Source organism: Anthonomus grandis, chromosome 22 (assembly GCF_022605725.1).
Source record: "Anthonomus grandis grandis chromosome 22, icAntGran1.3, whole genome shotgun sequence".
Classification (NCBI taxonomy): domain Eukaryota; kingdom Metazoa; phylum Arthropoda; class Insecta; order Coleoptera; family Curculionidae; genus Anthonomus; species Anthonomus grandis.
In genome coordinates, this window is record NC_065567.1 from 9,919,474 (window position 1) to 9,991,562 (window position 72,089).

General features: G+C 31.5%; 1 protein-coding gene across 1 annotated transcript; it reads right to left on the bottom strand.

Annotated features, from left to right (window-relative positions):
* Positions 1 to 13,124: 13,124 nt before the first annotated feature.
* On the bottom strand, positions 13,125 to 52,481 carry LOC126748362 (bone morphogenetic protein 6). The gene is made up of 3 exons (XM_050457530.1): positions 52,228 to 52,481; positions 37,480 to 37,582; positions 13,125 to 14,399 (listed from the first exon to the last, which is right to left on the bottom strand). The coding sequence occupies exons 1-3, from the start codon at positions 52,357 to 52,359 to the stop codon at positions 13,606 to 13,608; spliced, it is 1,029 nt and encodes a 342-aa protein (XP_050313487.1). The 5' UTR covers positions 52,360 to 52,481; the 3' UTR covers positions 13,125 to 13,605.
* Between the last annotated feature and the right edge of the window lie 19,608 nt (positions 52,482 to 72,089).

Below are 72,089 nucleotides of genomic sequence, written 5' to 3' on the forward strand. Positions count from 1 at the left end.
TATAGTTTTGTTAGGTCAAGACTTGTTAAGACTTGACCTAACAAAGCTATAAAAGATTGATAACAAGACTTTAATTTGGAATCCCTACTAAATTTGCCGTGTGAATACTCTGGAGGTCGTTCAGAGGCATTTCTTTTTCAGAGGCAAATATTTGGCATATCGAGAGGATGGTGTCTATCCAGATAGAGGTATAGATTACACTTTACTTTTGATTGCCCCTTCCTTCTGGAACAATTATCTTTTCATGTACCCCTACTGAAAGCAAGGTATAAGCCTGCTTTTGCTCCCGGCCAAGCTAGATCGAATATTATGTTGCATGATCCTATTTTCATTATGTCCAAAAATTTTAATCTTATCTCTGGTGAGGGTGACATAAACAATTGTAGCTTACCGCAACTTTTAAATATATGTAAAAATTCCCCTATATTTGTCCCTTAATTGTTATGTTCTGTGCGCTGGTTGGAGGCTTGAGTAAAATTTGTTTGTTGGTTTGGAAAGAGCAATTAGCAAGTATGTATGTATTTAGCTTTAATTTTTTCTATTAAGTTATATTTATTATATTTTATCCTGTCTTGTGTAATGTACTTATTGGTTTAAATTAAATCTTTAAGGTTAATAAACTACACATTTTTTTGTATGCAATTGTAAATTACTATATTTATTGTCTTGAAATTGTAAATTGATTTCCCTTTAATTGGGCATTAAACTGCTGGTGCTTATTATTATTATTATATGCTGTATGGACATTAGTCTTTTACAACCGTACATCTGTCAGACTGTATGGTCATCTACAACAAATTTGAGATAGTTCCTCGTTGGCATGACTTGATCTTGTATAGCCGCTAACAACCTTGTCAAGTCTCAGGAAAAAGCTGTCCCGAGCTCAACGTCGCTGTTGTGTCGACGTACTCTTGCTGAATCTCGTTGAAGTGTCTTTCATGTAATGGTTTTCCAATCCAAGTTACTTCATTATCCTGCTCCGTACTGCGATGGGTTTGAACCTTAAACTCCGGAGGTGTAAGCCGTGTTTATGTCCTTACACAAAGTTACTGCTACTAAGATTCGTTTTTAGAAGCTGTCTTATTCTTTGAATGAAGTTGCTTGTTAATTCATTCCATATAATTCGATTATCTATTTTTTGGGTTTATTTTATTTTAAAATATTTATGTTTCTTTGGCTGCTATTGCTTTAATGATCTGCTTATTTTCCTTCTGAAAATTACATACTTACAACTTACCCCCAACTATATTAACGCTGTGACAATTATTTAATCTTATCTATGTCGCCAGAAAACTCTTCTACTATTTTTGGCACTTGGTCTAATTGGTTTTAGATAGTCGTTAACAACTTAAGATACTAATACTCCATAGATGTGGCACCGCATCAAGGGTCTTTCGGTAATCGATGTAGGCAGCGTAAAGGTTCCTCTTTTTGTTAGAGACCTATTGCAGATAACAGTGTCGACTACCAGTTGTCTTTGCAGCCTAGTACGTTCTAGTGCATCCGGCCTTCTGCTTCGCTATGATGTTGTTCCGGTGGCAATGATGATATCTGCGTTCCGTAATTAGTTTGTACAACTAATTTTAATAGATCGGTTAGTCGACCATAGTTTTTTATTCCAATAGTTTTTGTTGTGATCGGAACCCATTCTTCCATTTATGTAGCCGCCTAATGATGTCAGAAACTTCTTCAATGGCTCCATAACTTCTTCGTTAATAGTTCGTGCTTCATATATGTTTGGCATTTTTGTCTTTCCTCATTTATCCAACTTGCATTGAGATTACACTCACCTGATTTTATTAGTTGGGCACGTGTTGTTCTGGTTTGAGCAAGGATCATGCCTTCGATAGAAATTTTTTACTGAACCTTTAAATACTGCATTACCCTGTTTTTTGTTGCTTGAGAAAACCACTGCGCCTGGCTCCTATTGCGCATATTGTTGTGTTCGTTGCACAGTAGCTTCACAGTTTTTTTTGCACGTTTCAAGATCCGATTATTTCCATTAGCTATTATATATATTTATAATAATAATAATAATAATAATAATAATAATAATAAATCATTTTATTGTTCCAATTGATTATAACAATTTTGCAAATACAAAACAAATATATAAATGAAACAAATGGCCTTGATAGTCAGCTTCTCTCCAAAAGGAGAGGTTGTTAAAGCCGTAGAAAAATTATAAGCCGTACTTACATTTAGTTACCTAACCTAAGCCTAATAAAACCCAATACATTAATGAAGTTAGATAACTCGGTCCATTATGTTAAGCGGTACAGAGATAGTACATGGGAAAACTATTAAGCTCTGGTCAGAGAAAAATAAAAGAAAATTGTATGTATATAATATCTTATTTTCTCTGAAATGCATATAAACGCCCATAAAAACTCATTCACTGAGAAGCCGCTGTCTGATCCTTCTTTTGAAACAGGATAAAGATGTGTTAAAATGAGTAACTTGAAATTTATTTACGGCTGACGCTATGTTATAAGAGAATCCTCTTTTAAAAAGTTCTTATTGTGCTTGGGGATCGTAAGGATGTGCTTTTACGTATGTTATAAAACAGACAAGCCGAGTGCAGTACACGCCTATTGAACATTGACAACCATCTAAGTTCTTTAAGCTTTTGTGATACGTGTTGTCCACGTCTTATGCCACATATAAAACGTATGCATGAGTTTTGAACCTTTTGCACTCTCTGGGCCTGTGTTGTATCTAGAAAAGGACCATTAACACTATCCGCGAAGTTAAAGTGTGATAGTACGAGTGCGTCACATAGTTCAATTTTGGTTTTCTTTTCTAAGTAATGCCTATGAGGAAAAAGAGATTTAAGGGCGCAGTAGGATTTTTTAATACAAGCTGTTATGTGTTCGGTAAATTTAAGTTTAGTGTCACAAATTAAACCCAGGTTTTTAGTGGAATTTTTAAAAGAAATATTAGCGTTTCAGATACTTAGATCCAACTGACTCAAGATATTTTCACGTAGTTTATCATTACAAAATAATAAAGCCACCGATTTCAAGGGGTTCAACCTCAGCATGTGATCCTCGGACACCTTACAAAGCGACCGAAGATCCGTATTTATTCTAAGGTTAGCCTCTGTCGCATTTTCTGGCTTAAAAGAGTATAAAATTTGAGTGTCGTCGGCATATAAATGATAATCACAATGGCGAATAGAATTAATAAAATTAGACGTGTAAATTGTAAAAAGAAGGGGGCCCAAGACACTTCCCTATGGGACACCTGAGTGTAAAGTCATTACCTCAGAGTACTTCCCATCAACTAATACCCTCTGCGTCCTGTTACTTAGAAAAGATTGAATCATAGATTAAGCACTAAACCGAAAAACCAATATAAACCAAAATACTCAACAAAACATCATGATTTAATTAAGTCAAAAGATCGTGAATGGTCTAGAAGTACCAGAACGCTAGCTTTGCTGTTATCCAATTCCCCATTAATACGGTCTGTAATCTCAGCCAATGCAGTTGTACAACTATGTCCACGTCGAACTCCTGACTGCTTTTCTGGCAATTTCTTCTACTTTTTACTATATAGATATCTACTTCACTAATCATTTTTTTTTCACGGTGGCTTTTCAGTTCAGAAACTGGTTTATTTTTTACTGTAGATCATTAGGTCTAGGCTGTTCCAATACAGCGGTAAAAATATAATCAGGTAAGATCACGGTTAAGTAATTTCAAGAAGTTTGACTAATTTGCGGGAGGATTTACTTTAGGACTGGCATTCCAGTTTTGCTCAAGGGTTTGTGCGGTCAAACTCTGTCATTACCCTTCTAAATTCGGTGAGGACTTTGCAACAAAGTTCTTTATTGTTGTCGATAAGAACTACAGCTTGCGCTTATTGAACTTCTATGTCTTCTTAAGCACCTGTTGGTTGTTATCATTTTGTATGGTAACGGAATATAACAATACACTTACGCCAGGAGGATGAAGAACTTTAATGTCGAAAACACTCTTTTTATTTATAACGTTAAACTATAAAATTCTCACCTCACTCGACTGACTATCTATGTTTAACTACTTCCTAGGTAAAGAATGAAACTTGTTAAAATGTTATGAAACACGGTCCCTTTTAAAGACCCGTGTAACAATTTGGAAATGCTTAGAAGGTTTTACATGGTTTTTGCCGATGAGGACCAATAATTTCAAGAGAAAACTAACACTCAAATCAAGCAAGTACACAAAGTCTAGAAAATTGAAACTACCAGAATTTACAATACGATAACTTAAATAACCTAAGTTGGGGCCGAAAAATCAAATCAACACCTCCAGGGTCCAAGATGTGGCCTGAGTCATGATAAGCCCTAGCCGGGCGATCTCTACAATATTCATCTTCGTTGTCGAACATTTCTGGATTTGGTACACGACGTCGTTGATTCGGATGACTACATGAAATGAACCTTCCCAATCCTTCTAAAGCTTTGGTGACATGCCATTCATCCTCCGTGGGTATAACCACACTCTGTGCCTAAGATTAAGACTGTTAGAATTCGCCTTGTAGCTTTTTTTATCGTTCATTTAGGTGTGAGTTAAAACGCTCCATGCACAAAAATAGTTATTATACTCATTTATTATACCCGTTCACACTACTAAAAACATCTTTTACACTGTACTTATTTGCTCCTATTTATTTCGATTTATTAGTTGTAGCGGCGAAGGCTCCTTATATACTGCTTTGACCATTGTTCCGGAAGATCCGTTAACCACAGCAGATTAAATGCAAGATATCCTTAAATGTTATATCAACAATCAAAATTAGAATTCGACTCAGATTTAGAAAATATTTCATTTTGTGCTCTAACACAACTTAATAATAAATGCCTCTAAATTACAAGTAATAATATGCCATTCAAAAGATTTAATAAAATCCAAAATTAATATTAAAATTCAAGATGAAGTAATACCAGTTATCGACGAAGAATTTGGGACTTTTAATGGATAGCCAATTAAAATTTGAAAACCATATAAACAAAAATTTAACCGCGGTCTATATAAATTAAAAAATATTTCTTATTTAAAATAATATCTCCCTTCCAAGGTTAAATATCTGCTCTGTGAATTTCTTATTATTTCCCTTTTTGACTATGCAGATGTCGTGTACTCTGCATCTATTTCTAAAGGTTATTGTAAAAAAATACAAAAGCTACAAAACTGTATAGAAATCATATATCACCTTATCTTAAAGAAAATTTAATTCTAAACATGGCCAATAGACGAAAATATCACACATATCTCTTTGCATATAATACTATTAAAACCGAAAAACCGCCTTATCTTTTTAATAAATTTACGTAATTCTCCCATAATCATGATGACACACGAAACGCTGAACTATTTCAAATCTCACACCATCGAACAGCAAATTTTAAAAAAATAATTTTTTTATACCGCAACAAGTTTATGGAATAACGTTCCTAGGAATGCTAAAGATATGTCAAATTTGCAAAAATTTGAAATTTGCAAAATGATATTTTGCAAATTTCATAAAAACCTATTTATTTGAGTCACAATAAAATGTATTATTTTATTATGTAGCTACTTTCAGCAACACTTGTGTTATTATTCTATCTTTCTCTTTGAGTAAGGTGGCATCGGTTTTCATAATCGTGATTCGATCCTTTTTGTCTCAAATTTCACAATTTGAAATGTTCTTTTTGCCAACATCGTTTGCCTTACGTGTAATAACTGCCATGTTTAATCCGATCTATAATTTATTATTCAACATGGATTTTTTCTGTTGAACATCGTGTTTTTTAGAAAATACAAAACATGTACTTTTGTTAAATGAACTCCCCTACATATCTCTACATAAATCAAAAGATAATAATTTTCCTAAAGAAAAAGTTTATTTACACTATTAGCCTAAACCTAAAAATAACAAAGTTATACTTTTTCTCTATTTCACTATCATTTTAATAGTTATATACTATAAGATTATAGTAAAAATTTTACCAAATTTAGGCAAGTTATATACTTCATTCCTTATGTAACCGAAAAATACAACTCGAGAGGGGTTGAGAGGGGTCTGGTGACCTACGTGGCCAACCAATCGGGCAACGTGTCGCAGTCCATTTATCTATCTTTTAGTTGATGGAAAGATGCTCCATCCTGTTGGAAAAAGATTTGTTGCCGTCTCTCCAAGTTAACATTATCCAAATAAGCTTTCAGCGCTGCAGATTTTAGCAGGTCAACATATTTCCTTCCGGTCAAAATGCCATCACTTAATAATAGGATCTGTGTTTATCCCATTATTTGGGTTCCTATTAAGCAACCAAACGTTTATAGTAAATTAGTTTTGAGGGTTTCTGGGATCAGTAAGCAAAAGATTCTTGGAATCAACAGTGTACATTTTTACCCTTAAACATCCTTTGTTTGAAAAATTAGCTTCATTGCCCCAAATTATACAGTTTAAAATACTACCATTTGCTTATATAACACTTAATAATAGGATCTGTGTTTATCCCATTATTTGGGTTCCTATTAAGCCACCAAACGTTTATAGTACATTAGTTTTGAGGGTTTCTGGGATCAGTAAGCAAAAGATTCTTGGAATCAAGAGTGTACATTTTTACCCTTAAACATCCTTTTTTTGAAAAATTAGCTTTATTGCCCCAAATTATACGGTTTAAAATACTACCATTTGCTTCATGTGCATTACGTAACCAATTGCAAGAAACAAGTCTTCTTTCGCTATCGACAGGCAACAATGTTTGTATTGATCGATAATTATATGGCACAAATTTATGTTTTTGTAAGGCCCGCTTGTTGTTACTAAGCTCACACTGTAGTCTTGTTAAATCTTTAGTTGACTTTTCCATATGGGCCTCAAAATACAAGGTAACATTCTAACATTATATTTTTCAATATGCGTAAAAGACATTTTACTAATTTAGATTTTACAAAAATCACAAACTTTGCTAACGTGTAATTCTCAGTATTTATTTATTTTTTCTAGTTTCTAGCACTCTAGCTGTCTTATGTTTAAGGGTAAATGGTTAAAGAGTTTTCTACCTTCAAATCAGTGGCGAAGCATACGAGTAGACAAGGTAGACACTGTCTACCCAAAATTATCCAGTTATTTGTCATTAATTTATTACGTAATTATTTCATGTAATTGTTGAATTACAATTAAAAAAAAATTAACACAGAACGTAGTCGCTCCTTACTATTATTATATAGTATCTAAACGGCTATAATATCTATCTATCTATAATATCTAAGGCGCGCCCCGCCTGACGCACCAATTAAGATAAAAATGCAGGGCTGACACCCAATTATTGTATACGAGCCCCAGAAAGACACATTGATATTTGTCTTCCGAAATTTAGAGCAATTAATCGAACCATATACGCATCAAGCAGGTGGCAGAGTTCCGGCCGCATCAGCATTTAGCCTATTACGTATGCAAAGTTTACTCGCAGAAAAGACATTCGAGCTTTTGTCTATCGAAGTCGACCAGCTATTTTATTATGCTGTTGTTTACGTATTTATTTATCTTTTTATGCTAGTATAGTAATTGTTTTTTTCTTTTCTATATCACTACATAATTTTTCTCTTTGAGTAATATTTCATGCGCTTTCATTCTCTATTTTATTAAAATTAATAATATTAAATACACATTTTTTTCTAATTAACGATTTTTATTGTTTGTCTACCCGAAAAAAAAGTTCACGCTTCGCCACTGCTTCAAATAGAAATGAATTCCTAACAAGAGTAGAGTGAGGAATACGCAACCGAAGCAAACATACCTGGCGGGTCGCATAGTGTCTTTCAAGCTCAAGGTCCCCTCTACATTTCTCAAAAATAAGTGTTACCGTTTCCAAAACAAAGAGGCAGCATAAAGTAAAAATTTTACATTTAACAAAAAAGGACGACAGGACTGATTTGCACACCTTACCCCACATAAAAAGCGAACTGCTTTCTTCTGAAAAACAAACAAGCCATTGAGACAAAAGATACTGAGAACAGGACCCCCAAAATGGGTTACCATACCGAAGGTGCGGTTGAATTAGGGCCTAATACGCATTTTTAGCTATTGCAAATTATTTGCGATCACTCTAAGAGCATAACACCCAGACCAGACCTTATTGCAAACACAAGAGATGTGTATTTCAAATTTTAAAGTATTATCAATGGTTAAACCCAAAAATTAATACATTTTTCGGTTGCAACAATACGAGAGTCCATAAGAATATTATTAATGGAACCCTTAAAATTGACAATATTAGTCTTCGAAACATTAAAACTCAACAAATTTGAGTCACACCAGGTTTTTATTTTGCAGGAAGACCGGCAGTTATTTTTTTGCTTAATTGAGACGGATCTGCATCATGTCATAAGATAGTTCTATCGTCCGCAAACATAGTGAACTTCCCTTCAGTAAAAATTTGGGGGAGGTCGTTGACATAAAAGAAATAACAGTGGGCCCAAAACTGAACCCTGGGAAATACCAGCATTGACAGACAAGTCCCTTGATATTTTATCATTAAAAAGTACTCCCTGGACTCGGCCACATAGGTAGGACTTAAACCACTCTAAACAAACACCCCCTGAAACCGTATTTGTTTAAGTTTCCCAGCAGTGTTTCATGCTTCACGCAATCAAAAGCTTTCGACAAATCACAAAACACCGCTGCAGCAGCATCACCGGAATTTAACCTATCATAGAGCACCCACAGAAATGCGAAAATCGCGTCCCCGGTGCCAACATCCTGTCGAAATCCAAACTGCTCATTACTCAAAATATCATGTCGCTTAAGAAATGAAACAACTCTCGCCTTAACAAGTCTTTCAAGAACCTTTGCTAATGTAGGAAGAAGCGCAACGAGATGGAAATCTCGACCCTTGTGAAGAGGGATAATGATAGCCTTCTTCAAGCATGAGGGAAACACACTCCTGACAAAAGAGGTGTTTATCGCAGCTACAAGTATCTCCGGCACCTCCGTAGGAAGAGCCAGAAAAATACGCAAGAATATCTTATCCCAATCTAAACTAGTTTTATTTTTAGTTCTAGAAAGAATCCCCCTCACCAGTAAGGAACCATGGAAAAAAGATTCAGGTACATTCACATGTGACAAACATTTTAAGGGATTTCCAGCCGTGGAATACTTTTTGAAAGGTTATCAGCTATAGTACAGTAAAATGGATTTAAATTGTCAGCTTAAATCGCTTGAAACCTGAGAAAAATTACCAGCCTTACCCCTCAATGCATTTACGATTCTCCACGACTCCTTAGCAATATTACTTGATTTTTTAATTCTTCCTTGAAAGTAAGTTTTCTTTCCTATTAAAATTAAAGCTCTGTAAAGTCTTCTGTAATTATTAAAATATCTTAACAAGTGTTGATTATGTATTCAAAATTTAAGAATATAATGTAAAAATTGCATATTTTTCCCAGACACTCTAAAGCCCCTTTGTGTACCAAGGCTTTCGTTTTGGCTCCTTAATACTTATGAGAGATATTTCTTATCATATTTCCTTCACATATTAAATAAATTACACAATTTCTGATAAAAAATTCCTCCATTGGGCTCTCGTCAACAAGAACACTTTGCCAGTCCATCAGCTACATTTCAACTCAAATTCTTTAAAAATTTTTGCAGTATATAATCTACCTGTTCTCGCACTGGACTTTGCCAAGAACCGCCTCGTGGTCAGACAACCCAGCATTAACAATTTTGCAATAGATATTGCGCTGATCAATATTAGAACAGAAATAATCTATTAATGAAGATGAAACTGCTGTAAAACGAATTAGCTGAGCCACGTGCATGTTTAAGTTCATTGATGTAAAAAGGTTTTTCCTATAGCTTTCAACGGTAGGGTGTTCAAATTCAACGACACAAAAAATATCCTCTTCACCCTGTTCCGATGACAGTAAAGAAGCCCTATTCAGAATTTTTACGTTAGCACCACTATATACACATCCCTTTATTTTATATGATGGGCCCACACAGAAAGACAAGTCTCGAGACATGTTTCGGGCATAATCGGGCGGATCACAAATAACAATCTTTCTACGACATACACTATGTCATAGAAAGACACACTGGCATTATCTGTCATGTCTGGATATAGTGTCAGACTTATATCATCCTGTAGAGAGATTAGGGTTGCAGTGCATGTCGTTTTTTTATAACGTAGGATATCATTCCTAGCTCTCTCCAATTCACTACTATACCATTCATTGCTTAAGAGTCTTCATAGAGCAAATCATATCCTCTGCATCTTCTTTAATTCTTGATTTTCCACACTGTAAATACTGTTCAGTTGCTCAACTTTCAATAGTTTTGATTGGAGTACATTGCAATCTGTGAGTGCGATTTGGATAAATATTAACAATAGTGCTGATTTAATCGGAAGCACCCATATAATCCTGTTTTACTCATTCAAGTAGAATCCTTGATCAGCCTTCTCTAACGTCAATAGCCAGGAATGACTTTCTGTATTTGTATTAGTAGTTCAGATGCATTGGCTGTGGGACCCCATATTTTCCCTGCATTGTACATCGATATTTCGCACATCACGTATTAATTATTGTTCAAAAAAAAAACACTGTTTATTGAAAATGCTTTAATATAACAATAAAAAAATATTTAATTAAAAAATTGTGTAAATACAAAAGGGACAAGAGGTTATAAAATCGTGTACACAAAAATAATACTTTGTATCTCTATGCTTAAGGATTGTGTTAAAATTACATGGAAATACAAACAAAAATACCTTATCGATTTAAAAAAAATGTAAGGTTCACATATACATACATATTTATCATATACAATGAAATAAAACTAATAAAAGCCTAAATAACTAATAAATAGCACATCCTTGTCAATAATAAGTTAACTAAAATTAATTTATCACAGTATAACGTTTACTTAATGTAAAATTCTCATTTAGGACTAACAAAGAAAAATGTCTACTCTATTCTAGTTCTAGTTTTTTGAATTAAGTGTTACAAATATAAAAATATATAGCAAACTTAGTAGCGTTAGGACTTTGATACAAAACTAAATTAATGTCTATAAATTTAATACTGGTATAATAGAGAGTGGGAGATTTAAATAGACTAACAAATCAAAATAAAATATAATACAAACACTAGGTTTATCTCAGACCTATTGATTTAAAAGATATTAGTTTTTTCTTATTTAAAAAAATTGACATAAGTGTAAAAACATTTTTTAAATGAACTATTTACGTATAAATAATTTTATAAATAAATTATAAACATGTATCTATTAAGTTACCATTTTTTCATTTTAAATCCCCACCCATATAAAGAAATACTGGTCTCTGCTCATTGGCATTTTGTATTATTTTTTTCACAGACCTTTAGTTGTGATTCATAGCAAAAAATGTGTGTATTTACACGCACTTTTACTCCGATTCACAATTAACAGTTTAAAGAAAAACTATACCTACATTTTATATAATAAAAAATAAATTAGAAATGCTCAGTACGACCCGTAATATCATTTAATCCTTTTTATGAATTATCTCTAAATATTAAGTTATAATAATTTTTAATGCCCCAAACAAGCAAGCTTGCATTAAATATTTTAAGGAAAATTAAAATGCTATTTTTGATATGGTTAAAAGTCTAACTTTAAACAATGATTCTCCAGATCCTAATTTCTCCGTAACGATTATAAATATTCCTAATTATTAGACCCTTTTTGCTTTTACAATAACTAATAAAGTATGAATTACATCTAAAAGTTTCAGAAAAACGTATCTAAATAAATAATAAATAAGGAAAATGTAAGTATTGGGATTGTCAGACATTGTTAAGCTAAAACAGACAATAAAGGGAAAATGAACGAAGATATTGAATAGAACAAAGCATCACAGTCAACATTTTGAAAGATCAGAACGTTTCATATATAATAATATATTAGGTATATTTACTACTGATAGAAAGAAGTTACTAGAAAAAATAAATAATATTATGTTATCTATAAGCTGTCCAAATAAAAAATTATAAATCATGTCGTATAAAATTCCAGACCTAAAATTCTACCTCAATGTCGGTAAACCTACAGATTTTTTTACTATACATACAAATTCAATCAAATCAAATATTTCCCATAAATTAATAGAAAGTTCAACATAACGATGGCAATTTAATAAGGAATAAAGAAATAAAAAAAGCCAAAATGACTCGTTGAAATAAGTCTTATTATTATTAAGTTACGATTGAAGACATGGTTTAAATATTAATAATGATTCTTTGCGAAAGTTGTGCTCGTATATGATTAAAATGAAGGAGATTTTTTTATAAAAAAAAATTATCACCGTTGTTTTCTATTTTCTGTTTTTATCTACTGACAACTTTCTGATGTTATTGTCTTAGGCAGGAGGCACAGTTGTTACTTGTGTATTCTGCATTTTCTTGCTTTGAATCTTTACTCTTGCTTCTTGTAAGTAGGATGATTTCTCTAGATTGAATGCTTAAAAACATAAAGGATTTTTCTTTTAGATTCTTATAAATTTTAATATTGCTTTTTATCTGTCAAAGTTCTCTAAGTCATATAAATTTCATACAAAGATACCCAAAACCTAAATCCATAAATAATACAGAATTGTTGAAATACAATGCGTTTCCTGCTTTGCTAATTTTTATTGTAAATTCACATTTTGTTAAGCTATTTTTTGAATTATACATTATATAAGTACTTTTTTATTTTTACCCGTATTATAAGACGTGCAAATAAATATCACAATATCTAACGATGATACTTTTAAAAAAAGTTTAATTTTTTTATATTTCATGAGAAGTTTTTTAAGAACTTTCTTTCTGTTATGGTTTTTAAATTCTTAATTCCTAAATATCCTAAAAAATATAACTTTGAATTTATATACTGTATTATAATAATTTGTTCTATAGCTAAATTAACCTGAATTCGCAAAACTAGTTATTAAGAAGCAACAATTAATTAATTTTTTATTATTTTTCTAATAGTTTAAAAAAATCATATATTCAGATCAGATAAAAAATAAAAGCCTAGATTCAATACATTGAAGTCAGAAATTGAAAAAACAGGGAATGTGAAGACATTTTTTTTTAATAAATTAGTTTTTTTTTTAATAAGTTTTTTTCAATTAAGTTTTTGTAATTCAGGTCAAATATATTGCAACAAAAGTTAACGTATAAAAGTTAACTGCAGTTTAATTTTATCCATGATAATAAGGATAGTTTATTATAAAATAATAGTATTGACATTTCAATTCCCATTATTAAATGTTTAAAATGCTTTTCAATAAACTTGATTTTATTTTGTTTTAAATTTTAAGTGGCTAGTATTTTTAAAATAATCTGTATAATAATATCACCTACTATGCTTGTAAAAACTTTCAGTCCTAAAACATTTAAGTCGGTGTCTAGAATTACACGCCGTACTTGGACAATCTTTTTTATAAATAAACGAACCCGAATTTCCGAAAATTATACTACAATAGGCCAAAAGATTAATTGTCAATTGTAATAGTAAACCCAATCTAAAATTATCACCTCAAGAACCCACCTATTGTTTTTACCTAATTTTATCCAATATTAATAATGAACTAGCCTTAATATCTTAAAAACATGCGCATTCAAGAACCCTCATGTTTTTCCAAGTTAGCACCTCCAATTTTGATGGATCTATTTTGCTAACTACTAATATTTGTAAATCTCCTAACTTAGAAGGGGCACAGCAACTTTTAGGAATTTGGTGAGCATTGTGATCATTTACATTTTTTGCATTGACAGATTCCTGTTTCCATAGCTGATGCATAATTCCTTGAATCCGCGAGTGATTGGTGGCAAAATTAAAATTAGGTGGGCACAACCCTCTACAATACCCTGCTTCATAAGTCTTTGGATCTACTACTCTTGACTCTAAGAATTTATGCCCTAATTTTGTAAAAGAAACGGTCATTTCATGTCTGCAACATCTTCTCTTTTTTGTTTTTGTTGGCCTTAAGCTGCAATCCGTACGCCCTACAATTCCTGTCGACCTTTTCTTTCTTTTTTCAACTGTATGGACAAACGCGGTAACAGCAGCTACCTCTGGATTTAAATTATTGGTACATTCCTTACAAACCAATTCTAGTCCTAAATGATTTTTTGCAGATAATGTAGAAAGAGCGTCCGTTATGTCAATCTCACACCACTTGCTGAAACGCTTAGAAAGATAAAATGTTGCTTCGTTTAACAATCGTCTTCTTCTTACACCAAGAATTTGATATACTTCTACTTCGATAATATCAGGAAAATCATTTTGAGGAGGTAGCAGTAGTCTTAAAAGAGCGCTTTCAACTGTCTCTGAAGACATCTTAATTGGGAATATCATTTTAGGGGAGTGACTAGCGTCTTGTCTTGGCAAATTATCTGAAACAAAAAAAAACATGTTTCAATATATTTCTAGACAATCTAAGCATATTTTCTTAATGCAAAATGCTTAATTCTAGATTTGTAAGTCATAGAACATTTCAAAAAGTTTCTAAGTAAATCCAAATATTTTTTTGCAAAATTAAAAATCTTAAATTAAGTTTAGCATGTTTAACAAATTTTGATATTTTTTGTAACCTCATGTTTTAAATTATCTTCTACCATTAAGTCTGCTAAATAATTCCGAATAATTTTATATTTTTAATTAAATACAGATAACAAATTATGTAAAACTTAAGCCAGGTGTAAATACCCTTGCCTCTACATATTTTGCTCACAGTGAAATTATTAAAATCTAAAGTTTATAAATATAGCTGGTGCATTTATAAATAGATATAAAACATATTATAACATACTTTGAGGTGACATTTGCTTCGATCATTTATTTTGCAAAAACATAATTTAAATTTGTCTAGTGAATAGACATTGGCTTTTTAGTAAAGCATTATAAGCTTATATATTAATAATGGCGTTCGTAAAACATTTGTGTTTATTTTAATATGCTAGTTTTTAAACCTTTAAAACATTTAAAAATAACCCCAAACCCGTATATTTTTGTTTTCAGGGGGATATTAATTCATCCTTATATTTTCAAATTCATGTTATGATACATTAGCAGGTAGGGTACCAATTTAGGGTTTGTTTCCTGTAGTATCGTTTTGACAAGAAGAGGATCTGCATAAAGATTAATTTGAGGGTTGATTCTAGCGTCCATCCAAACAAGTACAAACTAGTCTAATGCTCAACCAGTCTAAGTATAGTGAGTCTAGTGGTATCACTAAATATGATGGGTATAAATATTTAAGGTATCCTTTTATGAGCTAGAATTTTGGCTATTCAATTCAGAAATACATACATGTAGTTCTGAATTTAAGAAATATTCCAACAGGCAAAAAATAACACGACAACTCAAATAATTTGTGCAAATGAAATAAATAAAGTAAAATAAAGTAAAAATTAGATTAAAATGCTAAAAACAATTAAACTTATAGATAAAATAACAAAAATTACATAAAAATATATGACAATAATACCTTTTTATGCAACACTCACTAGGCAGTACTAGTGAGCGTTGCAGAAAGCAAGAACCCGAGATACTAAAGAGACTTGAAAAAATTTAAATCAAAGTAATCAATAAAACTTAAGATGGGATCATGCGTCAAAATATTAAATCTTGCCTGATCAAGAAGAGAAGATGCCCTGTGTCTAGCTTGCAAGCGAGAAACGTGGAAAGATAAGAGGACTATTCATTTTGGTAATTAAAAGTTCCATAGATCTAACAAAGCTGTAAAATAAAACCTTTATAGTACAGGCATTTTTGTTCAAAGCCTTAGAAAATTATACAAAAATTCTTTTTTTAAAAAATTAAATTTCTTTAAAGCCTTAGAGACCTTGGAGAGTTATATTATGTTAAATGGAATATTATGTTAAATATATAACGTAATATTATGTTAAATGGAATAAACTGTCAAATACTATATCCATATCGGTAATTTGAGATTTTTTCTCGTGGACAACATTATTAATTTAGTAGTCAAATATTATTGGGGTTTTCACAAATTGGCAACAAAGTTAAAAGAAAGTCAAAATTCTTTTGCAGGAAAAAACAATTTTCCACGATCGTGGTCATATCGTGGTTATCATCATTATCATCAATGCCAGGACTATCCCGTCGTTCGCTGCTACCGCAGCAAGCTGTGTTTCTCATTCGTCGGTGCGGTGCTAACGCATTCGTGTATCCTTATCTTCTAGTTAAACCTGTGTTGTCGTACCAATGCGGCACCGGAGGGTTTCTGCGGGACCGTTGAAACCGGATCGTGTATACCCGCACTTAGATCGCTGACCAATGGCTTGGAGAAGAAGGCAGACCTGTTGCAGAGCTGTTACTATACGTACACCCTATCATCGTATTCAAGCCTTTAAACTTTTTTCATACAGTCCACGGTTAGTGCTTTCTCTGACTGCGGACCACTGTCGTCAACGTTTGAACTGGAGTAGAGAACGGTAACATTGGGTGGCAGAATGGCATAATATCATCTACAGCGACGAGTCGCGATTCTGTCTAGGTATGCACGATGGCCGTAGAAGGGTAAGACGACACGGTGGAGACCGGCGTGACACTGGATTTGCTGTTGAGAGGCATTTACATAGAACTGTTGGAGTAATGGTCTGTGGGGCCTTTGGTAGCTGATTACTCCTTCTCTTTGTTCAAGGCAATATCACTGCTCTGCGTTATGTTGATGATATCGTACAAATCACTCTACTGCCTTATCTACCGTTTACACGTTTTTAGCAAGCCAAGACGCACGTCCCCATATCCCATATTGCTCGTCATACTATTGACGTTCTTCAAGAAGCAGGCGTTACTGTTTTGCCGTGGCCACCTCGCTCACCGGATTTAAATCTCATCGAACATGTGTCGGATATGATGATATCCCACACATATGGATATGATATGGATATGATGACCATCTCATTTTGTCGACGCCTAGACGTATACAGGAGTGTATTCAGCTGCGAAGCCGCCAATCATATTAATTTTTTTCTTATTATCTGTCTATAAAAATTCTTGCAAATATTATCGTTTCATTGTTGATGTAAAACTACCTCATTGCCAAAAAATTAAGTTAAAGAAATTCCTTGCGGGTGTAACACTGCTTATATCAGTGAGTATATTTTACTCACTGTTTTGCACTTTGAAGGTGCTTTTTTGTTGGTACATTCTTAATAACATTTAAATGAGATTTTTAATTTGTATGGGATTTTATATGAAATATCCATTGTCCTAGCAATTTTGACGCTGATTAGAGTTATTTTTCCCTATAGGTAAATTTATTTCTTATATCTTCATACAAGACTTTATTCGACACTGCTGAATCCAAAACGATTTTTAATATAGCAAGGTCCTCCAAGGCCAAAAGACAATGAATTTATTTTCACTTTGTTTATCACAAGTTGCAAACTCTACCTTCGCTTTTCTATTTTTCCTATTAAGCCATAGTGTTTTGCAAAGGTTCTATCATGATTACTTATTTTCTCAAATGTACCCGAATTATTTTTAGACTAAGCTCTTGTCCAAGCTGACCATGTATTCTTAATAAGGACAACATGTTTTATGTAGCTATTAAAAATGTAAACAATAAGGCTATTGCTCAAAAAATAGTTTTAAAGTATTATCGCCTTCTTTATATGGGCTTTAAAAAAATATTTTGTGAAAGGCTGAGATGGCAGAACGAACTGTCCCTCCTTCATATTCTAAAAATAAAGTTGCAATTTAAAAATAGTCTCATAGGTTTCCTCTCTTCTAATAATAAATTCGCCAACGCGTTCAGATCTCGATCGTATTTACAAAGGCAATAATTTTTTATATAATTTAATTCAAGATTCCTTTGATTGTAAATATACAACTCCACCTACGAATTCCACGTATCGCCACAAATATTTCATTCTTTCGTCATTATACATACCTACTTTTATCAAAATTGCAACGAATTTTTCTTCTTCTTATGTATACGTAATATTTTCTTTGTTAACCTCTATTGTCGAGTCTTTAGTGCTTATGTTATTAAATATTATATATCCTATTAATTGGTTTTGTAACTAATAGATCACTACTAGTTCTGTAATTAGTAACTAATAGATAATGATTATTAGGTACAAAAATGTACAGGAAGACTAAAGCATCAAAAGTCTAGCGACATGGGTCATACCATTCCAAAATGAGCTAATATTTCTTGAGAATTATGAGTCATTAATGGCTAATTTAAGCTATTCGGTATTCAATGTTCATTTCATGAATCGGTAATAATTACAAAATCAAAAAATAATAAATGACTCGAGAATGAGAAGATTCATAAAATCTTTTGGCACATTATTGGCCGATTTTTAGGTTTGTTTCTCGGGATTGAAATTTTTTAAAAAAATAGTACAACCAACAGGAATTCCGTGGGATAGTTTGTATACGTTACCCGCGAAATATATCAGGAATCAAGTTAAAAATATTTTGTGGCACACCAAAATGTGTCGTATTTATTTTATTAATGATTCACTCTCTATTCTGCCCTCAGCTGATCATCTGTATGTACGTAGGTACATTTTCTTAAAATTATTTTTATTTTATCGGTATAGTCAGCAGCTGAGAATATCAATAGTCTAAAGAAATGGATAATACAAATTTTAAGATTTTACTGCACATGGAGAAAAATAAATTGATTATACTTGTGTCTAAATGAAAAATGATCTTAAGTATAAAGATATACAGGGTGTCCCGAAATTACATCGCAATATTTTACCAGCCGCATTTTTGTCTAAAAATAAGACAAAAAGTCCATACACAGTATGGTTCAAAAGTGCATCGTTTATAAGTTACAGGGTGTTTTATGAATCATGTTAAAGATGGTTTTTTTGTTAATATATCCGGAACGCCTAGTTGTAATCTTTTGAAAATTTCAACATTTACTATTGGTTTTATTAAAAACTGATATTGCAACCATTTTTGCCAAAATGTGTACAGGGTCGTACAAAATAAGTGGTCGGTAAAGTTTAAATTGTTAAAACTTTTTTTCTAGCAACTCCGTGATAATTTTGGTATTAGATTTGAAAAGAGCAAACATTTTTACATAAAAAAGGTGCTCTTCTCTAATTTCGATAGAAGCTTCCGTTTTCGAAAAAATTAGATGTAAATGTTTTGCAAAGAGAATGCGTATGTTATTTTGGTAACAGTTAGTAAAATTAAAAAGCATCTTAAAAATCCGTTGGGGATAAACATGACCTAAGACTATCACAAATACTTTATTTAAGATCAAAAATTGTTTTTCGAGTTCAATTGTTTTTTTTAATGTAATTGAATAGGTAAAAAAAAGGAACAATTAATTTATTACGTAAAAAAAACATAAAAACGCCAAACAAAAAGCACAAATTACAACAAATGTTCAAAGTGGTTTCCATTTTGCTGAAGACACAATCTTGCCCTACGCGTTATTGCGCGAGTAGCCCTTAAAACAAAAAATGGATTTCTCTTTATTTCATTAACAGCCCAATTAATCCTTTGCATCAGTTGTTCACGAGTATTTATCTCCACGGCATATACCAACTCATTTAAATGTCCCCATAAATAATAATCTAACGAAGTTAGATCTGGAGATCGAGGAGGCCAATTTATAGGACCACCTCGAACAATCCAACGTTCAGGAAAATGGTTATTCATCCACTCACGCACATTGCGACCAAAATGAGCAGGCGCTCCGTCTTGTTGAAAAATCATGTTTTGGCGTAAGATAAGAGGAACTTCTTCCAGAAGCTCCACAAGATTATTTTCCAGCATATGAAGATAATTCTCCGAAGTTAGCCGATTGGGTAATTCTATTGGGCCAATAAGCTGGTTCCCGATTAATCCCGCCCACAAATTTACCGAAAACCTTCTTTGAAAATTACTACGCCTTATGGCTCTTGGATTTTGATCTGCCCAAAAATGCATATTATGCATGTTAAATAAACCATTTCGTGTGAAAGTGGCTTCGTTCATCCATAAAATGGAAGGAATTAAGTTTGGATTATTAATTACCCATTGACAAAATTGGATCCTCAATGGAAAATCGTCTGGCTCTAAATCTTGGACCCGCTGGTAATGAAACGGATGTAACCCTTGGGATCTTAGCATTCTTCCAATCTAATAAAAATTAAATTACTATAGTAACAATAAGTAATTTTTTTAATTACTTACTATAGAGCGAGGGATATGTGTGGCTCTTGACACATTTCTTATACTTGCCCCCTGATTTTCTTCAAAAACATTTAAAACATTTTCTAAATTATAATCTTCTTGTGGTCTGCCTTGTCCACGAGCTCTTTGAAAACTTCCGTTATTGCATAAATTTCGGTGAGTGTTTATAAAAACTTGACGATCTGGAACATGTCTTAGGGGAAATCTTCGGCGATACTCACGGACAGCCGCTAAAGAACTGCCATTACACAAACCATAAACAAAATGCATGTCAGCTAACTCTTGATTTGTAAATCTATCCATAATTTTTGAAAAATGAATCACAAAAAAGAACTAATTTACTTTGCCAAAGCAAATTTAAAAAATGTGAAATGTCAACAAAACGTTAAACAAAATTTAACAAATAAACTAATTGTCAACAAACACCAAACTAATTGTCAGCCAACTATTATTTTACAAGATGTTATTTGTAGTTACTTTTTGAAATACCAATTCATGATTTATTAATAATTGGTTTTTTCGACAACGGAAGCTCCTATCGAAATTAGACAAGAGCACCTTTTTTATGTAAAAATGTTTGTTCCTTTCAATTCTAATACCAAAATTATCACGGAGTTTAGAAAAAAAGTTTTAACAATTTAAACTTTACCGACCACTTATTTTACACGACCCTGTATACATTTTAGCAAAAATGGTTGCAATATCAGCTTTTAATAAAACCAATAGTAAATGTTGAAAATTTCAAAAGATTACAGCTAGGCTTTCAGGATATATTAACAAAAAACCATCTTTAACATGATTCATAAAACACCCTGTAACTTAAAAACAATGCACTTTTGAACCATACTGTATATGGACTTTTTGTCTTATTTTTAGACAAAGATGCGGCTGGTAAAATATTGCGATGTAATTTCGGGACACCCGTATAGTAAAGAATTTTAAAATCAAGGTATTGCGTACTTTAAAGATAATTAATTATAATCAAGTAATATAATTTGCTTTAAAGTACGACAAAAATTGGACTTAAATTAAAAACAAATTTAAGCCCAAATTCTTCATAAAAGGAAATTGTGTTTTAATAATTGAAATGCACTTACACTTTTACCATATCTTTTCAAACAACTGCATATCTATCTCCATTAATTTTTTTCATGTAATGGCTGGGTATCACATTTTGTACATACTTAAAGCATTTCTCTTTTACTACGGATATAAAGCTATGCTGTTTTGCCTATATTACGTTTATGAAATGTGATAAATCATATAACAAAAGTTTGGTAATTACTTCAGATTTCCTTTTTTTTTGAAAATTTTTAATTTTGTAGCAATTCTTATATATTACTACAATTAGATGTATAAATAAAACATGTAAATGCACGTTCTAATTAAATTCTTTCTTTAAAATTAAATTTACGAAAATAATTCATAAAAGCTTACGACAATTTAAGCATTTTTTATCTCACTTTTTAATTTACAAAAAGTTTTGACAAATATTATTTTGTTTGTTATGTTTGTTTCATTCTTTGATATTTAACTATTTGGATTTGATATTAAGAGCACAGGCATGCCAATTTTTGAGTTGGAGTAATTAATATCAACATTTTGTAAATATTAGGAACTATAATATAGTACAAACACTTATAGTACATACGTAAATGTAAAATGGCAATCTTAAAATACTAACACAGTATCAGGGAACACGTATGTATTTACTTATTACACTATTTTCAATTAAAAACATGTTTATTGTTTCACATAAAAATATATTTTTAAAAAATTTTTAGGCATCTTAAAACTTTTAAATTAGGCTAAAATATTAAGACCATCCATTCATAATAAACAACAAATCTTGGAAAAGAATAAAATTATCGCTCTAATATAGTCATTAAATTTTCTTTAATTCTTGTGATTAATTTTTTAGATTAAAGTATGATGATGTATTGAATGCCACAACCAAAACCAACTGAACCAAAAAAAACCCACAAAATGAAAATTATCTAAATTTTAAATAAAAATTATATTTTATAATAAAATAAAACTAATTGCATAACGTTACTAAAGAAAAATAGGGACATATTATTTCTTTAAAGTTATTAAAGTTATGAAATTCGTATTTTGTTAACATTTATTTGAAATTAGGCCATAATACGTAAAATCGCATTCTAAACTAGTCTCATCATTACACTTTTAGTAATTTAAAATTTTGTTTTAAAATTTTGTACCATCGGAGATTTTCATTGTTATGCCAAACCTGATTTTTAGGTTATGCGAGATCAAGCACAGGCGATCACAAATGTTGGCTTGTTTTTACCTTGCAATAATACTTTTTTTTAATTTACTAATTTTGATTATAAAAACAATTATTTAATGTAATGAGTTGGTTATAGGCTTTTAAGTTAAATCGGTGGACAGATTCGGCATTTTAAGGGCCATTTAGTTACATGTTTAATATTAATTAAGTCATATACCATACATCCATTTCATTATACTTCCGTAAAGGATGTGAAAGGACCTCAAGTCCCAAGCTTCTCGCTTCAACTGAAATGTAATTGCCAATAAAAACTCGTATCAAATTAGTCACTAGGTTTAATTTACTAGTTTATATATGTATCAAATAGGATTCAGTATAATAATATTATTTTCCGGGTTGCACGTAGTTTTCGCAGCTCTAACAATACACATATCCGGAATAAGAAATTCTCGATCTAAAACCCAAGAAAAAAATGACCGTGATACTGCTAAAATAAATAATATGAGTATAATATATCGGTCGTGGATCCGGTAAAAAAAATCTCATGGGGAATTTGATGCATTATTATAAAATATGTCTTATTATTATAGTATACCAGGTGTCACAAGCCAGCGGCTCACTATTTATTTTAAAATGTTTTAAGTCGCAAATTATTTAAATGAAATTTGCTACGTAATTTTCTACAGTTAAATTTGATTCAGTCGCCGTTCAGCTCGCGACGGTATTTTCTTGTAACTTATTATTAGGGTAAAATTAATAAGGGTTGAAGTCCAAGAGATTTTTTTAATTTATTTTTAAAAATTGATTTTTGAGAATTTAGTTGTGAAGTAAAAGTTCAATATTATAATATGCCTGTTGGTCACTAAGTATTAAAAACATATTTTCAATGTGCAACAGTTGTTATAAGAAGTATTATATTATAACTTATATTATATAAGTTTTTTAGAATTAATATTTAAATCTTAATACAAAGTCTTTACGCAAAGTTTTTGCATAAGTTAATTTAATACATACGTTTTACACAATAGCTAATGATGGAGATTTACCATAAAACGTTTCGCCTTTTGGCTAGTATAATTGTCTGTCTGTCTGTCTTCTTAGAAGACTAGAAAGGGAGTTTACTGTAATTTACTATTGCGACCGTATAAAACAATAAAAGAGGATGTTAATTATCAAAATGCTCAAGTTTAAGGCATGTCTAAAAAACACAATTATTTTCCAAATATCTTTCAAAATTTATCAAGGTGTATTTTATGAAGTATACATAACTTTTTCTTAGAACTGAAACTCCTAATCAGATTCCAAATATCAACGCATTTGTAACGCTTAAGTTTTCATGTTACTAACATACTGTACCCTTAAAAGGGTTTGCAAATATTGTCATTCTATGTAAAATCTTTTTGTAGTTTGCATAAAATTCTAAGTAACATAAAAGCGCCCATATATGTATACATTAAAATGCAAACCTATTTCTAAAAAAATTAACCATGTACTCCCACGGACGCAATTCATCGTAACGTAACTCCAAGGTAACTTTTTCTTAGAAATAAAATTAACTATTTTAAATAATAGTAAATTCAAAAAAATTTTAGTAAGCGGATGTCATTGACAACATCAGATTATATTAAGATAAAATAAGATATTTTTAGTTGCCAAAGAAACTTATAAGCATTATTTTAGTTGTCCAAGAATATTTGCTAAAATTGCTGGATTAGAAAGTTCGGGAAATTTACTAAATTCCTTGATTCCTAATAGGACATGCTCTTAAGATTCGTATTTCAATAAAATAACGATTCAATCACACTTCTCATTTTATACAGGAACAGCTTCAGGAGAATATTGTTTAAGTTCTAAGGTGATCTACATCGAAAACTTGTGACAAGAGATGGAAAGTCAAATCCGCACCAGAACATTTTTAAACAAACAATCTCTGGTTATTTATATAAACGAGGTTTGGTATAATAAGCCAATTAATTACTCTTCAGAATTTAATTTAATCTAAATGACCCTTATAGAGATCTCTGAGGTTAATCATTTTTTAATAATTAGAAATTGTATACAGTGTGGTCCGAATTGGGTATACCGGTATAGAAAGAAAAAGGGTATACAGGTGTAAAAAGAAATAGATAATTGGTTAAATGGAAAAAGTTATAGGGTATTCAATTGCTAATCCAATGCAGCTTTGAGAACGATTTTATCTGTTAACGATATTTCAAAACGAAATATTTCGAAAAAATTAAAGTTGCATTTTTGAAAAAGTCGAGTATTTTTTTTATTTCAAAATACTTTTAAAATCTGTAAAAAAATTATTAGGACAACTTTTATAGAGCAATATATCGCTGCATTCAGTTTTTATTTTCCGCGTTTCGGTTGTGAGATACCATCATCAGCTTCTTTCTTTCTTATGGCGGCCATTTTGTTTTTTTACTTAAATAATAAGAACACTTTATGTCCTTCAAAATGATCTATACTGATGTACACTTTAAAAAATATTTTGTTTTTATGACAAAAAATTACAAAATTAATTTTTCGGAGTTGGCCATTACTAATGGCCAACTTTGCCGGCTCAGGCCTTTTGCCATACAGTTAATTACTTTTAACTTTCTAACTATTATCCTATCGATGCTTACAGAATTGCTATAGTAAGTAGTTTATAAATAATTATTACTAGATAATTTATTAATAACACAACAAACTACTGTAACGATAATATAATAAATTAAACTATTCAAAATGATGGCCATTTTGATTAATGCATTTTTCACAGTTTTAGTTACCTTGCGCAGAGGGTTTCTATTTATATTATTTTAGACATTCCGAACTTTATCTTCTGATTGTTATAGAGTTGCAGGAGGTTCAAGCTCGTACACTTCATTTTAAACATATCTCCAAAGATAAAAAGCGAGAAAAGTAATATTTGGGAACCTAGCTGGCCAATTTACAGGTCCGCGGCTTATGATAACTTTGTTGTTAAATATTTGTTAAGCACCCGTCCTGTGGCAGCCACACATTATTCCGTACTTGTTCTCTTGGTAATATACTTCTCACGGCCGGTAATATCTGCTCTTCCAAAAGATTTGGATACTTTTTATCGGTTAGTATATGGTTATAAATGGTTCTATAAGAAGATTACCTAAAAACAAATTATACCAATTAACTTAAAAATAATTTTGTGAACTGGGTTATTAACTTACCATACATACCACACCACACATTAAATCCAAATCTATCTTACTTGCCTATGTTCGAGCACTTCATGAGGATTCTCAGTAACAGACATAATCTGTGAAATACTCCGCAGTTCCTGAAAAACGTTTCGTCAGTATAAATAATTTTTCTGCCTTACAAACCAGCTCGAAAATTCTAATCGCCTTGGGTAGTCTGTATCTCATAAGCTTATATGGACGATTTTTTTTTTTGAGGACTTTGAATGGAAGTTTTTGGTCAACGTCAACGGTCATTTTTTTAAATGGAATGCTATATTTTTTATTGCATTTATGAAATATAGGCAAAATTCCAAGCAAGTTTCGTATAACACACCTTATCTGAAAACTCAACTGTTTCCGAAATATTTACATTCAAATAACAAGAAAACAAATAAGTACGTCTATTTACAAATTAAGGTAAAATCGAGGATGAACATAATGTTATAAACACTGCCAATTGTTTCTATTGCCATGGTTGCACTTTTAAAGAATCTCCATTTTGGAATGTCACTGTCACTTCGAAAATTAATAGTTTTTATCAGAATAAGTTATGGCTAATTTAACGGAAACCCAACGAATTGAAATTTTGATGATGCTAGGGTACGGGGATCGAGTGCGCAGGTAAAAAGAAGTAAGTGAACTGTTTAATGCCAATTACCCAAACCATCCTATTTCTCAGTTAACAGTTAGTAGAATAGAGCACAAATTCATTACTTCAGGTCATGTTAGGGATTTACCAAGATCAGGTCGTTCAAAAATTTCTGAAGAAACAAAATTAAACGTTCTGCTCTCCGTCGAAGAAAATCCAAACAATGCAACTTCACAAATTTCAGTTGATAATAATATAGCCGGAACGTCAGTACGACGCATCTTAAAAGCAAATGAATAACACCCTTATAAAATTAGACTAATACACGAATTAAATGAGGAAGATCCTGATCGAAGAAACCAATTTTGCAAGCAAATGATGAATATTTGCAATAATAACCGTCAGTTTGTGTTACCAGTTTGGTTTCGGAAGCAACTTTTTGTTTAAACGGTGTCGTAAATTGGCAAAATTGTCGGTACTGGTCAGTGTCAAATTGAGTTACTGAGGCTCATACAGAGTACCGTAAATCTATTAATGTTTGGGCTGGTATCATGGAAAATAAAGTAATAGGGCCATAATTTATCGAAGAAAACTTAACAGGACAACGCTATTTGAATTTTCTTGAAGAAGATCTTGTCCCTGCTTTGGCTGCCCTATACCCAGACGAACAAGACCCTGCTGTCCCGACAGATAATTTGTGGTTTCAGCAAGACAGTGCACCGCCACATTTCTTTCGAGATATCCGTAATTACTTGGATACAGTGTTCTCAGGAAGATGGATAGGACGAAGAGGGCCAATAGAATGGCCGGCCAGGTCACCAGACCTGGCTGTGGATTCCTGAAAAGTAAAGTTTATATTGAGAAGCCAAACAACGTAGAAGATTTGAAAAATAGAATTAGATATGAAATTAGACGTATATCACCCGAAATAATTGATTCATCTCCCATTTTATCTTAATTTGTAAATAGACGTACTTACTTGCTTTCTTGTTGGTTAAATGTAAATATTTCTGAAACAGTTGAGTTTTGAGATAAGGTGTGTTTTACGAAACTTGCTTGGAATTTTGCCTATATTTCATAAATGCATTAAAAAATATAGCATTCCATTTAAAAAAATGACCGATATATATTTGTATGTTTGAGTAGTGTATATATATATATATATATATATATATACACTACTACTATTAGTAGTACACTACTAGTAGTAGTGTATATATATACACTACTACTAGTTATTATCACGGGCTTCATTCTCATTGCTCCTCTGATAACTCTTTGGCGTTGGTGTTTCAAAACTTCCAAGATTTTTAAGGTTCGTGACAAACCTAGCGAATAATCTTATACTTGGCGGTTGTCTCGCAGGACCATATTTCCAAATAACTGGCGGTGGCAAGATTTGTAATCCTATTACATTTAATATAAAATTCAAATATGTAAAATTTTTCTTTACTGGTATATGGCATAGCCATTTTTTGTAATTAAAAGTTAATAAAAAAATACTAAATACAAACAAAAACTACTAAATAGCAAAGAACTAAATAATAACGAGATGATAAAAAGTAAAATCAAATGTGTATTTCAATATTTCGTAGAACTGTCAGCAAAATGATGTTAGGCATTGTTGTCGTCCGTAATCACGGCTTCCCTAGTCAACCCAGCAAAAAATAAACTTTGTAATTTTTTTACATACAAATAAAATATTTTTGAAAAATAAAATATAAGTGTCATATCAAGCAAAAAAGCAAAATTGCCCCCATAAGAAAAAAAAAGTTGGTATCTCACAACCGAAACGTCATCATTCCCAATTGGATTCGCAATTACAACGGTAATTTCTTACAACTTTCTCCTTTTAACCAATTTTCTAACTCTTAGAGTTTTCTAGATACCCTTACATGTATACCAAATTTGGGCACTGCATTTTAATAAGAGTTGTTTTACTTTTGATTGATATAGTGGATTTAACATGCTTAAGCATATATCAGCCTCAAAAGTACAAGCAAAATCGATTAACCCTAAACATAGTTAATAACTCAACCTAAAATATGGTTAAATGAAGATAAAACTTATGTCTTAATTTTCAGATTTTTCAAATTTTTAATAATTTTGTGTTATTATTAGTTTACATTCTTAAGGCTATACAGTGCAAGATTAAAGAATTCAGGGATGGGCGGTAATTATGGCTACGGTTCTAAATTGAGGTTCTTCAGATCGCGTGTTAAGATAAAAAGTACCCCTAGAGAAAAAAAAGCAAAAACTTTATTGTGGTATATTTACAACACTTTCTATTTAATATTAATGTTTAAACTGAATAAAATTATAATCTAATTTAAAAAAAAATATATAAAACCTATAAGATTTTTTATACATTATCTTAAACCAGTCATAGCTTTAAAAATAAAAACTCTTAAAATGTTTTGTAGGAATAAACTAAACATTTAAGATGTAACAGGCGACATTTTTTAAAATTAAAAACCAAAAATAAAACAGGCTTAGCAGGTTGGCTGATTTCAAATGCACTAAAAAACATTAAAAATTTTTTGTAAGAAACACAATTCTGACTCACTCGTCTGATCCATTCTCTTTTTTTAAATTTAGGTAATAATACAAGCTTTTTAAATATCGATGACTAAAGAATGAAGCTATTTAACTTTCATCTCTTAATTGTATTAACTTTCATATCAACAGCTTTTATGATATCATCGCCTAAAAATTAACTATATCCAATAACGATTCTTACATAATCATTTGACCTTAGTCAAGAACTACATCCTAACAGAAGTAGACCATCAGCATTTAATCTTAAGAATCAAGGTAATTAAAAGAATACGTTTGAATTTTTGTTGTACATTATCGAATATTATCGTCGACTTAAACACGATTGTGGCTACAAAATCTTTTCTGGCAACGATGAAAGAATCTCAAAAATTTAGTCAAAATATTTATGTTCCGCCATTTTTTTAATGTGGAGTAATAAATTAATAGGCGCAAATATCTTAAAGACTATATATTTAAAGTTATTTTTGCACGCGTAAACCTTCGACACAAAACCTCATTCAGGTTTGCATCCAATTAGATCGACATTTGGAAAGTCAAACACCTCTGAGATTTCCGTTAAAATAATATTTTCCATAAATTAGGATTTCTATAATTATCGCTCCTATAATTTATCGCTTGACGATTCGAAGACAGAACAGTGGGCGGGCCTTTTAGTATAACATTATAATAAATATAAAATCATAATCTGATTCTTAATAGTCGAAAGGTTAGGCAAGACATATATTTAACAAATGTAAACACAGTACATAAAAAGAAAAATACAAAACCTACAGAAGCCAAAAAATGTATCAGATTATTTGGACATGTTTATTTATATTTACGTTTAACTGAATTAAGCCATATTGTGATCAGAAAAAGAATAGCTGGCGAACAAAAAGTTTAATTATCGAAAAGTATAATGTTTAATAAATCAATAAAGAATAATTAACCAAAATATAAATGTATTTAATCTAACATGATGTATTTATCATTACAAAAGTGACATATGTATCTACTAGCATTAACATTTTGGAAGAAGGAAGAAAAGGAAGAAGTTTTTTGGTAGAGCTTCTGTCCTGTAAAAATACACACAAGGAGCCTCGGTATATTTACTTATTATTATTATTAATATTAATAATAATAATAATAATATCTTAATATTTACAACCTGAATCGACAATCTTAATCTAGTACTGCTGTTTGATGAAATTCACCTATGGTGACCAGTTTACTGTCAGTAGCTTAATTCACCCTGATCTACTTAACCCAGCTTATTTTAATAAAATTTTAATGAAATTTAAACAAAATATACCAACTTAAAAACATATTTTTGTGGTTTTTGTGGTATAACATATGGTTTTATTGAAAAAAAAGAAACAATTTCTGGCCAAAGTATGACTGGGAGAACTCGAGGTTTATTTTAAAGTATGAATTATGACTAAAATCTTGCTTTATGAAAAATATAACATATATCTGTAGTTTTATACTTGAATTTTTGTCCAAAAAATCTGACAGATCTGTTTGACTTTTGACTTCTTATTTCTACCTTCACCTAAACCGCAACAAAAATACGACATCATTGAAATGAGCTGTATGAGCCAGTTAAGGTTGTGTTCAGTTTACCGATCAAAAAACTTTTTTACGATAAGAGAAAGAGTCCTTTTGTTTTCCATCCATTCCAAAATTATTGAATCCATACCATGTTTTCAATAATTTTAAAAACTCTCAAAAAGCAAGTATTGTTGTATATAAAAAACTTAAAAAATATACAGGGTGTCCTGGTTCATGTGGGAAATCTCTCGGAGCCAGGTAGAACATCGAAAAATAATATCGAACGTTCCTATAAAAAAAAATCCTACAGGCCTTCTTTACGAAGATACAATTTTGTCTGTATATCTTGAGTATGACCAGCAAATTTTGTCTCCTAACACTACACTCTCCACACACTTTATTACACAAATAAGACTTAAACATTAAAACAAGATATTGCGAAAAAGACTACCTAAATTAAAATTCTGAATTGTAAAATAATCTTTGGTACAAATATCAAATTTAAGAAAGTTATGGTTATAACCTACGAGCAACAATTCTTTTACACATCTGATTCATTTTAATAAATTATACGAGATAATTAATTTTAAATTATGACTACATTCGAATGAACACCTGTAAGTAGAAATTCAAAGGCATCAGAATATATGGATATTAAATTGATTTTTTAATTTCGCAAATCTTAAAATTAAGCGTATTCATTTAAAATAAGTGAAAACTGAAAAATATATCCTATTATGTTTTATAAAATTCATGGGTATCTCAATATGTATTTTTGTCTTCATGCAGGTGTAAGTTGAGATCACATGAATTAAATGACGTTGAATAAAACCAAATGTCGACTTATTCAAATTTAAATGTTATGCTTTTAGATATAGATATGTATATATACATTAAAAATTAATAGCCTGTTGAATTGCGAATTTTATTTTTTTTATGATAAGATAATTTTATATTTTTAGTAGATTTATTTTTTCTGTATTGCTTAATTTGTTTCCGTACATGAGCACTTAAATATAAAATAAAAAAAGACTAGAACCAGGTGAAAAAGCACCTAGAAAATAAAAATAAGATTATAAGCCATTTATGTCATGAATTTCTTAAGAACCTTCAAAAGATTCTGAACGAAGATTTTGCTGAAAATAAATTAATATAAATAAATAAGTTTTAAACTACAGGGTATTTTAAAAATACACTTAAAAACTCAAAGCGGTGGTAGAGGACATATTTTTTTTAAAAAGAAAACCGAAATAAGTGACCCTTTCCTTATAGATCAATGCTACGTTTACTTAGTTTTCCAGGCATATTTACAAGGCGTTTTAGTATCCAGCAACTAAGAAGTTTATAATCAACTTTAGTCATTTAGGACCAATAAGACTACTTTTCTTTTTAATAAATCGTGATTTCGTAATTATGTTATTCGAGAGAAAAATAATGATGTTATACAACAAAATACATAATTATTTATGACTTATTCTGACACAGCGTATAACCATGACCATACACATTGCATAACGAATAAACTAATACAAATGCATTAGCGCTTTAATGACGCACACCAATATTAGTACAGTAAATTAAAAAAAAAAAACATTTAAAAAATAAGTTTAATAGCTGCAATTAGGGCGATTGCGACGATGTCAATTATATTTGACTCATATAAAGGGTGGCTTCTGACTTCGGTAATCATAAGTAATCGAAGTGTCATATATCGGAAAAGATTTTTTACAAATCGATTAAAATTATGTACAAAACAGTGTTCCAATAGGCTTGTTTTTAGTATGGATTGGTGTGCATCATTCTAACGCACCTGGAATATGTCATATGCTTTTAAGGTAAAGAAGGGCAGGTAGCCCTAATCAAAAACGAAAAAGGAGCCGCAAACATAACCTAATATAATTTATATACAGCATTTAGTAGAAAAACTAAAAAGGTATGTACATCCAGTAAACACGCATAATTTTTAGGATGCATATAACAAAATATGATTATGTATATTTTTCTTGGTATTCTATAAAAAACACAAAACATGACACATTTAAGATCACATATTAATTTGATTTGTGAATTTCCGTCACGTAAAAATGTTTAAGAATAAATGCTGAATTTTGATGTGCTTACGAAGACTCATATGTCAGACTCAAAATCATTGCCCCGGCAATCACTTTTCGATGTTTTCTGCAGAAATTTTAAATGTTATTACATTATGTTCTGTTATTACCAGGCTTTATTAGTACGACGACAAATGTTCGAACACCACAAAATCAATTGGTAGAGAAGAGTAAGTACTCAAATTTTATCTAATCGGCTTTATGCTGTAATGTCTTTCAATTGATTATTATTCCTCACAAGATTTAAGGACAGTTACAGACTATCCAGCGAGTAGACACAATGTAAATATAATCAAACACATTTTGGACAGATTGATGGAAGAATGACTACAGTTCAGAGATATTTAGTTATACGAGAGAATCCGATAGTTTCCATACTTTATTGAAGTCAGGTTGCAGTGTAGTTCGCTTTTCGGTTTGCCAAATACTAAGTTGGTCCTCGAGGAAGTCACAGATCTAATTATGCTTTCATTTTGAAAACAAATCAATTGAATAGCGGATTATCCGAATATATTATCACAGACATAAGAACACAATGTCTCGTTATATCTATGATATTAAACAGATATCAATTAATTTATCAAAACCATTTTGAATGATTTCAGCATTTTTCATTGACCCTGTGGCATTCCGTTTGGATCCGTCGATTAAGATCCAAGATTCTCGAGTCATATATCATCAGTTATATAGAAAATTAGTTAATTAGAGAGGCATTGAATACACCAACTAGACCTAGTTTGTGTGTATCATAGGTATTATCCTATTTGAATTATTGTAATATATTTTTTATCCTTTGTTTAATATTCATAAAATTGCCCTCGCAAAAAATTCAAATTGCATGCCTAAGGTTTGGATATCGTCGTGGATTATAAATTGGATTATATATCGCCGGATCTAAAAGAATCCGACTGACTTACTACAAGAGAAAGGTAAGAGTTACATATTTTATGTTCGGTCTTTAAAGTCAGACAAACTCTTTTGTCAGACTACCTATACCGGAAACTTAACACTCATTCTGATTTCCATGCTGCGGTTCGGTTTCAACTCGTTCTTGTGGTGGGTACTCCAAGACAACAATGAATTCTTTAAGAATGTTTGAGCTATTTAGCAACTTATGCATTCAATTCGCAGCCTTCTAGCATTACCAGAACTTCATCCTCATTTAGTTTTAGTAAAAAGATTAGAGATTTTTTACTATCCCTTCGTATTAGTTAAATTGGTACCGGCAAAGTTAATTTAGTGATTATAGGTTTTGCTTAGTGGTTGCGAGTAAATTTTTAATAAATAAAAGAAATTTCGCAAAAAAAATAGTGATAACGCTTAAATTGACGGGTGAAACTCATACACTCTGTGCCGTACTTTCACCCCTTACTATACATCCAGCAGATAGTTTTACAAAAAATTAACTAACTAAAAAAAAACTCTTGCACGTAAAAGTGTAATTTAAGAAGTGAAACTATACAGGGTGTTTCAGAACTATGGGATCAAACTTCTAGGGGTTGTTCAGTGCAACAGTAGAAACCATTTGAGTATAGGAACCCATGTCCTACTCACTACGCAATGTGTCACTACGCCACTACGGCCCTAGGACGCGTTTAAATTTAGAAAAAAATATTAATTACCTAAATTTTTACCTTTTGTATATGATACCATCACAACAATTGTTCAAAATGTCTTCCTCCAACCTCAATACACCGATTTAAACGCCGCACATGATTTCGGTGGACTACACTAAAAATTTGATCCTCGTTTTGAATGATTTCAAATGCTGCTGTTATTCGTCCAATTAAGTCTAGCTTTGATTCCACTGGAGTTTCGTAGACTAAAGACTTTACATGTCCCCCACAGGAAAGAATTGAGCGACGTTAAATCGGGTGACCTAGGAGGCCAAGAAACTGCTCCACCTCTGGCAATCCAACGGTGCCCAAACTGCTGAGCCAAATACTCGCGTACAGCAAAGTGAGCCGGCGCTCCATCATGCTGAAACCACATTTGCTGTCTAACGTGTAGTGGAACATTTTCAAGGAGTTCTGAGAGAACTTCCTCCAAGAAACGCAGATAAATAGGTCCTGTTAACCGTTCCGGTAGAAGGTATGGCCCAATTAAATAATCATCAACAATGCCTGCCCATACGTTGACAGACGAACGATTCTGATGTTTTCTTGGAAAAATTGCATAAGGATTTTCTTCGTCCCAAACATGACTATTCCTACTTTTAAAAATACCGTCTCTTGTGAAATAGGCTTCATCGGTCCACAAAACATATCGTAAAAAATTTGGTTGTGCAATGATGTGATCCAGAAGCCATCGACAAAATTGAACTCTAGGATGATAATGGGCTGCAGTCATACCTTGAACTTTCTGGAAGTGGTAAGGATGGAGTTGTTGCTCGTGTAGTACCCGCCAGACAGAAGCGTTACTCGTATTCATATTCTTAGCGACGTCACGTGTGCTATTTGATGGTTCATCGGCAACTCGCTGAAGTACCTCTTCTTCAAATTCGACCGTTCTTACGGTTCGAGCAACACCAGTATCATGCGTCTTGGTCTTAAATATGCCTGTCTCAGCGAGCCGCCGATGAACCGCAATAAACTTTTTGTATCCAGGATGCTGTCGTTCGGGATAACGTTCATGATACAACCACGATGCTGCTCGTGCATTGCAGTTTGTTGCTCCGTATGCCAAATGCATATCCGCCAATTCTTGATTGGTAAAGTTTTCCATTAGCAATAAATGTTTAAAAATTGTAAGCTATAAAATTTTTAAACATGACATTGAGAATTGACATTGATAAGCGTTGATTTTAAACAATTGTTGTTATGGTATCATGTACAAAAGGTAAAAATAAATGCAGCAGATCCTATTTAGGTAATTAATGTTTTTTATAAATTTTAACGCGTCTTAGGTCCACAGTGGCGTAGTGACGCATTTCCGGACATGGGTACCTATGCTCAAATGGATTCTTCTGTTGCACCGAACAACCCCCAGAAGTTTGGTCCCATAGTTCTGAAACACCCTGTATAGTATTTTTAGTACTTTATTTTAAAATTTGTTTCAAACTAATTAGTCTTATAAAATTAATACTCATCTTGTCTTAAACAAATCTAATTTCTTATTATACAACTTCGCAGCTATAAAATTATGTAACTTGATATTCATGTATGCATGATCTCCTGAATTACACAATGTTTACATCTGCAAAGTATAAAGATAAGTCGCTAATTCCTCAGAAATACGTTAAAAAAAAAGATAATGTAAAACATATGCAATAAGGCCGAAGTAAGTAGTGTTAGATGGATTTAATGCTATTTAATTTCTAGTGCGTAAAGACGGTAAATATTTAATTAAAAAAGGTAGAACTTTTATTTAATTTTTTTTCACCTTTTCTTACCACCAGCAATATAATTGATGCTCATTATATTTTTACAATAAAAAAATATGTATATCAAATTGCGTAAAGGTGCATAAAGACATAGTTTCCAATGCCGAGCAAATAAACCCAAGCATCTTACCAACTAGAATTTACCTTTAGAGATTAAAATATAGTAGCCCCGGGCACTGGTGGGTGGCATTTCAAAACAGTACTCTTAATTTTTTGATCGCGAATTTTGAGAATTTAAAATCTTTAAAACCGGTGTCAATGATAAAGAATTTTGCTTATAGTACTTAAGAAATCAAAAATAAGTCTTATATTTTACTAGACGAGCGCAATAGAGATGACAGACTCATGAATCTATACAAAGACTAAGAGCTTCGGAACCTATTTATAAGACAACTTAATTATTAAACATTAAACATAAAAATATCTTAAAATGTTGGAACTTTTCACTTAAAAAATCAATAAATCAACAAAATCAATCTTGGCTCGTCCGCAGATTAGCATCAACCTATTTATAGTGTGAGATAATAATTAAAGAAATACAAAATATTTGCTATCACATAAATGTCTTGGTCTGATATTTTGAAACTTTTCAACTTCTACATAATGGCCAATTTTTCAAACTAAATTCCGTACTACCTTTTGGCTTTAGCTGCCACTTCTTTTTAGTGAAATCAAAAGGACTTTTGTTAACATTCAAAAAGAATCAAAAGGACTTTTGTTAACATTCTATTATTCGCTTCATTCCTGTTGATATCTATGCTACTGAGTAAGACTCCACTGAGGAGCTAATGAAAACCAGATTTATTAGACGTATTTTATGAAAAATTTATATGGCCTTTTCCACCCTGTGGTCACACCTGTTAACTTTAGATAGTCTTTTATTCGCCTCTTTGTTTCCAATAAATAATTAGAAGAAAAAGAACCAAGTAAATCTAGAAATGCAAACAAGTTATTTTATGCTGAAAACCGTGGTTAGAATAAATTATTATGTACGTGTTTTTGTTCCTTCTTTATAAATGTGTAATTCTAATCTTTTGTTTATAATGACTAGAGTATTTAATGGATTATGTCGTTGGGCAAGAACAGCAATAATGTAGGTGATTGCCAAACTGAATAGGATTAGAAGCAGCCTTAAATATTAAAAAAGTTTATTTGCACTTAACTTAAAAGGATTCATAAATAAATTCGAGCAACAGATCGGTTATGGCTGTTCCTTTAAACAATATTTTCTTTGTTTTAATATTTTTAGAATATAAAGTAATACTTCCAAAGTTTCTAAAGACGCAAAAATGCTTAATTACAAAACAAAGATAACTTAATACAAAATACTTATAAAAGTAATAAGGGTTAGAGGCCCATTTTTTTAAATGAAAAATTTCGATCATGAATGAAAATCACAAGATGAACATTTCAAAACTTATTTTGGGTTGAGTTTAGTTTTAGAACTATTAGTTTTCAGCAAGGAGACTGCATCCAGGTATGTTTGCATTAATTTAAATCCAGTTAATTTTAAAATAATCATTTTTGATTTATTCGTAAAAAATCGTGAAAACAAAATAATTAAATTAAGGTTACATCGATAGAAGAAAATCTGCCAAAAACCAAGTTATCAGATTTTCAATAATACATTTGAAATATAAACGTACGTAAATGCACAATAATTTACTTACTAAGTCTATATACTCTCAGTTCTGGAACTGGCTCATACGAGTCGTCTTTTTCACTTAAATATGCTGTTACAACACGTTCATATTCGTCCAAGCTAATATTAATCTGAAAACAAAAACAATATATAATCTCTTATATTAAAAAAATATACTAAATAATGTTGCTTATAACTTTAAAAAAATGGATATGGATCAAAATATGATATTACCTGCTTTTCTAATCAGATATCTTAATAAATATCAATAAAATGTCCTATTTCAATATGCCTAGTTTTGCTAAATAATAACCTATAATTCAAGTATAATTCACGTAAGATAAATAAAATTCTGAAAAAAACTCCAAGAAGAGCGCCGAAGAATTTGGTCTCCAGAGTGTCACGAACAAAAATCATTCTTCGATCATAGGGAGAGGAATGACTTCAGGTTTTTAACTCTTCAGTTTCTGGTCTTGTAGCATTTTATTTTTTTTTTGTTTCTTTTATATTGTAATAATTTAATATTGTATAAAAATAGTACTGATCGCTACATCTAGTGTAAAGGGTAAAAATTCTATTTTGTTTTTATTATACGTTAATGACTTGAGCTCTCTATCACTGCATGGACTAGTAGTTCAGTTTGCCGATGATACTACAATTCTGTGGCATAACAAAGATCAAAAAGTAGTAAGATCTCTCATAGTAGAGGACCTTTACAAAATTAAAGAGTGGTGCATCTGCAATCAGCTTGTATTCAATATTGATAAGACTTTTGTTCTGGGCTTTAAGTGTAATGTGGAGGGTTTTTTGTTTGATGAGCAGAGCCCACTACATGGTAGGGATTATTGTCGATTTCTCGGTCTCTTTATTGATGAGAGTTTAAGGTTTGACAACCACGTTTTGGGCCTCGCTGCTAAACTTTCTTCTGGTTGTTTTGCAGTCAGGGTTGCCAGGCATGAGTTGGGGGGCTTGTTTGCTCGTTCAGTTTATTTCGCCTTAATAGACTCTCATATCCGTTATGGGTTGCCATTTTGGGATTTGTGCTCCAAGGGACTCCTTAACATAATTTTTACTATTCAGAAAAAAGCATTAAGGTATCTATGTGGTGTTGGTCTAAGAGTCTCTTGTAAACCTCTTTTTGTAGCTGAAAGAATTTTAACAGTTTTGTCACTCTTTATATTGGAAACTGCAACACTCATACATAAGTTCGTAAGTCCACCATCCTGCACCAGTCATAATACTCGTCAAGTGGGCAACTTATCTCTTCCAATCCCCACCTCCTCACTTACGAGAAACTCTCTTATATTTATTAGTCGTAAAATATTTAATCATGTTCCCTTTTCGATTAGGACTGTTACAGACCTTAAAAAGTTTAGGAGAGAACTAAAGAAATTAATCTTACCAAAAGCTTACTACAGCATTGAAAAGTATTTTAACGATTCATTTTAATATTTAAAATTATTTGGTTTTTTCTTTGTTTATATAAAATATGCTTCTATGTACAATCAAAATCGATTCTGTATTCTGTTTTTGTCCTGTATAAGCAAATAAATACTTGTATTATAAATTCTAGGATTAGGAAGCTTTTAGCATTAGTTTGTAAACTTAGCAAATAAAGTATATTTTGAAATTTTGAATGACCTTGTAAAAAAATAACATATCTAGATGGCGTTAGCTGTTCTCTTCGTTTTTAATTTTAAGCAATTTACTGGAATCAGGTTATTATTCTCTCCCTCTCTCTCTGATTAAAGTAATTTTCCTATCTGTCTGTCCTTTGTCATTAGTCACGTACGCCATGCTTAAGGATCAACTTTTTACCTATTGGCATTTTCGATACGGGGGGTTGTTGCCATTATTTTTCCTGTAGTTTCATCAAAGTATTCTTTGATTTCTAATTTGATTCCGTACTCGCTGCAACTCAGCTTAAAGTGGGGCAACGTTGTATTGTCAATTCTTGAAAAACTGGGCGTGAGATTATCCATCGAAGAGGTACCCAGAAATTGTCTTTTGGCTTTTTTTTTCCAAATTCCAGGTTAACAAGTTTAATTTCTCGAGGTTGGGATTCGACCTCATGGTTACCTGATGGCAACACTAGCCATGTAATGTGAAAAATTACTTTATAAAAGACCCTTCAACATCTTTAGGTAAGCTTGATTCCTATTCTTTGAAAACTGTTTTCATATGGTTTTTAAAGCCGCAATTTTCACGTGTTAATTTTAGGGTTTTATGCAGGGTCTTAAGCCAGATCTTAAGCCGAGTCTTAAGTGAAGTATTAAGTCTTAAGGGACCTCCCAAGACCATTCCGAGTCATCTCAGGTGGAGTCTCAGGTAATGTTCTCCAGACTGATAAGCTGCCGTTAGCATAAGTGCCACTCTATTAAAGACTTTTAACAGCAGTCAATTTTTATTAAAAGCAAAAATCTAATAAAAAGTGGTTACAGTCTTTTAGGATTCTTCAGTCTGAGCGTGGCATGCTTAGGGATATCCCATGAAAACTAGGTTAAAGAAAATGAAAGAGAAGACAATTCCGTGACACACTCGTATACGAATGTGTTGTTAATTAGATGAAGACCATTGCAGCATCATTTAAGGATTACGGCATAGCCTATTCTGGCGATCCAATGAAAACAGTAAAACTAACTTAAAACGCGCCTTTGCAAATAGGTTACTAATTAGATAATTATCGTTTTACTATCATGTAGTAAGTAAATAGTCTCTATAATAATAACAGGTCTGGAAAGTATCAAAAAAGTGATTCATGCTTCTTTTTAGCGATTACTTCCATAATAGATTGAAGTATCCAGAATTTGAGAGAGAAACAGTTCAGGTAAGGGAGTTACGTAGAGGTGAATTGAAACTAAAGCTTTGTAAAGCCTGCGCTTCTTCAGCCAAATTTATTTTATGATATACAGTTTTGGCCAAATTTTGTTGGCATCAAAAGGTTTCTATGCTACAAACATAGAGAGCTCCAAATGGGGGAACGTTTTTTATAAATTAGGAAGTATCTGTATACCTAACAGGAAATCCAGTTTCTAAGCCTAAAGAGAGGAATAATGTCATATCACAAGACCAGGTAACTGATATAGAAGTATTGTACATCAATTTATAACCCATAAGGTTAAAAAGGGGTATAATAATTACATAATTCGCCTGAGAGGACATGGGGCACACATGTGTGTAGTTTAATTATGATACTTCTAAATTTTAGTTTTGATTTTGTTATTGTGTAAGTGTGTTAAAATTTTAATATTGCAAAATAGATAGTGTTGTTGTGTCCTTCTGAAGGATTTTGATATTTATTTTATTTGTATATGGTGCACCCTTGGGCAACTTTGACATCTTTTTAGATGCTCTGAAGAGTATTTTTTCTACAATCAATATTGGTACATATATATTGGTACCAATACCAGTATTGTATATCAATTTATAACCCATAAGGTTAAAAAGGGGTATGTAGCCGACTCCTAAGAATAGAAAAATAAAATAGAAGAAGTATAATAATTACATAATTCGCCTGAGAGGACATGGGGCACACATGTGTGTAGTTTAATTATGATACTTCTAAATTTTAGTTTTGATTTTGTTATTGTGTAAGTGTGTTAAAATTTTAATATTGCAAAATAGATAGTGTTGTTGTGTCCTTCTAAAGGATTTTGATATTTATTTTATTTGTATATGGTGCACCCTTGGGCAACTTTGACATCTTTTTAGATGCTCTGAAGAGTATTTTTTCTACAATCAATATTGGTACATATATATTGGTACCAATAGTAACGCTAGAGGATTTACTTGGCAGCTTTAGCCTTGTTTAAACTCTGCATGAACCAAGTTGGGGCAAGAATATCCTTGACAATACTGGCTGATTTCAGTTTTGGATTAGGCAGGACATAGCATTGTCAGACCATAGAGGCAATTTATTCACTTTGCAATGGATTGGAGTGTTGAAAATATGAGCAAAGGTTCAGTTATTAATGAGTAATCGTGGAATATGGGAGAGCACTTCAATTTTTTGAGAGAGTTGAGAGAACACAAGTTAGCAAAAAAAAATAGGGCAAAAGTCTTGAGTAATGATTGTAAAATAAAAATAGAGAGCTATGGGAAATAAAACAAATCATCCCAGTGTTAAAGTAATAAACTAGTCAGTAAAAACTTATATTGACGAATCCAATGTCATAAACCTAACAGAACAATCTTTAAAAAGGGTGATCGAGAAGTGCCTGAGAATTATTATAGGCCTATTTCATTACTTCCGATTGTATTAGAAACCATATAGAGTTCGCACGATCATCACTCATAGCTTCTTTGATTGAACTGCTTCTTTGATTCCCAATTTGGTTTTAGAAACAATAAAAATATAGTACAAGAATCCTTGAATCTTGTGATGGAGGTATGATACACTTGTATTTGATGCGGTACTTTGTGACCTTTCTAAGAACTTTGACTGTGTAGACAATTTTAGAAATATTAGCATTAAATTGCCTAAACCATATATTTCTGATAGAGTCCAAGCTGTCCGGGTGGCTGGGGAGGAGTCAGCAGAATATGTTCTTAGCATACGCGTTCCCCATGGATCAGTAATGGGACCGATATGATCTCTCATATATATTAACGATTTATTAATAAAGACAAATCTGCACACTTTTTGCTGACGACATTACAGTCTCCTGCTCAGCGGTCAGCCTTGAGGAGGCTTTGCGGGACTTTGCTAGGTCTCCACGATAGAAAGCCGAGGAATGGTTTTGCTATAAATCGGTTAGTTCTAAACTGGCAAAGACTAGACACGTTGTGTTATTCCTAAGGGATATAAACTAACTGACAAAGCGGATAGATAATATAAAGTTTTTCGGAGTCTTCTTAAACACAAGACTTGAATAAGATACCCTTTGTGCAAGACACTTTTAAGTTTATATAAGTGTCCACCTAAGCTCTTTTGACTACATATTTTGCAGTTTTACTTCCTACAACTTGATTTATGCAGTTCTTGCAAGGAGCTATTCTTCAGGTGCAAACCGTGTATTTGGTTTACAGAGGAGAGTGATGAAATTCATAGAGGCACTTAGGTTCAAGGATCGCTGCAGGCGAGTATATAAATCAATAGACCTTCCCATTCAATACTTTTTGTGAAAATTTGGTTTGATCCACAGTTACCAGCACGACGATGAACAGAAGTAGATGATGAGATGATCAAGATGTCAGAGTGGCCCGGGGTGCTCGGCGATTTAAATTTTATCAACACAATTGCTTTTATTCTATTGATGAGTTTATGTCCTTTAGCTAATAGTCGTCAAAAGCGAAATATTATTCCGAACTACTCAGTATAAGGATTACATTGAAGTAGGATTTGCTTCCTACTGCAACCAGCATAAGCGCATTAAGTGATTGCTTTGACTGGGCTTCCATAATTAGATATTAGAATTAATCTAATACACATACTCGTATTTGTCAATTCATATTATGAATCTGATTACTGTTATATATTATGTTTAAGCCTATCAACATTTTCAGGAAAACCCATGCCTTATTTTTTGACACAAAGCTTCAACTTCCGTAAGTAGTACTTCTTGAAAGAAGAAAATAATTACGAATAAGAAAGGCCAGAAGATATTAGTTGCATTTTTCTCTCTTTTTCCCAAGCTCATTTTGATCATGAACAATAGTCAACGTAAAAGTCGAAATTTGTAAAATTTGCATTGCGTAGGCTCTTTAGTAGAAATAAATGGTTAGTGGAGCTGCATGTAAGTAGTTGTATGAAGTTTGCGCAGGCCAATAATATTGACTTGATAAAATTTATTGTGCATATGCATAACTATATAAAATGTATTTCAATCTTAATCACTCTCATTCACGATAAGTTAACGAAAGTAAAATTTTTTTCATTCAGAATCTCTTTGGGTAGGTGCAATAATATTACCATATGAGGAATGATTTTGTGATTATATTTATCTGAATCCAAATGATATAAAATGAAAGCTGGCAAGCTTTTTTCATTTATTTTGTTTAAAATAAATTACTAATCTTACTAGAGCAGTGATCATCCTCTTAACGTGATTCGTTCCTTATTCTATTATATTTTATAGTTAAGTCTAGGACTTAACTTAACTAAAAAAACACCATCTATAACTTAATAATTTAAAATAAATTTGTTAGGTTTGGGATTGGTATAAAAAAACCACCATGCAAATTAATTTAAAATTGATTTTTTATTCAAATATGTACTATCTGAAGTTTAATTTACAAATTATATAAGACGTCTGTTCCAGCATACCTTAGGTCAAATCTATCTTAGGGCGTGTTCTTTGGACGAAGTTAAACAAAAACGTTTCCATGAACATATGTCCTAAACGTCGTAGATTTCACACTACAGGGTGGAAAAATTGAAAGAAAAAAGAATTTTTTGATTATGTATAAGTGTTCCTAGTTTCTTAACATATAAGCTAATTGTAATTCGCATCTAAAAAATAATTTCTCCTTTAAAGAAGATAAATTGGATAAGAATAATAAAAGTTAAGTAACCAGCAATGAATCACGCAAATTTATTTTTCGTCGAAAGGCAATCAACCATAATTTTGTGTAGTTGACTGACAAACTTTTTGGTGAGAGTAAATATATGAAGTTTATTTGGAAAGATCTCCATATTTATTATGCCCTTCAAACTAATGTGAAAACCATGCTGTGAAATGATATGATTTAGACCCGATTTAACGTGTAAAACGCGTGTTTATCTCACAGGAATTTTTGTGATCTAAGTTAGCTTTTCAGACATGTATATGCATCACATGAGGCAAGTTTTTGGATGTAGAAGTCTTAAATCTGTGCCATTTATATTTTTCCAAGAAACCTATATGAGTCGTCAAATACCTCGATGTGTTTACGATCTTAGAAAATCATAACAATTACAGTGCGCCAATCAAGCAATTAAAGTAAACGATAAAGTTTAAAACTGAATATATGAAAATTGTGGCATTGCTCAATCTTCACGCTCTAAATTCTATTTTCAGGCCTACGATGTCAAGTAAGATATTCTTTATAGGTATTATAGTGTAATCTAATGAAGTAGTTTAAATTAAGATTTGGCCATTTTCCAAATTAAAGTGATATTTAGGCCGTAAATTTTAATTTGAAACCTACGATTCAGTTTAAGGATCTAACGAATACATATGTAATGAACATATAAAGTAAAAAATTAAAATATTTTATAATTATTATATAAAGACATTGGCTAATAAATTGCCAAATAAATGGCGTTTAAGATGTAAAATATAAGTCTTAGAGTAATCTACTTAAGGAAGGTAAAAGGTCTTTGCAGGCTTAGGAAAAATCTTTCATTTGGTAGACTAAAAAAAATTAAAAAACATTTATCAACAACAACTATTCTATCTGTATTTTCTTTTTTTTTACACTAAAAAATATGTTAGTTTGCACCAGGGGAAGGTTTTACCTTAGCACTACTTTACATTAGTACTACGTACATTTAACCCACAAAAGATTCTATAAAAAAATACTTATTATTTACCTCAAAGGTCTACCAACCCCTTTCTAAAGATCTGCTCCATTGTGGAGTGTTGTAATATTCCGTAAGTCAGAAAAAATACATAAGAATACACAAATTGGTTGAATACAGAATACACAATTTTTCTATACTTTTTCTTTTTTGCCCTTAACTTACGGAATATCCGACTAATCTAACCTTCTTTTATTTAACTTTCCGTGCTAACTTTCTTTTTTTTATTAAAAAGTGTTTTGGAATTCGCAGGAAAAAAATCGTATGGATAATAAGAATATTATTATTTAATTGTCAGTAATAACCTATGACAATTATTATATATATAACGACAATTAAATATTATTGAGAATTCCTAATAAATATTATAACTAAAAAAGTTACAAAGACGGTAATTTATGGATCTAACGCGAAAAAATCCATTTGAATTTAAAGCATTAGACGCCATACTTCAAAAAGCATTTAAATATTATTTAGAACACAAATTTATTTATTTCAACCCAAAAATTTAATTAAAGGTAGATAGGTTTATAAATAAGATTTTTATAACAATTAAATAATCAGGGAGTGGAGAAAATAATCATGAAAAAGGTTTATATAATAATAAAAGCTGTCGAAAGGAAGAGTTCATGTTGATAAATTTAGATCGTGAATTCATACCATTCCGTCTAACAGCTTTTATCGTTTATAATCATATCAGATCTAAGCCGAAAGAAGAGTTCGATTAGAGCACCCGCGGGCAAATGATTAATTTAAAACCATTTTTCTTTTTCGTCCATTGATTTTGAAATTTCGACTTGTATACATGATGTATCAAGCAATATTTTTAAACATTACATGCGTTGACTGGCGTTTTTGGTACAGCCTCGGTGCATGAAAGCCTCTGAGCCTTCTTCTCTTTGTTTCTCAATTCCGCATGAAGAAAGACTGATGTATCGAATTTTGATAAGGTGAACATTGTTTTTCTTATGCCCGTAAGACAATACAATATATTTTATGGTCACTGCTTTGTTAACATACTTTTTAAATCTTCCTGCGAAAGTCATTACGCTATTAAGAAATACATAACCAGTTAAGTAACTGATGAAAACAATTTTAAGATTCAAAATACCTTTTGGCTGTCATTTTTTGTTTTACGATATAATCTGTGCAATGCAATTTTATTGGTTGCAAACTTCTAGTATAAGTTAATAATATCTTATTACATTCGCTTAAAATGCTAAATAAACAGTATCTAATTATTTTATTAAAAGTATTTTTCTGGTAATTGCCTGTTGTCGGTTTATTGTCTTAAAATTACTTAATAACTTAAAAATAAAAACAAGCGGACCCAGCACCATTGGATCATTGGATAGTAACAACGATTCTTGGATGTAAGAGATGCATAATTATAAACAGTTTATATTATTTTATGGCACATTATACTCCAATATAAAACTTAGCAAATAAATAAGAAATTATCAAAAATATTGCACATATCTCGTGAGGAAAGGTGAGTGTCCTGCTTACGTATAAATTTCACATTTCTCAGGAATCACGGCTATTTGACCCTCATTATAAAATATATTATTAACGGCATTTAAATTTTTTTTTAACAAAAAACATCTTATTTGTTAATTAATGGAGCTTATTATTGTATTTTCATCAACTGTTAACAAATTATACATTATATGGGTCTTAAAATTTCTTGTTTTGAGGCGGTTTAAGCATGTGTGATTTTTTCTTTTACTTTTTCATAGAGCTTATATCGACGGGGTTGAAGTTTGCTTTGACGTTAACTGATTGGCAGCTATCTGAAAGAATAGTCATTTCTATGAAACTGATATGATCCATGAAAATGAAGATATCATTACCATTATAATATAGATTACATAATTTAAACATATTTCCAAAGTACCTAATATGTCAAGAATATCGTGATATCCTATAGAATTCATATCTGAATTCTAACCTAAAATTACACCTTTTTTGTAGATTTGTCCCATCTTGATAATCTGACAGTTCTAATATTTTATGTATATATTCGCTTTTATTTAGCCGGTCTTAAATGGTCTAAATTCGTTGTTTTACTCGTAACGTGATACTGATAAAGAAAATATTCCGCCCATGTGATGGTTCTAAAGCTTTTATTAACTGAACAATTTATAAAATAGCTTTTTCCTTTATATTTTGGAGTGCATTACTACATCTTTTTTTTTTGATACTGACAAAATTCGATGCTATAATAACAGGTCTTTTATCCTTACGATCGATACCATTTTATCATTTGGTACTAGATGCCAGAAGCTCCATCACCAAACTTCTGGATCATATAAAAATTGCCAAATCTGCCATTTGCTAAAAACTATATTCTAGAATACACTGCTTATAAAATTCATTATGTGTAATTTTTATTACTGGCTTAGTAGGACCAAATCTGTGATACAAATCCAATAAGAGACTTCTGAGATAAGCCAAGTTCTTGTCTCAGAGTAACTTATATTTTTATTTAATAAAGTCGTAGCTTTTCTGATAAGTTTTGGTAAGTCAGTTAGTTCTTTCGTCTCCACTTGTTTGACTTTTAGTATGCGAATAGAAATACCTTATTATAATACTGAATATTGGAATGTTGAGAGGTTGGTAGCAAATGGAGATACGTAGTTAGCTAATTAAATTCAAAAAAGTTTTGTTTTTTCCTGCGTAGATAAGAGCCGTATTTATTTTGTAACAAAAAGATTAAAACAAAGTCAAAAATCTATATTTTGCTTGCCAAAGTAAAAACGTCACATCAGTTAAGGAAAATGAAAATTAAAAATAATCGTAGGTCTTCTATTGCACCTCCTATGTTAGAAAAATATTAAACATTATTTGGTAATCATATAACTTCACTTCCGACGGAATTTTTTAAGTGCAAGTATTAATTTTACATCTTTTTCATTCTAATAAATGTAGGTTAATTACAAGTAATACAAATAATTCGTTTTTTTCAGCAAAGATTTGAAGGGTGCTTATAAGCAAAGCTAGACTTCGTAGATCTATATTTTTGTTAAATATATGTTTATAATCCTCCTAAGCTATACCTACAATTTTCGTAACTTTCGAAATATTCCATTACCTATAAGCTATCCATTATTTCATTACTCAGCAGTATAATTTGTGATTACGGATATAAGAAAAAAAAATGCTCTACGCGTTGCGTTTTTTACAGCCGTGCGGTGAGCACTCATTTGTAAATCGGAATTACCTCGACTTATGAATGGGATTCCCTGTGCAGTGGCGTGTCTCAACGTGAGCGCGATATAACAAGAAAAAGTCATAGATGCCATAAATATGTTGTTGTATGTACAACGAAAGTTGCGAATGATCGGTGAACCGGGGATATATATAAATTGAATTGCTATTGTAATTTTAGTGTGTTCCCGAAAGCGAAAACCTATAAATTATAAAGTTAATTGCTATAGCTGTTTATAAACAGTTTAATGTAACAAAATAAAAACCAATTCATATTTATTGAATTATCCTTGAATTACGAGTCTTTTTTTATCGGTATTCAACAAGCTTACATAGAGCCGTATTATATAAATCATATAGTAAATGGTGTAATTTTTTTTATTTCAGGAAGCATAGGCATATTGCATATACTGATCAGCCTGGGTTCATCATGGAGCTTAATGCTAGGTCTTAGTATTACGTATACCTGCTTACAACTTGTGCAACTACCAACAAATGTTGTATCGAAACATTACCATAGTATTTAATTCAAAAAATATTTGCTCATTTGTTTTCGAATTATAACTGTAATATTTTACAGAATTATAGACCTTCACAGAAAACAGAAATATTATACTGTATAATTCATTTTAAAAGGCAAAAAAATAAATTTGACTAGAAATATGATTTATTTAACTTATTTTTTATATTTTCATGCTTAATATATATATCTATCACAGATTGATTCAATAGTGTAGGCTATTGTATTAGTTTTTTTTTATGGCTGATTTGTTCGTGAAAGATAGTTTTTAACGAGTTTGTTAATCTTATTGTAAGTTGCCAGCCTAGATATAGAGTTTGTACCTATTTTTTATAACAAGCGCTTCGAAAATTTAATTATTGATGAAACTTTGATGGTAATATAAAAAATGACACGTTGAAGTTATATTCTGCAAAGATTACCCAACTTTTTAGAAAGGAAAAGAAGAAATGAACATTTTGACGTTTTATTTATCTAATTTGGCCGCAATAGTAATTTTACATTCTTATGTGGGGAGAATGCAAAATCCTTGAAAAAATCGAATCCATGTAAAACTAATAACACAAAAAGTTTTTCTGAAAAATCGCATCGCAGTCTTAAACTAAAACTGCATATTTTCTAAACTCTTGCATAAAATTATTATTCTTTGGGCATTAATGTTTCTGTGGTTAATTTTTTTTTAATAGAATAGAGTAGTTCAAAAAAGTATTCGTACATATTTGCAAAATAGCAAATTTTTAATAATGATAACAAATCAAAAACTATTTGAAATTCTTTAGAAAAACATAAAGTTATGTGCAATATCTTACAAATAAATCTAAAATGTCAAACTACTCTTCGCAAAATAATGCATGCTCAAGATACGTAAAGTTTCAATGCGAGATAAGAATTGTATTCCACAAAACATAAGAAAAACACTCATCAATTTTTCTATAATTGTTGTATTTTCCACGGATTTTCACTAAAGCTTTCTTAGTTAATGAGTTGTGTGTATATGAAATCCAACTTTTAACTTTATATGTATCATTTTACCATTTCTTCTCAATTAATGATACATAACCGGCACAATAAACATTTACATATTATGTTAAAATTTATTTAAATTATAAAACAATATCGATAAACTAATCATAGAATTTTTTCTACATATGAATTAAGTTTTAGCTTTTATGAAAATTACTATGGACGTAACTGATCACCTATGTCAAATAAATGTTGAACTTGAAGGCGGTATTACGTAATGATGAACAGGCAAAACTGACCAATGAGTACAATGAACCTACTTTTTTCAAAATCGATTTTCCACTTAACTCAGTTTTAGTGGCCCTTACGATTTCATAATCGTTCAGGACAAATCAATTTACAATTTAATTACCAGATTTTATATATATAGACAAATAAATATTTTTGTACTTTTGTATATTTCTTAAATTAAAAAACCTGAACTCTTAGAGAAGATTTAAAATGAAAATTTAAGCAAGTTTTTGAATTTTGTAAAAATCTAATTTACAGTATTAAGGTACCAGTAACTTCTAAGGAAATTAATGAACATGATATAAAATAAAATATGTTGAAAAGATTCGCTGGAGCCTAAAAATAACTTTAACGTAAACTTTTTTAAATCTCAACCACTTGCTATATATTACAACAAAATATTTGAAATTAATTTTTATAGGAAAGGCTATGTTAAAAAATTCTGGTAATAATAACTATTGCATTTAGTTATGTAGTTTCATAAATGACGGATAATTAACTGGTTGCTTTTCGTAAAATGGTACTTTGCATGGGTCATGTCGCCACTGTTAAAATCACTTTTTAGATTCTTATATTTATCTAGTTAATAGGGAGCAAAAACAGTTATCAAGACACCTGCTTTAAGTAATTTTTTTTTTTTTACGTAATTCTGATTTATTAACAAATCTTTAGCATTACAATGAATCCAAAAATTTTCAATCTGACATCACTTAGGATGGAACTTAATCATAAAATTACTTAATTTGGAAATCTCTTTTTTGAACTGAAAATAACAATCTGTTAGCGAGATCGTATAAAAAAATAGTAAATAAACAAACATACATAACTCATATATACTTTATGTTGTTTTACTTTCAACTATAAACGTCGATAAAGAAATGCCTTGTGATTTTATTTGAAATAAAAGCAAATAGCAACATCATTTTTAAGCACGAAAAGAACCAATTTATTTATATTAGTGCTAACGTGTTTTTAAAACAAATTACCTATGCATTACTCCTAAATTTTCACCGGTGTTAAACTTATAAAATTTAAATTGTTTGCAACACTAATATGCAATAGATGTCTGTTTATACCAACTTAAAAGAGCGCTTCCAAATAAGACACAACAAAAAAATGCACAAAAATGAAATACTTATACTCTAAGAGTTTTAAGAGGGGGAACGTACTAAAATATTGTATTACACAACCTGTAAGCTATAATATTTGTAGTAATTTTTTAGATTCTTATAAGGTATTTATTATTTGCCACAAGCATAAAGCTCCAAAAATGTCATTAAATCATGCATTATATATACATCATCAATAGACCTTTAGTGTATACTTCTTACTTTGGAGTCATTCGAAGTGCATCAAAGATAGACAAGAGGTATTAATTTTTGATAAAATTTAATTTTCAATGAAGAGAGTAATTTTAAAAAAAGCAATGATTACCTTTATATTCTAAAAATCTTTTATGTAAAAAATAAGTATATTTTAAAATATATTCTTTAAAATTGTGGATTATTTTTTTTACATTAATAGACAGAGTAACTAGCGAAATCAAATATCGAAAAATTCCGCAAATGCATTGATGGATACGAAAAAAATCGAAAAATTTAAGTGTTCTAAATGTTCCTTATTGTAAAATTTCATTTATTGCCGAGATGTATATTATATACCTGCGCAATAAACGTTGTCATGTGAAATTTATTCTCCAAAATATTGAGCGCCCCATTTTCTTAACGCTGATTTTTTAATAAAATTTAAGCAACAATGCGGATATTTGGTTCACGTTCAAAAAAACCTGAACATATGTATATAGAATTGAGTAAGAAGATAACAAATATTTTATTTAAAAAAAATGTGCATATATAAGCGAACTTTAAAATATCTACCTGTATTTAGTTTCTTCCATAAGACGTATCGAGGAACATATTCTAATGTTTTGCGTTTAAAATTTATGATTTATATATATTTATATGATTTATTATATAAAATTATTTTTACCTATTTGATAAAGCAAATTCCTTTCAGATTTTTAAAAGAATTTTATACGTAACTAAAAAAACGCACTGTGCGTTTAATTTTATTTTAGTTAAAATACAATTTACATGCATGCCAAAAACATTTCTTTGCAATTTGATAAATAATTAAAAGTTTAGGTGCTTTTCATTTTTACTTTAATGTTTTAAACCTAAATTTTTTAATGGCTTAAGATTAAAGGTAGATCACTAAAGTGATACAATAATTATTAACAAAAAAAAAATTGATTGTTTTGTACACCAGCCAAATTTCAATGGAATTCTTACCTTGGGCAAATCAGGTAAATCGAGCCCCAAACTATTTATTAAGGGATCTTCAGAATCAGCAACAATAACACTAATATACACTATCACAAATAGAGTCCAGGCTGTCTTATTGACAACAAAATAGTAGCCCATAGCCAGAGGAGCGTCATTGACACTTTCTGACAACCAAGATGCACATAAGATGCACTTGTCTTCGACTCTCCTCTTATTCGAATCTTCGCGGGAAGTATAACCTACGTAGTTAGACCGATGACCAACGCGACGGAACTTTTAACATATAGCACGCGCCTCTACATTTATATTACGCGCCTGGGAAGGGGGCATGCATCGTCTAAAAACGCGCATTGTTTCCTGGGATTGTCACCCTTAGGTATGTAAGTCAGGAAGAGCCAATTTCCCTTTCAAATGGAATTGTGAGAAATTGGGTTAACCAACTGACCAAGTTTCCGGAGCACCTTAAAAACTAATTAAATGTATTGTGTGAATTTAAGTCCGCTTTTAAAACAGTTTTCGTAAATGGAAAGCCCGCGTTTTTATGTTTAATACCAGTATAACCTCACTACTGCCATTTTGTTTTGTGGATGTACGGGATGTCTGATTTTTAACACTTGTGGAAAATCTTTGTTACGCAATAGGCATATCTTACAAGTTAGCAATAAATACAGTTTTAGATCATCTCTTAAATACAGAGTGTCGGCTGTAATAATGCATATTATACTTTGATTGTAATTAAACTTGGGATTTTATTTTTTTTGGTTTCAAGATTTTTTGAAAAAACAAATTTGATTTATTTATTTGCAAGATTGCTGATTGACGAAAAAAAGTTTTTTTCCAATTAATATATACCTAACTTAAGAATACTGTAAAAAAGTAATGTTCTGTTTCAATTTTTATGCCAATTTACTGTACTCATAATTTTAGGATATTAAAAAAGATTCCTACTCACTGCAAGCTGGTAACATGTCCAGCCAGATTAAATAATGATAATATTTTATAGAAAGTTTACTGAAAAAGGAACTGGTGTATTATAAATTCTAGGTTTTGGTGGCTTTCTGCCTTTTTCTAGGTTAGTAGGAAAAAAATGTCTTCAATAAACAAGCGAAGGTCGGTTTAAAATTTAAAATAACGACAAAAAAAGTATGAGATAAAATAAAAATTAAAACTAGAAAAACCCTACCCTACCTATAAGTTCAGTTATATATATCAAAAAACAAAAAAAAACGCAGATAAATGCCCCTTATTTTTCGTCCCAAGAACGCTTAATTAATAAATAGCAAAATATTTATTAGGCAAAAATATTTAATAAAACGAATAATAGCATTATATTTAAATGTTATTATTTACAGAGCTTTTTTATCCTAATAGTTTCCGATAGAAAGAGTCTTATGTCATTTATCCTCGATGTATTTTATGTATTAAGAAACGCTAAAGCCCGCACTTCTAAAGAAGAGATCACAAAATAAAAACTGTTTAAATTACATTAAAAAGCAACCAATATAGGAACATATACAATTATACAGACATTCCAACATTCAACATTGTCGTTTAGGATGGTGCTTAAATCATTTAAATTTTGCTTAAATTCATAAAATGCATTTGAGAATTAATAAAGTTTTTTATTACTCGTTTCTTTGTTTTCTTTATATTTCTTAGGCATAAAATAAAAATATGTCAGTATTATCTTAAATTCATCTTTTTTAGATATTTAGAAAACCTGGTTACATTTTACAAAATATAATATTGATACCGTTACTCTCCTCATTTTACTTTTTGAATAAAAACCCAGAGTTGATTGAGCCCTATTAGTTAAATACATAGTCCTTTTTGGGTCCATTTTTCCTCTCCCAAATATTTAATCATTTACAACACAGCATTTCACTTGCATGCGCACATTGCAGATAAATAAACAGTAGAAGTAGAAGTTCTACAAATTCTTTTTGCCCAGTTTGTAAACTGGGAACTTTAGAGCGAAGATGCCTCGGCAATTGGTGGCCCGGCTTTCGATACGTATATTACGTTGGTGGTTTTCCAGCACGTTGGAATGTTATATAAAGAGTTCTAAGTAGTGCTAACAGATGAAATAAAAGTCCAGCGCAACTTAAAGAAGTGCTGGATAGATTTCCGTCCCCTCCTAGTGACCTAAAGGTTAAGTGATGTTTCTGGTAAAAAGCTAGTTTTCTTTGGATGGTCGCCAAGGTTCTAGCCCAACGTTTTCTCCAAAGTGATGAAGCAATTCGAACCTGGGGAAGTGTGTTTGTGCTAAGACTTGTGCAAGCGTTTCTCGTCTGGTTTGTGTGAAAATGCCATTGGGGCGTTTTATCGACCCCAGCTCCTTTTCACGTGCCCTTGAGAACACTTTGTAGATCCTTGCACTGCGAGGCGTTTCATTGACGTCCTAGGAGAACCTTCTCCATGAATCTGTCTTAGCTTTACGTATAGCCTTATTGTAGTCGGTAAACGCCCTACGTTATTGCTCCTAGTTGTTTCTGGTTTTGGTACGGTTGAAGAGTTTGCGTATTTCAGGTCAAATTTTGTTAAGATTGTTGTTCCACCAAGGTGTGCCGCGATTGTCCCGCTTCACCTTCAGTGGACAGTTTTGATGATACGCTGTTACAAAGCTTCAGACACTTTATCAGCCATTGAAATTAGCTGATCATGATTATATATATTTTTGTCACAGTATAGTAAGTTCCTCTGTAGGGTCGACTTATATCCGACCCAGTCAGTACTTCCCACGTTCCTGTACTTAACTATTGGTCTGTTACCGATAGCAATGTCAAACCGTATGTGTCTGTGATCAGAGCATGATGGCTCCGATGACATCACCCAGTTGCTGACCTTGCTGCCAATATAGTTTGAACTAATATTTAAATCTAGTACCTCTTTTCTGTTTTTAGTGATAAACGTTGGCTCATGGCCTGTATTATTAATTGTTATTCCGTCCCCAAGTATATAGTTGAAGAGAGACTCACCTCTGTGATTAATGTTTGTGCTTCCTCAAGCTGTGTGGTGAAAGTTTGCATCACATCCTAGGATAAACTGCACGTTTTTCTTTTTGCAGTATGCGATCAGATTTTGCACCATCTGTGGGGGAGGTTGTTTTGGATAAGAGCGATATCGATTTTCGCCTCATCGAACATTTTTGCCAGGACGGTGCTTGCAGCCCTAGCATGCTACAGATTAGCTTGTAGTACTTTAAAGCATGGTGCGGCCTTTTTTTCTTAAGGGTTCCCCTGGCATCTGGCTTGGGCCCTTTAGATTCCCGAGAGCCCCTCTCTTTGGGCGGTAAACGAGGTGATTGTCTTGGAGGGCGATTGTTATCGTTGGGCACTCTTTTGCCCCGTGTCTGTTTTCCCTTTGCTGAGAGCAATTGCTGATGCCAGAACATTCTTTTTTGGGTTAGAGCTGACCTAACGCCTGTGGATTGAGAGGTTTGAGCTGCCGTGATAGACGTCTTATCGCCCAGTTCCTCAGCTCTTTTTTCCTGGGATGCCTTAGTCCTCGGACGAAACCGCACCTGACCGAACCCAAAGAACGGTCTGAAGTCCATTGAGCTCAACGTCTCCACAGGTATGTTGTCGACAACAAAGTTCCAGGTTTGACCCGGTCCCGAACATTCACGATGTAGTACGATCCCTCGCGACTACCCAGGGTAGTCGCGATTCGGTTCATCCGCCCTAGACGCATTTGCACATCACCCGGACTTGGGCGGTGATCTTCCTCGTCGTCTGGAAAGTATGCCATGCAGACATGAGGTCGTGGAAGGTCTGCGCCTCTCACAAACCTGAGCCGGGCTCCCTCCCGACGTTGAAGAGTCTTTGCAGCTTATTCAAGCGATTTGGCAGTTTTGTCGTCCGCACAAGTGAGTTGTAGCCACCGAGCAGCCGTGGAACCTCACTTGTAGGCCACCCTCAGGCAGAAATTGTACCGCCCTAAGTATCGCTCTTTGGAGAGCAGTCAGCTGATCAGCGAGCAGAACACTCACCGGGTGCTCGAAGTGGACAATCCCAACTCGCATGCCTCCGGCGACTACTCCGTATGACGGCATGCCTCCGCTTTACCTAGGCCGTTTCGCCTCCTGCCCTGGGATGCTGCTTTCAGAGCGCAGTTGCTTGCCATTGTCGGTCCTTCAGTTTGGCTCTTCTATTCCCTTTTCTGTTTCTTCCTGAAGGTGGTCGTAGCAACTCTAGGCTTCTTACATTCCCCAGGGGCGCCAAGCTCACTCCCCTCAAGACTTTCGGCGTTGTGAACTCCCGGGGGCGTCTCGCCCGATACCCCAGAAGCCCCACCCCCAAGAGAGAAAAGAAGAAGGAAATCTAGAAATGTGGTTGACCGATAGCGGATAGCAGAAAGTAGAAAAACACAATCACACCCAAGCATAGTAGGAGTGGGTTCTTATTATGACAGCCGCAAGCGCCGCCACATGGGAGATTGTAGACATCCAGTCTAGAAATTTAACAATTTTCATTGGTGTTTCAAGATGCTATAAAAGACATTTTATAATTTAAAAGACTATAGAAGTTTGTATAGGAAATTTTAAAAAAGGAAATAGGAAATTTTAATAAATTTCATTTACTATAAGAACCAAAAATAACAACAAAATATTAAAACTTTACAATAAAGTTGGAACAAAATTTGCCTTTTTTTCTAATAGTAAATAATTAATTTTAGTTCCTTTAAGAAAATTCCTTTGGAGAATTTAAGGCAAGAATTTAAAATAACAAAATAAATAACATAAATAAGGGATATAATACAAAACTTAATTAAAAATTAATAAACATGGATTTTGTTACATGTTCGAGTCCTTAATTGATTAATTATTATAATAGATATTTTAGTCATTTTAACATTTTAACATTTTAACGTTTTATATTTTAATAATTAAAATCTGATATTTGTTTTTGCACGCTGAGGTGTAATACTAAAACTATATGAAATATCTAATTGCATATTAAAGTTTTTTTAATAATTAAAATTACACTACATTGTATATACATCCATAATACGACTAAAGGCAGTTTACTTCTTTGCCGAAATAAATTTACCTCAGCAACCTTGAATAGACTATCGAACTTAAATGAACTAAATTACATTTTATATAAAGTATTTTAATAAAGTAATAAAACTGTTACAATTAATAAGATATTATAAAAAAATCGAAGAATACAATCATATATATAATATAAACAGAAAAATAACAGATTAAACAAAAATACTAACTTAAATAAGGCTACATTAACTAATGAATTTAAATCCAGCTTTTCCATTTGCTGGATAGCTATATTGAAGATGGGTTCTCTTGGATGTGGACTCAAACAATCTTTCTTCCTAGAAATACCCAAAAATACAGATAAATATCCAGAATACTGAAAGGATGTTCGATGATATATATATATATATATGATATATATACACTTATCTATTTCTACTAAGTATAACATCCTAAACCAGCAACATAGAGTCCAAAAAAAAATGTGAATTAAAAAAATATAGAGTGTTCTCTACAACTTGGGCCATTTACATATTATGTTATTCGTAATATTTAAAAACGTAATGTAACGTAAGTTTTACTCTATTTTTTAATTCTTTATTGGATTTGACTGCTAATTTTTTTAGCTGTGCAAGTTTTATATTTTACTGATATTATTATTTGATATATGGGCAAATAGTAATAGAACTGATGGTATTATAGAGTTTCTTAGTTTTTTCTTATTTTTTAGATAAACTAAACATAAATAAAAATGAAGGTTAAATAAAAAATAGATTCCTGAATTAATAATCTCGATTTTTAACAAAACTAAAATTTTTACCACATAAATTTAAAATGTTTGACATGGCAAGTCTAAAATTTAATGTAATATCACGAATAGCATATTACGCAATACTATACAAAATATGTTATTTGTGATAGTCGCTTGTCAGGGTGTACACTGAAAGATCATATTCCAGCCTACCCAACCTTTGCCGCAATAGAATGACGTCTTCGGAAATCCGGTCGCTTAGTTCCCAAAACAGGTGAATGTTGAAGCCGGTAATTTTTATAACTTCCTGACAAAGCAAAAATATTTTTCAACTTAGACTTTAGCTGAAAATCAGGCGCCAAACAACAATTTCTATATAATATGGGTAAGTATAAAATGTAAGTTCAAGATTTTTCATCCCAAAATCTGTCCTGCAATGTGGGTACGTTTTTTAGTTAATATAGGAACAAAAAGGAACTTAAAACCTTTGTCACAAATATTTTGCTTATCTTAATATTTTAAAATAAAAATATGTGGCTAATAAACCACACGAAGCTACAGTTAATACGTTGACAACCAGAATAACATCCAAGACCAAGGCAAATATCGAGCGTAGTGAAGTAGAAAAAGTAGAAGTAATAGTACTGCCGACTTAAATATGCGAATCTTCATTGTAAAAAACTAAATTACTTTTCAGATACAAGATCAAAACTCATTTACCTAAGATCAATCAATCAATCACAATATACATTTGACAACTCCAGACTTATATTGTATTCCGTCCAACTGTGTAAAAACTACACATAAGCGGAGTATATCTACAAGAATTAAGAAAAGCAAAGTCAAAGAATTAAGAATACTAAGTATATGTGAGGCTCTTATGCCTCTTCTTCTCATTTACTCTTCATTTACGAAGAAGGTATCTCGGAAAGTATTATTTCTTGTCTTGTAAAAAATTATTTTGGAGTTTCTAGAACCGCCAATATGAACCAACACAGTGGACATAAAACTACGCCTTAGTGAAGTTATCATATTTATAGGCGAAAAAACACAAAGTCTCGATCTAAAAAACTATGGTTTCAAAATCATGTTGGGATCTCTTTGAGCGAAATGGGCGAATTCTATAAAGTCACAATATGTTATAAAATGTTGTTAGGGTTAGGTCATAGATGCACGTCAACAAATTATGTGCGATAATTTTGACAAAAAAAGTGTAATTAATGTTCAAAAAAAGTACTTGAGTCAGTGAATTGTGCTAATCCTATGCAACCTATGCAAATCCTATTATCACCCAAGTTATGCAACGGGAGTAAAAATTCCGGAAATTGATGGAAAATTGGCTTGTTGCGGCGGCAAAAAACAAAAACAACAAAAAAGTAGGAAAAACAGTGAAAAAAACGGGGAGGTATTCAACATGGAGGAAAAAAGACTGAGAGGAATCACTGCTGAATCACAAATAAATCATTAAACATCTTAAAGCAACAAACGGATACAAAACTGGATGAACTTGAACAGTCTGTGCAGTTCATGTCGGAGTCGTTTGAAAGTTCTGAACTAAAATATTATTCATTATTGTTAAGTACGTTGTTACTTACGCACCAGCAGGTACATATTCCTCAACAACAAAAAACCCAAATACAATCATGAGAAACCACTATGTTCTATTTATCACAATTAAACGAAGAGCTTTGATGTTTCTGTTTGTCCTGAAGAAGGCCTAATATAGGCCGAAACGTTGGCAATTAAAGAAAAATTTAAAAAGCTTGGATTTTTTTTGACCATTTATCCAGCTAAACTCTTAAAAATTAAAATAATTTCTAGTTATGACTAGAAAGAGATATACTTTGTTTATTGTTTTGTTTTTGAGTGCTATTTTTATTTTTATTTTTCTTTATTTTATAAACGATATTATTACTAACTAACCTCAATTAATAAAATTACTTTAGTGTTTAAAGTTGCACACACAGTATTTTAATACCATTGTGCATCGAGTGGATATCAATAACACAGGGTATTAATATGAAAATAAATGTTGTACCGATTACTGATTAAGTAGTTATCAGATATGTAAAACAATAAAATTAAGTTGAAGTTTTGGAACTTGGTGCTCTGATTTGTGATTAGAATCTAAAAAGTTATTTATTTCTTTATTTGAAAATATTGTTAAAAAGTTTTTAAATTGCCCATTTTCCTAGGCCTACTATAACTTTACATGTGCTGGCATCGTAATTATATTACTTATTAATTTTAGTATATTATCGATATGAAAGTAAATTAATTGTTTCTCATATTTTAGAATGGGCATAATTAAGTGCTTCTGATACGGTGTTTTAAAAATAAGATTGTTAAGGGCTTATTTCTCGTGTGTTTATTTGACAATCTTTGGTTCAAAGAAAGATATCAAGATGTGATTCTCACAGAGTTTTTAAACTTTATTTCCTTTTTCCGAGTATTTAAAATTATATACAGGTTGGGGAATTGAAGATTACGCGTTATCCAAAATAATGGCAACACCGATTCCTCTCGTCGATAAACGGCCGCCTATACGATCGACTGATAGGTATTTGCCATTTTTATTTTGTAATGTCACTGCACGCTTCACTGTTAAATTTTAAAGCGCTATTATTTTTTTCTCAACTTACTATGGGTGTTTATACTCCTTCCGAAAGAGTTGGCATTATTAAATGGTTTATGGAGGCAATTCGGTAATACAATGTAGCTTTATTAATGATTTTTTTAATTACATTTGAAAATAGACCGATTCCTTGCGAAAAACCAATTTTAAATGTGGTTTCAAATTTTGAGACATCCTTTTGTCTTCAAGATTGCCATAAATGCCACACTAAAGTGCAAGAAGAATGTCCGAAACAGATCGGTTCGTGCAGGTCGGAACAGTTCAGGACAAAGAACGACTGGAAGAAATGGTTTGTATAGAGAAGAACTATGTATGGACCATAAAACTGTAACAAGTATTAAAAAAAAATTCCAAGACTCAGGAGACATTTTCCGAAGACTAGTGGCAAAGAATGGAATTTTGTGAAAAAGCAAATGAAAATTAAATTTTTTTACAAAATATTATATTTCCAGATGATCTTTTTTTTCAGTACATGGGAAACACAATCCTTTCGTTGTCCGATATTTGTCTCGAGAAAATAAGCTCAGAAATTTTAAATTCTCTACTCAGTATCCTCGAAAATTAAATGTTATAGGGCCATTTTTTATTGACGGTACTTACTAAAACGGTACTTAACACCCAAAAATACCGCGATGAGTTTCTGCAGAACCAAGTTCTTTTTTCCATTCAAATCTTCCCTGATTTAAATCACATATCGCTGTTTTTGCAATAAGACGGGTGTCCTGCTCATAATGCGGTCATGGTAATAAAAAAAATTAAGAAATACTTTTACTTACTGTCTTATTAGTGGGACTGCCGATATTAAATATCCTTCCAGATCTCCAGATTTGCCCCTATGACTTTTATTTTTGGGGTTATCTTAGGGAGATCATTTGCAAACCCGAATTTAGAGGAGTTGTGAGAGCAATATGTTGAATGTCTCATTTCAGCAGAAACTCTTTTGGAAGTACGAAATAGCTTTTATGATCTTACTTGTTGTCTAGCCAAAGGAGGTCTGTTTGAGTTTTTTATTTAAAGAATTAATTTTTGTTAAGCTTATTTTTAAGAACTTTAATTTAATTTTTGTAGTGTTTATGCTTTTCCATTTTTACTAGAATTTATATTTTAATTTTATTAAGATAATGTTTTCATTTTTCTTTTGGAATACACAGCATAATAAAAATTTTAAGGTTGCGATTCTATCTGGCCTATTTTAGAAATGCCTAAAATGTCGCGTATAAACTTTTCGAAACTTTACTAACGTCGTACTGAAAAACAAAAAAAAATAGGCGAATAGCAGAGCGCACGAAATGTATGCGTGCATTATGATTGATTCCCCAACGTGTATACCACTCCGTTTAAAATTTTCGACAAAAACAGACAATTTTTGCGTAAGACAGTGACCCTAGCATTCACCGTTAAATGCAAACATATTATTATTCTTTATAAGGCACAATTATTTAATATAAGCAACGCTCTTATAAACGAAACTTAAGCAGGTTTAACTCCGATTAATCCGAACTTAATAATATTTAAATAAAAATAGATCTAACCTTCCTCCGCTACTTTATTTTAGCAGATAAGACAAAATAATTCAAATAAAAAAATATAAATTTACTGAAGAATATGGGTATGATTTGTAATACCCATTACCTAGCCAAATCTTGTAAGAACTTTATTTTCTTATTCAATAAAGAAGTTAAACAATAATAAAAATAATATCCAGAAGTATTATAACAAAAACTTCTATACCTATGGAAGTTTTCTGCTAAAATTAATCTATGAACATTGAGCGAAATAACATAATTGCCGCGTGACAAAAATTATTAGATATAGGTGTGCGAACATTTTTCGCCGGCTAGATATAGATGACTCAAAAATAATGGCCTAACTAGTTTTTTAATTTAAAATAAATGCAGAAATCTATCGATACTTGTGGATAAAAAAAACTCAAAAAATTTAATGTCTAACAATTAAAACCAACCTATACGGTTTGTAAAATTATTTAAATTTGTAAAAAACCATAAGAAAAATATTACAAATTAGCCTTAATAGTAAATATTTATTTAAGGCTGTAATTATTTCATTTACTTGTTTTCTCTAATCTAAAATGACATGTTATTCTTCAATTCTAATATATCTGATATAAAGTTCATTTATATAAAAGAAATACAGTATTGAATACGATATTTCTACATATCGGGAAAATACGAAAACAGAGGAATAATAGAAAACAATCCTCAATTTTTACAAAACAAAAAGAAAATTAGGATAAGGGTTCCTCAAATAATATGGATGTTGATACCCATAACAGAAATTTTAAAACTGGCTTTCCAAATTGTATTCAATAAAACTGAGGTGAAATTTTTTTTTTAAACGATTCGAAAATAGAATCAGTAGTTTAAAAAAAATATTAAAAATACTTTTTTATAAATTTGACAAAACATAATGAAAAAACGTACTAAAACTTACACATTCTAGATACATCCCTAAATGAATCTTTAGGTAATAGTAATGTGGAATGGAGAATATGATAACCCCAAACTCTCTAAACAAATTATATAAAAATCAATTTTAAAACCCAGTACATACACTAAGCCAATATAATATAATAAATTATATTACAGCAAATAATAAAATGAATTAAATTAACTCCAATTTTCATAAAAAGAACAAATATAATATCAATATTTAACACATAAAAACTACCAAAATTAAAGAAAAAAATTAAAATATGTTAAAAAGCCTTACACTAGATCATAATCAACAGCTATTGTTGAACAGCGTATTGTTGAAATAAAATAACATCACTCCTGATGCATTTTTCACAGAACGTCAGTGTTTGATGTGCCATTTGATTCGGAGGCCTAGCTGAGATTTTTTTTAGAATCATTCTGAGACCCTTCTTTACAACTTACCTTTACCAAGTTTTCATGTCTGATAAAATAGAACGGTGTGGCTTATTATGTAATAGGAGTATTGATACAAAGTTTTTAGGTCGCATCACATAGCCTACAGTCAGACTATTTTAAAATGCTCCAAACAGGTTACGCTATGTCATATGACAACTATACCCTCACAGGGAAAATAATATGGAAATTAAATTAAATTAATCAAAACTATAAATTAAATCGCCATTTAATTTATAGTTTTGATTATTACTTTTAATTTATAATTTTGACTAATTCTATACTGACTCGAAATTAAGCATTTATCTTTTAAATATAAAATTTTAAATAGCTCTAACTTTTAATAAGCTGTTAAACATTTTGAAGATTTTTATAAAACTTGTTTGCTAGCACATATCTTTCGACGTTTAATGCTTACTTATTTACAATAATTGTTATTAAAGTTAGGTGAAGAAAAGCCCTAGTGCAACTGACTACGAATCAACTCAAAATAAATACTTGTGTTCAAGAGGAATGTAATATTAAACAGCCATTGTAATGGCCTGGAAACGAACATTGGACTATGTCTCTTCCTCGCCCCGAGCTATTGCATTTTCAATCCTATAAGGCACAAATTAAAATGTAGGGTACACTCCAAAAACACCACACTTACAATAAGCTATTACGTTATAGCATTGATTAGGAAAAATATAGATCACGCAAATTTAACGCACTAAACTAAAAACAGGGTCAATTAACTACATAACTGAAATTGAAAATTTTAATTTTATTTGAAGGAACGAATAGAGTAATATTCAAAAGCTTCGTTCGAGTTTTAGTTTAAGAAAAATTGTTGTACATGACTTTTGTAAATTTCCATCTTCTAGTAATTTATCATTCGTTAAATTTCTAGTTTTTCCGGTACTCGGAATTATGACGTGTTAGAATCGATTACAATAAAGAATTGAGTCTTTAAGATATTTTATTGACCTAATTGTAGCCGGTGGCTAAAAATGCCAAATACTCATTCACTTTTTCCACCCATAAATAATATTATTTGTATCCCTGAGTTCTATCTTAAAGGTCGAACAATTCTAATACTGAAAAGGGAGGCCTATTGCAGCCATAAAAAGATCAACCGATCACCTTCCTCAATTCTTGACATAATACTTTCATCAGAATTTTCTGTTGCTTGTAATAAGCTTTTATAATGTATGATTTCCAAAGAACTATCCTATTTGATAACCTATTATTAATCCAGAATAAACACAACCTGTCTTAGCCCGGATTGACCATAAAAAAAAGTATTTAATTGCAAGTGCCTTAAGATCTTAATATTCCTCTTGCCTTAACACGCTGTACCGAATAACTTACGACTCTCTGGAAATACAAATTTTCAAAACATGAATAAGGTACAGGAACACAAAAAATCATTACGAAATCTATTTTCTTTAAAACTAATCTATTTCCATTGGGACTCTCCTTTCTTAACTTTAACTTTCCTCTGAATAGCTTGTGATTTTTTTATACCGCTATTCCTTGAATTTCCTTCACTTTCAAAGGAAAATGATCATATTTCTGTAAATTGCCTAGGAGAAGAGAGGTGAGCATAAAATAACTATAATAAAAAGGGCCAATTTAGAAATTATATAAAGCATGATCAACTAGTCGACGGTGCATCCTTGGAATCAACCACACCCACGAGTCGTAAAAAGTGAGAGCTGCACTCAAAAGTAATTACAACCATTACATAAACTAAAAAAACTATCTAGAACTAATAAAAAATTGCCACCAATATACAAGAATAAATCGATGATAAAAGACTTAAGCGACTAGAATATGCGAGGACTAACTCAGATCATCATCAACTGTAGAATTCATCTAAAGTATCCTCTATTTATCTTCTTACACGCGAGCAGGGTTCTTAAGTTAAGTAAGGTTCTGAAATGTAAGAACGACAATTGAAAAGTTAAAGGCATTAAAAGTATGGATCCGTTGCAACTAGGATAAGGGAACGAAACTGCCAATATTGGAGCATTTCAGGTTCGTAGGTAACCTCAATGACAACAAATTGCTTATTACAAATGTCCAATCGCCTGAACTTCAAGTGCTCTTAGGAGATCATCAACAAGCTTTAGTCATGGAGGCTTCATAAAAAATGGCCTATGTAAAAAAGTGCTCTAACTGTTTGAAATACCAACTTTTAGATTTTTGAGATTTGCAGAACTTAAATTTCAGACCGAGGGTTTCCTGCTTGCATGTCAAGACGGCTTGAGAAATAGATTGGCATATTGTAACAAGTACCATAATATTCATACTACTACTAATAGAGCTTGTCGACAATAACCTGAAACGCGGTGATCAATATGATCATCTATTGTCAGCTTGCCCATTCCATGCTGGAGATGTCGACCCTTAGGCTTATTTCATTACGAGTCAATACATTTGTTATAGTTTTCAGTATGAGCAAAAATCAATATTGATTTAAAACAACTAGAAAAACGCACTAAAATCCAAATCTAATTAGGGAACTCATTTAATCATCGGTTTTAAGAGGTATGAACCGTAGTTTCAAAAAAGAATTAAATAAAATTCCACCATGTCAATATTTACTCGGTTAACTAAAAATTATTATTATTTGATTAAAATGCAAAAATATACGAAGGGTGGTCTTCGATCTGACTGGCAATTCACATGATAAATAAATCTGGTCGGTCGAAACTGAAGAATTCGTCACATCGAATATTTTAAATAATAATAATAATAATGTAACCGCCTGGCAAAGAATGTTTTTAACAAAACGAAATTTTATTCCAGGTTTCTAAAAAAGTTTTGTTGCAGGTAACCCGAGGTGCGATTCTCTTTTCAAGACTCCGCTAGCAATCCTAATTTACTTTAATGGACATAAATACGTATTAGAATTGATAAGAAAATTTGAAGAGACGGGATCGATTTGCAATCAGAAAAAATATGAAAGTAGAGTTGTCGATGAAGCATGCCAAGTTGAAGTACTAGGACAATTTGCTATGGATCCAACTTTGTCTATACCAAAGGCCGCAAAACTAACAAATATTTCCACTGGTTCCGTACATAAAGTTAAAAAAAAATTTCTTTCCTTATAAAATTCATATTCTTCATGAACTCGGAGAAGATGATTTTGATAGGAGAATTCAATTTTGTGAAGTGATGTCAATTGACGACGATCATCATTTATTGAAGAACATTTGCTTCAGTGACGAATCGACCTTTTTTTAAATGGCCTGATGAACAGACATAACTGTAGATACTGGGATAATGAAAATCCGCATGTTTTTCGGGAAGGCCATACCCATTATCCCCAAAAAATTAATGTTTGGGCAGGAATTTATGGGAATGAAATAATCGGGCCATTTTTTTTGGAAGAAAATTTGACTGGCGAAATTTATTCAAACCTTTTAGAAAATGCAATATACCCTTCCATCATCCAATCTATGGAAAATCAAGTAGATCAACATGGTGCTATATTATTGAATGAAAATAATATACATTTTCAGCAGGATGGAGCTCCCGCGCACTACACTTTGGTAGTTCGAGAGTGGCTTGATGAAAATTTTCGAGAAAAGTGGATTGGCAGACGTGGTGCAATCGAATGGCCTGCGCGGTCTCCGGACCTAACCCCACTAGACTTTTTTCTTTAAGGCTACTTAAAAAGCAAAGTTTATAAAACCCCACCTGAGAGTATTGAGAATTTAAAAAATAGAATATTTCAAGAATGCAGAGAAATTAGCGGGCAGACCCTTGCCAATGTTCGTAAGGAGTTTGAAAATAGGCTTTTTTATTGTCTTGCTAATAACGGCGCACATTTTGAACATTTAATAAAATAAATAACTAATTAAATTTGTTTTTCTACCCTACCGACTTACACTTTAATTGCTTCTTGGTCAATCAATTTTATTTTTTTTACAACCATTGATAGCATAATGAATGCCCTTTAAAATAATGTATCACACCATGGGGTAGCCATTTGACATACCAAAGTTTGGCGTAAATAAAATATTAATTATTTTTAGATATTTTCGCTAACTATTTGCTTACACATTTACCGATTTCATTTTTTTTGGTACCGTTGAATAGAGAATTTTACGCTTCTTACTATGATGTATCACACGATGGGGGTTCCCATTTGACATATTAAAGTGAGGTTAGCTGGAGGTGAGGAGGTGATTGACAGAACTTCAGTAAATGCATAAATAAACGTCCCCCTGTATATCTAATTTGACGTGTTTTTTTTTTTTTTTTTTTTTTTTTTTTTTAAGAAAGTTATTAAGGGTGGATCGTTTTGAAATGAAAGCACTGTATAATTTGTTATTGACAAATAAGTTGCTTGATATAATAATAAACTACGAAACGCATTACATATAAAATGTTTTATCAAAAAACTAAATTTTTTTTTTCGTTTGTCTTTTCTAAAGACATTGATAAATAATAATGACGAATATTTGACAAATAAAAAGGTCAGTACAACTAAAAACAATTCAGGGAGCTTCGAGTAAAGGTAATATATTAGATTCCTTGCGATTTATTAATCCTGGAAATAAGCTTACACATTTTTCTGGGAAAACTGTCGGAGGCAATTTACGTGGGGCCGGAAAATTTTAACTGTCCCGACTTGTTTCCTCAGAATTACTGGTGGACTTAAAGAGAATTTCACGTTTCGAAGTGAAGTAGTTTCGTTTTTGAGGTCACCTACTGGAATTATGGATGATTGCAAGGTATAAGCGTTTGCAAATTGATTTTTCCAGAGAAAAATGGGGGTGTTGAACTCGGCATAGTTGTTGGAAAGAAATATTATAAGGCAGTGGAAACAAGCGAAAGTGAATAAATTATGTTTTTTATTATGTATTTAGGTTTTTTTGTTACGCTGGCGTAATTGACCAACTTTACTAATGGGTGTAATAAATGTGAATAATTGCGTGTGAATTGCATTTCTAAGGCAGTATAAGATTAATTAAATAAATCCATATTTTTTTTAATAATAAAAGTATATTACAGCAAAAAAGGGAATCTGCAGTAAAAAATCAACAATTGAGGAACAGCTTTGGGTTAATATTGACATTTCTGTAATAACAGTTTTTATTTTTTTTGCTTATCTCAAAGCAATGCGTTTTATTTTTACGTTGTCCATTTAAAGCCATAAAATTTTATGCTATTTTTTCCAGTTATTAGTACTTTATTTAAACGTATATACACATATCGATATATACATACGTCAATATGCTTCTTATTTATGGAGAGTGTAAAAAAAATTGACGTAAAGCAGAGTGGAGGAAAAAATGTGCGCCGGATCATTTCCAAATTTAAAACATTCCCATCATCAAATGACAGCAAGAAATGAGGAAAATAGTATATCTATGTTGGCTTATGTGGCAGTAAATCCACATGTTTACATTCGTACTATCGCAAGAGAATGTAATATTGCAAGAAGTACTATTCAGCAAATGGTACCACCTAGTACAAGGACTGCGCCTTACTGGTAGCCTTACAACGAAGGTTAGAGTTTATTACATCCCTTCGGGTTAATTCATGACAATCTCGAAGTTTTGTCACAAATCTGTTGGACTGATGAAATTAGATTCTATAATAATCAGATAGTTAATGCACATTATTGGTCTGAAAACAATCCCCGATGGATAATGGAAATTCGTTTTCAAACTATAATTGGCATAAACGCGTGGGCCGGTGTATTTAATTGACATTTCATAGGACTGTACGTTTATGAAGGAACATTAACTTTAGAGCGGTATTTAAATTTTCATCAAAATTCACCGTGTGAACTATTAGAAAACGTGCTCGTATTTTAGAGCGCAATTTAATGATTTGGCAACAAGATGGCGCTCTACTCCATAATCTCCAAATTATTACAGATTATTTAGACAATAGATTACCTCATAGGTGGATTGAAAATAGGGGTCCTATTAGGTGGCTAGACCGCTCTCCAGATATAACCTCAATGGATTTTTTGTCTGGGGTTATTTAATATTATTTATTAACGGCCATCCAATAATCTTGAAGAGCTTAAAAACTAAATTCGTGAAACCTGTCGAATAATTACTGCTCCCATGATTACTGCAGCTTGCACAAGAGAAATCGTTCGTTGATATGAAGCTTGCGTGGAAGCTGAAGCTGATGGATTTGCTTAATTTGAGCATTTACTTAAATAATAGATTTAAATTTTGTAAAACAGATTAATATGATAGTTGAATAGAAGTCCATATTTTGTAGGAGAATGTGTATATAAAAGAAGAAAGAAAGAAAGAAAATGTGCTATATTACGTAAGAATAATCTTGTGTACAAGCATCCTACAAGCTAAAAAAACAAAACAAAAATACAATTTCAAAAATTGACAAAACAATGAACAAAATTAAACACAAGAAGACAAAAATTTTTGAACATACTTGAATTAAAGATAACTAAATAAAACAATCAATTACTAAATAAAGGTAAACTTGTTGACAAAACTAGAGAAGGAAAAAGAAAAAAAAACTTTCCAACATGTCCAAGGTTAAAACCTATCATTAAAAAAGTCATCCAGGTTATAATATGCCTTAGCCAATAAAAGCGTCTTTAATTCTCTTTTAAATTTCTTAACATATGATATATGTCTAACAAATAGAGGAACATGATTGTAAATTTTTTTACTTGTAATTTTTTACTTGTATGTAAATTAATGAGTTTTTGGTAAGGGAAGACGTAGGAATAGGTAGGGGAACATCATTTACGCGACGAGTCAAATGGCCAGTATCAGAGGGTAGTTTGGGAATTTTGTGAATAAGAGCAGCTGTTTCTAAGATAAAGAGTGAAAAAAGAGTTAGTATTTTTTCAGAAATGAAGAGGGGTTTGCAAGAATCTCTTAACTTAGCAGAACACAGGTATCTAACTGCTTTTTTTTGAATAACAAAGACAATGTTAAGTAGCCCCTTATTGGTTAAGCCCCGAAAAGGCAAGCCATACCGAATATGAGATTCAATAAGTGAAAAGTACACTGAACGTGCAACGACCCCTCATAGCTGTTGTTTTGCCATTCTTACTGCAAAACATCCAGAAGATAATTTCCCAGCTAAATGTAAAATATGATCTTCAAACCGAAGGCGACTATCAATGGTAATTTCTAGGAACTTGCAGCACTCTTTATTCTGCAAGAGGGAATTTTCGTCAAACATCAGACCCTGAACATCGCACTTAAACCCCATAATAGACGTCTTTCTTACATTTAACACGAGCCTGTTGGAAGCACACCACCCTGAAAAAATCTGAAGGTCTTCAATATAGATTTATAAATGGGGAAGTCTTTATCTCCAAGAAAAAATGCATGTAGATCATCCTCAGATACAGAACATCACAAAAACATATACGTTCAAGAAATAAAACTTAAAATCTACCCGTTATCGCTTTTTTTTTATTTATTTTTTTTTGATAAAACTCTTTTTATTTATTGTTGTTTTGACTTGCGATAATGTGTAGATTTTGAGTTTTATTTCTTGAACGTATATGTTTTTGTGATGTTCTGTATCTGAGGATGGCTGTTTACACATCCAAAATGCATAATACATTTAACTAAATGATCTACATGCATTTTTTCTTGGAGGTAAAGTCTTCCCCATTTAAAAATGTATAGATAATAATACGATGTTAAAATATTGTATAATAAATAAATTGAAGTTAAAAAGAAACTTGCTATTTAAATTTTTACAACAGAAGCATTTTTAAATTTAAAAATTCCTTACGTTGATGTTTACAGATGATTTTTTATGAAATTGAATTCATAATTTTACATGCATTCCAAATATTAGAAGAAATAATGGTGGTGCCAAAAAGTTGGGGTGGTTTTTAGAGGATGAATTTGTCAAGGGTAGTTTTTTAAGTAATTTTCGATAGTGGTCCTAAAACTATTAAAAATACATTTTCATAAAAATTTTAACATTTAAAAATAAAAAAAGTCACAGCCTGCGACGTTGATTGTGGGATACCCTGTATACAGTGAGGCTCTTAATTGCCCCCTTTTCCCTCTTATCTTTTACATTTTATAAAAACTAAAATTGAATAGGAAGGAGGGTCATGCGATACATCATTTGAGAGCTCCCACTGAATGCTTTATGGTCCTAGAATATTAAGTGATTACTTCTCCCCAGAGCAAAATGGTAGCCTTTCAAAATTCTATTTTTCGCATTTTTATTAACTTTCATTTTCTTTACTGCACCTGTTCGGTTGTAATTTGTTTGTAGGTGTGTTGTTGTTTTTAGAATTTGAATTGAAATTTGACAGGGGACCTTTACTTAAACATGTTAGAAAATGCAATAGAACCAAGATGGGGCACCGCCTCACTTTAGCAGAAATGTTAGAGAATATTTGACTAATACTTACCCTAATCAGTGGATTGGTCGTCGAGGGCCTACCGAGTGGCCAGCCAGGTCGCCCGATCTTACACCGACTGGACTTTTTTATGGGACTACTTGAAACAATGACGTGAAACAAGCATGACCCTCCTTTCTATTTAATTTTACTTTTTTAAATGGCGTCCCGTCGCCATTTTGAAGTTTTGCAAAATAAGCTAGGGATGAAAAAGTAGTATTTAGGTTGCT

What these genes read in the sequence shown, in the direction of transcription:
- LOC126748362 (XM_050457530.1), bottom strand. Translation starts at nt 52,359, where the DNA reads ATGGGCTACTATTTTGTTGTCAATAAGACAGCCTGGACTCTATTTGTG. An exon ending in ATTTACCTGATTTGCCCAAG is followed by an intron (nt 37,583 to 52,227) that starts GTAAGAATTCCA and finishes TTTTGTTTTCAG; the next exon opens with ATTAATATTAGCTTGGACGA. An exon ending in ACTGAGAGTATATAGACTTA is followed by an intron (nt 14,400 to 37,479) that starts GTAAGTAAATTA and finishes TTTTTGTTTCAG; the next exon opens with ATAATTTGCCAAGACAAGAC.